The following is a 72,089-nucleotide window of genomic DNA, read 5'->3' on the forward strand; positions in this document are numbered from 1 at the left end:
GTAGTAGGAGTAGTAGGGTGGCATCGGCCAGAAGAAGCATTCACGTCCAGGAGTATGGCACACGCCACCAGCACGACTTCCATTTGACACCATATTTCTTGGAGTCCATGCTAGAGCGATCTCTTCAACCTCGTCGTTTCTCTAACTCAGCCATCGCGCGGCGGGCGAGGTGGGGGTTTGCCGATAGTCGGTTTCCTCAACTGCGGTCCCACTTTTAAGGCCAACTCCAATGCTCTATCAATATATGGATGTACTCTTCTTCCCAATACCAAAACTTGCATCCATTCTTCTCCCTCCGTTCCACAATACATGCCTTCTATTTTTTTAAAATATAGATGTATCTAGACATGTTTTAGTATATAGGTACATCCATTTTTGGACAAATGGAAGGCAAGTATTTTGGAACGGAGGGAGTACACAATAAAATTTTTAAGTTAGCACAACTAGTCTAATCCGAGAGCACAACCGAAGATTTGGTTGGGTTCTTCCTCCTTTTGCCGACACGTGGGACATCCAGCATCCAGGTCGTGTGATGCAAGAAAATAGAGTGGTAGTTGAAGCCACGCGATGTGCATCTTGGGTTAAACTATAAATAGAATCTTACTACTCTTGAGTAACTCCAAAAGTGGCCACTGAAGATCTTTATTGGATTTGTTTTTATCACCAGCACGTCGAGGTGAAATATGTGTAGGTTCAGTGGGTCCTCTTGCGTTTTCACTGACATGTGGGACCGCATGTGAGCAAACAGACGATGGGCTCCGCACGTCCACTGGCTGGCTGAGAAGAGAGATAGAGGAGGGCTGAGCACGGACTCCAGGAAATTTGTTCTATGTAACCAGCACCTTGATATTCGCATGTGGTTGTTTCTAGAATAAAAAAGGAGGTACCCCTACTTATGTTACTACCACTACGCCTAGCCTAAGGTTTGTAGGTGACCTTGCGCTTGGCTCTTCGCCTCTTCCGGAAGTCGATGGTTCTACGGTAGTGCTTCTGGCAATCTGACACGAAATGAACTACTGCACGTCCATCGCTTGTAAGCAAAAGTTTCTCCTCGTGCTGCGAGCCACCGCACACGTGTTGGTGAGGGAGAAGGCGTAATCAAGCTTCTCGTCGTTCTGCGAGTTGACAGGACGCATCAAAGTTATTTAGTATGTACTCTCTCCAAAAAAGGGCTGACCATGTCATTGCCACCATCCCATGCTCCATCGTTGAGTACGTGCACTATTCACATGCCATCGAGGAGAAAAAATATTGCATAGGTGCCATCGAAGTGCACGACTCACTTACGAAAAAGGGTTTCCCCCTGCTTTTCCCCCCGCACGACTCACTTACGCACTGCTTATGTGATTATCTCCATTTTCTTGAATGACACGTGCACCTTGATGCTAGATGTCTCGCGTGTGGGGAAAAGGATGAACAAAGCTCACGTAAAAGAAAAGAGTTGAAGAGCATAGATTCCCGACGACCGAGAAGGAGCAAGGAACCTCGTGGTGGAGCGTCTGCAAGGAACCTTGCGAGTTTTCCCCTGTTTTTTGCCGCCTGACCACCTATAAACAAATAAAAGAACATGAACTTTTCTCTAACCACTAGAAACGGTACATCAGGATGCTAAGTTGAAGATGTTTTATACTCCCTCCGTTCCCAAATATAAGTCTTTTTAGAGATTTCAATAAGGGACTACATACGAAACAAAATGAGTGAATCTACACTCTAAAATATGTATACATACATCCGTATGTTGTAGTCTATTGTAAATGGCTAGAAAGACTTATATATAGGAACGGAGGGAGTAGTTTATATTGAATTATTGATAACCACGCAACAAGCCACGCATGTACAGGACGCATGCAGCCACGCATGTACACAAGCCAACGCTCTAACTCCATCCGATCCAACTGATGCACATACGCGCACATCATGGAGCACACAACTCACGTACACAACATGTGCATGCACACACGCTCGGCCGCAGAGTGCACGTGAATAACACATGCATGCGCACACACTCGTCTGCATGGAGGCGTGTGCCATCTACGGCGACGTCCGGTTCATCGTGCTACGACGAAGCTCGCACGCAACGGCGCATACGCATCTCTTGCAGCACCTGTTTGCCGTCGTTGCTCAACTACTAGTCGGAGACGAAGACGACCGCAGCCTCGGCCTTAGAGCTATCACCGATGGAAATACACGCACGCTGCACGCACACGAGCACATACGGAGTGCCCACGACGTGGTGGTGGTGCATCCCCAGTCGCCTCTACTCCTTCTGCGCATGTTGTCTATCAAGGCGGCTTCATGCTAATGATGATGTGGGTGAGATCTTCTAGGACTCAGATGATGACGAGGAAAATTATGACACATAAGGTGACGTACACCGTCAAGGTCCACGGTCAAGGGGGTGCTAGTAAGTGCTCAGATGTGCTTAGAGCAAGTACAATAGAGTTGAGTTAGCGGGCTTAAGGAATAAACTAGTATATTTCTGCTTAGTTTGAGGAAATAGAAGAGGAGGTAGAAGGTAAGCGGGCTCTTCGTGAAGAGCCAACTCTAGCACGTGCTCCTAGGCACTTTGTGAGAATGAAAGGTGGCCCACATAATAAAAAAGTAGTACACTCTTTTGATCTACTATTGTACATGTTGACTATAAGATGGGCTGTAGATGACATGGCATTGGCTTATAGCCAGCAGCTGGCTATACTATTAACCATGCTCTTTACATGAGGTGCTAAGTGCATTAAATGGCTTAGTAACTAAAGTCTTCAATGCATAGGTGCTTAGTTTATTGGTGTCACATAATATTTTATGCCTACGTGGCAGGCTTAGCAGCTATACATGGCAGAGCATTGGGAGAGGCCAAGGCTGGTCATAGTGGGGAGTAACTTATACTGTAACATATTACTATGTTACTCACATCTCTATAAACCGGAAAGGAGGGAGTGGTAACATAGACTAGGGTCATATGCAGAGTATGGGAGCACATGATATTTCCCCGTCCGGACCGATCCCAAGTTGTCTTCTCACCTTCTTGGCCCACCAAAAACCCCTCCCCCTCCCGCGTGCGCTTCCCGCCCGGTGCCAGCTGAGCCCGCCGCTCCACATTGATGGCAAGTCAGGGCGATGCGACCTCTCACTGCTTCCGCCGTTGAAGCGGCGCGCCGATCGAGGGCACCTCCCGCTGCACGCCCGGCATTTCAGACTACACAGTGGAGAGTAAATTTAGAGCAGGTACTATAATTAGATGACATAAGCAGGTTGGAAGGATTTAAATATAGTATTTGTGCTTAGTTGAAGGAGAGAGAAGAGAAGCGGATTGTAAACGTGTAGCCGGTTGTACAAGAACATACTTTGCGAGACAAAAGGTGGGGCCATTATTAATGATATAGTATTTATACTAAAGCGACTAACGGATGCCTTAATTACTCCGTTTTTTGAGACAAACCTTGATGGGGTTATTATTGACTTTTTTTGAGCTATTATTGACTTGGACGTGGGGTTTGGGGACCAAAGGCCTACTATTATACTCGCACGACCGACCTGACATGCTCTACCCTAGCCGCCGCTGTATCATATGGTTTCGCACTGTTCCAGATCTTAGCACCACCACACAATTCTACTCCAGCGCGAGAAGGAACAACAGTCCTCCGAACCCCGCCTTTCGTGATCCTGTACGGGAGAGGAGCGATCAGGGTTTTGGGGAGCACACTCCTGTGACTGCTGCCAGTGACGACTTCCTCAACGACAGCCTTCTTCCCTGACCTGGGTAACCTCTTCATCAACGACATGAGTGACAACACCAACCACATCGGTTCTGCTCCCACTGTACAGTATGTGATTCTGTCCTCCTGGTTTAGTCCGCATCATTACTTTGATGTTTGCAATTGTCCTCATGATCTATTTACTGCAGATTCGGATTAAATCTCGTACTAAATTTCTCATAGATTCAACAATCCAATCCAAAAACCTGATTACAGGCAATTTACTCTGAGTGGTTTTGCTGCACTTTTGAAGCCGCCTGCTTTTGAGGGGGTGCAATATAAAAGTTGGCGCACAAGATAAGTATATTGGTTTCAGATCATGTACTGCTATGACGCCACTAAGGGTAAGCCTGAGGGCGATCTTAATCCTACACAGCAGGAAGCTTTTCAGAACATGGATAACCTCTTCAAAGCCACCCTGCTGAGTGTTCTTGACGATTCCATTGTGGATTCATATATGCCGTTTGACAGCGGCAAAGACATGTGGGCTGCGCTCGAGGCCACGTTTGGGCCCTCGGGCGCTGGCAATGAGTTGTACGTCATGGAGCAATTCTGTGACTACAAGATGACTGATGAGCGCTCTGTTGTTCAGCAGACTCATGAGATATAGTCACTCTCTAAGGAACTTGAGTACTTTAAGTGTGTGTTGCAGGACAAATTTTTTGTTGGGACCATCATTGCCAAGCTTCCACCTTCGTGGAATGATTTTGCTACTTCTCTGAAAAACAAGAGACATGAGTTTTCTGTTTTGGATCTCATTAGCACTCTTGATTTTGAGGAGAAGGCGAGAGCAAAAGGCACACGTGCTCGGGTCGCTGAGGGAGCTTGTAGTGCCCACATGGTACACGAGAAGAACTTCCAGCCCAACCAGCCCCAAAACAACAAGAACATATCTCAAGGGAAAGGCAACTTTGATGCAAAGAACGAGCCATCACATTCTACCAACTTCAAGAAGAATTCTCATAACGGGAAGGGATACAAACCTCAATTTTGGTAGCACCGCACAAAATTTATATGGCTGCATCTACCGGCTGTCAGCTAACCTCATGGTGCTCCAGGTATTCCTACATTCGTAACTAGGTACAATGACCACCGCAGGATGAAATTTGCTTATTCCTACGTTGACTTGCTGAATGCAGTGTGGAACGATCCTGTCATGTGTGGAGGAGCAAACAAGCAGTGCAGCCGAAGGTGGAAATCAACCAAGGACTTATGAAATTATATATAATTTTCCTCAGGCAGGTCAGTATCCCCTTCGTCCAGATGATCGTGTTTTGTCATGCCGAGCTATTGATATGTGCTACTGTTTTGCAACACCATTTAAGTATAGCTACTGTTTTCCTATCTTTTCAGATTCAGGACAATGAATATGATTTCAGGGGAACTGCACAATATGTAGCCATGTTGATTCATCTCTATTGCCTCATGTGTTTGCTGCAAATGTGTCAGCATCAATTGCAAGATGAGGCAGCTAGCTAGGTGTGGAGTTGCCAACATGCTCAAAGTGCTCACAACATTGAGAAGAAACAAGCATGCCCAGGAAATTAATGCGTGTGCAGGGAGGCCCTTTACTCAGAGAAGCATCAATCGATTTTCTTTATTTCCACACCTTCTCACAGCTTTGTATTGGTTATAGTATGGTGAATCATTGAGATGCATAGACATGCTGAACTTTTGTTCTTCTGAATGTTAGTTTAATGTGAGTGTGTGCATCCAGTACCGCATCCTCTAATTTGGTGGATGCACACAGAGAAAATAAATCTCCTTAATTTACTCCATAACCACCCTATTAAATAGGCCTAGTAACAAACCAGGCGCATGTAGTGGCCGGCGGGCACATGCATCCTGCATGCATGGCTAGTCAGCCAAGTCCATGCGCCAGCTCCAATGCAGCAAAACAAAAGACGAGAGCGGTTCTTGGGAAAAAGCGAGTAGTTAGTACAGCGGGCATTATAAACACGAACAACTCGCTCTCCCGCTTTCGTCTCCCCCCAATTCCTACTGCTCCTCAATCTTCCTCACTCGTCCAGAAAACCTCGCTCACCTTCTTCTTCACTCATACAGAAAACGTCTGCTCCTCTTCTTCCACTCCTACAGAAATCCCCAGCCCCCTTTCTTCCCCACTCGCACTGCCACTAGGCTCGTCTCTGGGTACTCTACTCAAACCAGTGAGCTTGGCGCGACGCCCACAAGGAAAATGGAGTCGGCTGGCCCCAGCGCCAAGAAGATGAGGCTCCCACCAGCGGCGATGCCGGTTGTAGATCCCACACCCGATAGCGCGGGGAGAAGCGCAAAGACCCCCCCCACCCGGATCTAAGGAACTGGCAAAATCTCTGGTGGACTGCATCAGCGATCTCCCGGGCGTCATCCTTGAGGAGATCATCTCGCTTCTCCCCAGCAAGGATTGCTGCCGCACACAAGTCCTCTCAACTCGGTGGCGCCCTCTATGGCGGACCGCGCCCATCAATCTCAATTGTCGTCAGATATCTGTCCTTCCGGAATTTGATCTCCTTAGAGCCATTGTCTCTTCTCACCAGCAGGGCCCCGTTCAATGCCTCTACATCCCGACAAGCTACCTGCTGTCCATACCCAGCAAGGTGGACGCTTGGCTGACAACCCCTGAATTCAGAAAACTACAGTAGTTTGAGTTCTACCATTATCACGAAAGTTTCATACCACGAACATACCAAGAATTCGTGCTCACACCACCGTTGTCCATCTCGAAGTTTTCCTCCTCTCTCCACACGGCCACCTTCGCCCGGTGCCATCTACAGACGATCTGGTACAAATGCTTCGACTCCCATTGCTAAAAAAACTTCCGCTTGTGGTGGTTTATCTGTCAGAGGCCTCACTGCACAGCATCATCCACTCCAGTTGCCCTACCCTAGAGCGCTTGCTGATTGTTTTGGGATTAGAAATCGGTATCAGTTGCCTCCAAATAAAGTCGCCTCACCTTAAAAGCATTGGAATTTGTTTTAAAGTAGAACAGCTCATCATCGAAGATGCCCCTTCACTTAAAAGGTTGCTCCTTCATAATTGTTATACACCTTTAGAAATAACTGTCGTCTCTGTGCCCAAACTAGAGACCTTGGGTGTAATTCGTGACCCGTTTAATAATCACAAGGAGTTGGTGTTTGGCTCCTCACTTTTTCAAGTACCGTATATTATCATCTACACATTTGTAATCATATGCTGCATTTTTCATTTATGCGCATAAGTTTTATATCATCTTGGAGTACATTTTGGGTACTAATACTATGTTATATGCTCAATGAAGAGTTCGTCCATTGATAGCCTATCAATGCTGCTGGATTCTGTCAAGATCATATATATCAGAATGTATTGTTTTGATCTGGACATAATTATTGGCTTGCTGCGATGCTTTCGATCTCTGGAGAATTTATACATAGAGGTGATGATTTCATGCACATTGAAAGCCCGTATATATTGTACTAGAATTAACTATTCAGTTGTCGTGCTTTCGACATACTCTTTTTTCAGACCTTAACCGTTTTCAATCTTCATGTCTACTTAGGCAGAACCACATGGAGAAAAACATATAACCAATCATTGCCATAATAAGCACAAGGATTTTCTTATTTCTCATGACATTCGTTTGAGGACAATAACGATGGGACGATATGCATCCAACCAGGCAAACAGAAGCTTTGTCACATTCTTCCTGTTGAATGCGAGGTTACTATTGTCCATGAGGCTTAATTTTTATAGCAAGAGATTCCTCACGGATGAACATGTTGAACAGCAAAAAAGGAAGTTTCAGGTGGACAAATGGGCTTCTAAATGTGCTCGGCTTCTATTTACATCAAGTTGTAGATATCCTGAAATAATTTTTTTTGGAAAGGATGTTGATTTTATGGACCAGACCGATCCATTTGTTTGTGACTGCAAAAAAGAGTGGTTGGGTTAGATGTTACTGTCATGTTCAATCTGGGTTTTGTCTAAAAATTTGATGAACAATTAATCCTTGGACTTTTTGTACCATTTGTATGCTTGACTTGCATGTTGTTGCCCTCGTACTCCCCTCCACCTGCCACTACACTTCCGCATCTTCCATGGCTGTTGTTCATTCCCGTCCGTGGCCTTGCTGTCGTTCTCCGCCTTGGTTCGCTCGCTGCGCCCGCCGCCGTCTGGCATTGTCAACATGGTCAACAACTAAGAGGAATCAGGAGATGACTGTATGTGGAGAGGCTGACAGTAGGGACCCACCAGGGTCATTGCATATCGCAAGCAGGTGCCTCGTTATTACAAGCCAAAAAAATACTTCCTCCTAATTGTTTGACATCTAGGTCCCACGCCATTGTCAATGTAGTCCATAAACGAGAAAATTACACAACGAGCGGATAACAATAGGGACCCAGCAGCTCGCCCAGTTGTTTTTCAGTTTTAGAGACGGAGGTCAACTGCGCGCTGTGCGGGGGCTGTGGCCCGTCTAGCCCACGCTTACGCTTTTATTAAGCACATGACGAGCCCAGTTGATATATTTTTCTTTTTGAAATTGGCTAGCCCAGTTCTTTTTTTTGGAGAATACCAAAACCGAGGCCTACATGCTTTTCTCAGCCCTGCTGGGCTGCAAATCTTTCAAGACGAGGAGGGATGTAAGTAGTAAGAAATGGGCTTCCCTAGAAAACGGGCTATAAGTTGTAATAAATGGGATGTAAATTTTTAAACCAAAGCCAACTGGCAATTGCATTAAAATATCTTTTTTCTAGGATTTCTCTACTCTCTACTCTTATAAAAACCAAAGCCAACTTGCAATTACATTAAAATATCATCTTTTCTCCCACAAGATAAACTACGCATACAAATGCATCTTCATGTTCCGTGCAACGAGCGGGCATCTTGCTAGTTAAGATTCTTAATTTCATTCATTTTTTCGCGGAGAAATGTTTTTTAATTTTATTTTGATATAATTTTTTGAAAATTATTTTTCACATGACTCGAAATTTCATGATTAAAAGAGTTCGGACCCCACCAAATTATGCAAAATTTCGTTGAATTTTTTAGCAGTGCCCAGAATATATGGTTTGTAATCCTAATAAAAAGAATATGGGCTTCAAATATCCTTAAGAATTAGCAAATGGGCTGTAAATTATTGAAAATAATGGCTAATGGGTTGTATGCTGTTTTCCAGAGATTTGGAGGCTGACTTCTAGGCCTACTAGGTTGACGATGACACTGTCCTAATTTTTTTTTGACGCGTACGCAAGGCTTTGTTAACTTAGTCAACACACAGCAGTGATTGTTGGATGTCCGTCCATCGGCCGCTGTGCTTCTTCAATCTCTGATCTTCCTGCTCCAGCCGCCCAAACCAGCGCCGGCGCGACTGCATGCTCCCTCCTCCCATGGTTGGTTGTGTTGCCGCCAGGCCATCCCTCTAACCACCCACACATCCTGTTATTTTCCGGCGACATCAGCCTCACCCCGCAGCCGACCAGTCAGCGCTTGTACTCCCCTCAGCGTGGCCATCCGCTGCGGTGGCTTCGTCGGCTCTGGGTGGTTATCTTCCTGGGCCTCGCCCTCATCCATCGCGTTTGTGCTCTCGGTGCGGCGAGGTCAACATGGTCAACAAACAACAACCATCGGAAGAGGCTGACAGTAGGGGCCCACATAGGGAAATGCCTCCTTATTACACGCAAAATAATGATTCCTCCACCTGATAGCTGGGACCCACCGGAAGGGCCTTTGTATTTCCTGAAAAAAATGTTCCCCCCGCTGTCAGCTCGGACCCACCGGAATTGCCTCCTTATTATGCACAAAAAAATGAATAGTCCCCCTGCTAGCTGGGACTCACCTTCGTGGGAGGCTGACTTGTGGGCCTACTAAGTTTACCGGGATTGAGGGCTTAGTCAACTTAGTCAATATGAACGATTCTAGCTCCAATGACCGTACAATGTCCATCCAACGGCCGTAGTGCTTCTTCAACCTCCGGTCTTCGTGCTCCAGCCGCCCAAAGAAGCGCCGGTCATGCCGCATGCTCCTGCCTCCCGTGGCCGGCTGTGATGCCACGGAGGCCTCACGGCCCCCTACTACTCCCACTGCTGGCCAAGCCATCCCTCTACTCACCCACACCCCCTGTTATTTTATGGCGACGGGAACCTCACACCGCAGCCGAACCAGTGAACCCTCGTACTCCTCTTCGCGTGGGCATCCACTGCTGCGTCTTCCCCGGCTCCGCGTCGTCCCCTTCCTAGGCCTCTCCGTCGTCCACCGCCGTGGTGCTCTCGGCACGGCGTGGTCAATGTGGTCAATGACCAACTTCCATTGGAAGAGTAATATGCGTGGAGAGGCTGACAGCTGGGTCCATGATGGCCGCAAGGAAGTGCCTCCTTATAACGCGCAAAATAATTATTCCTCCACCTAACAGCAGGGACCCACCGGACGGGCCACCGTATTTCCTGAAAAAACATTTCCCCCCTGACTGCTGGGACCCACCAGCTACACCTTCACACGCAAGGAAGTGCGTCCGGGCCAAAAAAACGATTCGCCCCCCTGACTGCTGGGACCCACTAGCTACATCTTAGTACCCAAGGAACTGCCTGACAGTCGGAACCCGCCTGGTCGAAGCGTAAGTAGCGTTGTCATTCTGGTCGCGAACGTGTACGTACATACTGGTGGATGTAGACGCACGCACGTGTCATAGTAGAGGCGTGTACGTGTGGTAGTAGAGGTGCGCATGTAGCACATACACGTACGTACAACGGCCAGGATGCAAGAAAGAAAATACGGCCACGTACGTACATACGGGATGGGTCTCGAACGCCTACTCGTGCATACATACGACCAGGGCTCGTGTACATGGCTGGGTTAGAACGGAGAAACAATGTCGTCATCGTGTTCATGGGGAGGCAACGGAATGCGTCGTGTTCATGGGGAGGCAACGGAATGTGTCGTGTTCATCGGGAGGCAACAGAACGCGTGGGAGCCAACCGGCTTGGACGAAACAGGCGATGGAAACGAGGCCTGGCGTACCGCAGAATGGAGGAAACGGCCTTGTGTTCGACCGGCCATGTTCGAAATGGTATCCTGTTCATCGGGAGGGGTCTGGCATACCGCAAAACGGAGGAAACGGATCTCCTACGACCGAAAAGGGGGTCCTGTTGATTGGGAGGGGTGTGGCGTACCGCAAAACAGACAAAACGGACTTGTGTTGGAGCGCTACGGTCGAAACAAGGGTCCTGTTGATCAGGAGGGGTGTGGTGTACCACAAAACGGATGAAACAGACTTGTGTTGGAGCGCTACGGTCGAAACAGGGTCCTGTTCATCGGGAGGGGTGTGGCGTACCGCAAAACGGGACTCCACGAGATACTGTTCATCTCCACCGTCGACCTCCTCCATCCTCCACGGGCTACCGTCGACCTCGTCTAGCCTCCACGGGCTCCTGTTCATCCGGTCTTCACCGCGCTCTACTCCACCGGCTACTGTTCAACCACCCCTACCCGGGCACCCCTTCACCGTCTACTGTTCATCTAGCCCTCCACGGGGTCATCCTGTTCATCCAGCCCTCCACACCGCGTGATCCTGTTCATCCAGAGGCAACGCCACCACTCACTGTTCATACAAGCCCCCCCCCGCCCCCGCAACGCTCACTGTTCATTCAGATATGCATCATTGATCGACTTCAGTTAGCAGCAGTAGCAAAGGAATCGCTCGATCAGGTTCAGTTAATAGCCATCGATCAATCGCTCAGGTTCAGTAACGCGTAGCCTGCAGCACAATCGCTCGGGTTCAGTTAGAGCCCAACATCTCGCTCGGGTTCAGTTAGAGCCAACGCCTCACACACACGCGCATATGTGTAGCAGAGAAACGTGCATCACTCGGCCCCGACCACCCACCGTAACCGGGAACTCCCCAAAATTTTCCTCGCCCTCGCTTCTACCATGATTTTTTCCGTCATGGACGGCCCAAAGAATGTCATGCAGCTCCGTCTCCGGCCCACCCAGGACAAAAAGCCCATTTTCTGTCATGATTTTTTGTCATAGAAGTAGGAGCCCACCACATCTATGATGACACCGGGTTTTGTCACAATTATTGTCATAGAAGTGTCATGTTTACGACAGAAAAAAGTTTCGTCCGGCCCAAAATGTCATGGATGTGTCTTTCTTTTGTAGTGACGATAGCGACTCAGGGTGGGGCAGCGATGCAGGTTGATGCTGTCGAGCACGGGCAAGCTACTAGACAAGGTTTGGCGTCGAGGCGAGGGGGAAACGATGGGAACCGGGGCGACAACGTGCCAGAGCACGGTTTTGGCTGATGCACCCCGTGGTCACTGCGTGAGCTGGCATACCCGACATGTTCTGGTCGAACCGACAATGTCCAGTGCATTTACCTTAGTGCCCTGAGTCTAAACGAGGCAACAAGTTGGTTCAGGGGCAATGAAGAGAAAAGCAGGAGGAGCCAAAACATATCGGCAGCAACCTGCTTGTGCTGCACAAAGGGGACACAAACATGGCAACGAAGGAACTGATTTGTCTAGTGCTTATAACACACTAAGGTGACTTTGATCACAAAAAATCAGCTTAAGAGGAGTCTAGAGGGTGGTTGCTATAGAAAGTGCTAAAATGGTCAAATTTGGGGATGATGAAGTTGCACTCACATGAAGAGGCAAGTTGAGCTGAAATTGGGCATGGCCCAATGATTTGAGGATTTGGAGATGCCCAAAAAGTTTCATGCCATTTGGATGAACAAAAATAGTACTTGCTTCACAAAGCATCTCTCTGGTCAAAAATTTGCAAAAATTGCACAGGGCAAATGCAGAAATGGATTGAGCCAAAACTTGGTGGAGGGAGTTTATATGGATAGGAGAATGCCCTGGAAAATTTGCAGCTTAAATGAAGCAATATAAAATATATTTGCGTCACAAACTGAAAATCTGACCAGAAACAAAGATTTGGAGCTGTGCTCACATAGAAAGGTTACATGAGCTCAAATTAGATGTAGAGTGATGATTTGATCATATGAAAGACCTTGCAAAATTTCAACTCATTTGGATATGCCTACCTAGTACTTCGTTGACAACGGTATCCCTCAGACATGAACTTTGAAAAATTGCTCAGGAATATTTACTAAGAAATGATATAACCAGCAATATTAATCCAGTAGTTATTCAGGTCACTCAGAATGTTTCCCCTATGAAAGTTATATGCATGCATATGATAGAGATGCACTCACGTAACAAAGAGGAAAAGAGAAAGTTGATCGTGCATGCATTACCTTGGGAGATATGCATGTACGTGCATGCAAGAAAATGCTCATACGCTAGCACTTTTGATCAGTTTGAGCAGACAGAGATTAGAAGGAGTACGTGTATCCATGAGGCAGGAGTTTTGGTCGCTGTTAACAGCCAGAGAAGAGTCTCGGTCGACTACTACTTTCATCAGGCACGACCACCCAAGAAAGAAGCATATTCGTCGATGTTTCGAGGGATCAAACAGCTCACGTTAAAGGAAACCGGATGGGGCTCACCATCAGCTTTTTTTGTGAAGATGACACACATGTACCGTGTCATGGTTTGCTTAGGAAATAAAAACAGCCGAGATGTAAAAGGCAATTTTCTTAAGAGTCCTATAGTTATATTTAAGCAAAGTCGTGGAGTTGTTTTATTTAGTTTTTAGCCGTGAGATTAGAGATAGGATTTTCCTTGGATGTCAAGTTTCTTTAGATGGTCCGGCTGGTATAAAAGCCTAGGTACGGCCATGTAATAGATAGATTATGTTATGATGAATTAGACACTGCATGTGTTTCGGCCGTCGGTCATTATCGAGTTTAGAGAATTCTTGTCAAAAATCTCTACTGGCTGTGAGTTCCTGCGACGCGACGCGTAGGGGATTACAAGCTGAGCCCATACGGTTTGTCCACGTTATTCCTTCGGATTGAGGGGTTGGCGTGTTGTTTCCATGGAATTTATGAACATCTTCGTAAACCCACAACTTGTTCTTGATGCGATGGAGTTTTGTGCCGTGAAAGATCAGGCCAACAACGGATTGACCCTCACATCGAGGTTCGCTCTTCATCAAGTGGTTTCAGAGCATCGGCGTTTCTCCACGGCACTTCAGAGGATACTGCCAGCGCGCCGTCACTAAGGAGCTACTGGAGGCTCTCCGTCGATTTTTTGCTGGAGGAGAAGGGTTATGGTGCTAAACTTTTTCGCACCTACTGTAAAGTGGGAGAGAAAGTTTGCGCCACAATGATCGACCATGGCAGTTTGATCAATGCGGTCGGCATCATATGGTGGAAAAGCTGGCGCTATCAATGACACCACATCCACGATCGTACTCACTGAGGAGGTGCTATGACAAGATCGACATTACGCACCAAACTACGGTACTATTTTCAGTCGGCAAATTTTTTTTGTGAAGTTTTGTGCGACATAATTCCTGTACCGATGGTTTCGTGTCATATGCTGTTGGGAGAGCCATGGTACAAGAAAAACAATGCTACATATGACTATCTCGTCAGAACATACACTATCAAACGGGATACAAAATATGTTCTTGTGGCCATTGAGAAGAAGTTTTTCAAGACTTGGAGGAAAGAACGACTTCAAAAGATAAAGGAACAAGAAGAAGCAAAGAAGGAAGTCAAACCTGCAGAAAAAAATTCAGCGCAAGTTCAGTCCGCAGAATATGTTGTTGCTATAGAGACTGACTCGAAACCGAGGCCGGTTTCGCTTGAAGAGAGGGAGGATGATATAACCAGCAATATTAATCCAGTAGTTATTCAGGTCACTCAGAATGTTTCCCCTATGAAAGTTACATGCATGCATATGATAGAGATGCACTCACGTAACAAAAAGGAAAAGAGAAAGTTGATCGTGCATGCATTACCTTGGGAGATGTGCATGTACGTGCATGCAAGAAAATGCTCATACGCTAGCACTTTCGATCAGTTTGAGCAGACAGAGATTAGAAGGAGTACGTGTATCCATGAGGCAGGAGTTTTGGTCGCTGCTAACATCCAGAGAAGAGTCCTGGTCGACTACTACTTTCATCAGGCACGGCCACCCGAGAAAGAAGCATATTCGTCGAAGTTTCGAGGGATCAAACAGCTCACGTTAAAGGAAACCAGATGGAGCCCACCATCAGCTTATTTTGTGAAGATGACACACATGTACCGTGTCATGGTTTGCTTAGGAAATAAAAACAGCCGAGATATAAAAGGCAATTTTCTTAAGAGTCCTATAGTTATATTTAAGCAAAGTCGTGGAGTTGTTTTATTTAGTTTTTAGCCGTGAGAGTAGAGATAGGATTTTCCTTGGATGTCAAGTTTCTTTAGATGGTCCGGCTAGTATAAAAGCCTAGGTACGGCCATGTAATAGATAGATTATGTTATGATGAATTAGACACTACATGTGTTTCGGCCGTCGGTCATTATCGAGTTTAGAGAATTCTTGTCAAAAATCTATACTGGCTGTGAGTTCCTGCGACACGACGCATAGGGGGTTACAAGCTGAGCCTATACGGTTCATCCATGTTATTCCTTCGGATTGAGGGGTTGGCGTGTTGTTTCCATGGAATTTGCGAACATCTTTGTAAACCCACGACTTGTTCTTGCTGCGATGGAGTTTTGTGCCGTGAAAGATCGGGCCAACAACGGATCGACCCTCGCATCGAGGTTCGCTCTTCATCAAGAAATGAAGTAGAATTTTTGCACAGGGCAATGATATGGACATGAAAAGATGTCCAAAAAGTTTGGGGTCAATTGGGCAAAGATACATAGCACTTGCTTTGTAAAGTGCCATTTAGGGCAGAACATTAAAAGAATTATTGGAGGATGATTTTTGAACATGGCAATGAAAAGTTTTGCCATATTTGAGCAAGATAGGACCCAAACAATTTATGAGAATTATTTGGGAATTTTTGGAGTGACAGAAATATGGGTTGCTTCACAACCTAGGTCTAAAAGGATAATTCCTTTAATAGAAAAGGAAAATTCCCAATAAAAGAATATTGGGATTTGGGCTAGGATGAAAAGGACATGATCTAAAGATGATAATGACGATGACAAGCCACAATAAAACCTAGGAAGACATGATCTTCCCAAGTTTTGGAACCACATAGCCACAGAAAAGCAAATCAAATCAAGAAATCCAAGAAAATCATCAGAAAAAAGGGGCAAAATCCAGGGTGTTACATCATGCTACCCATATTCAACTGGATATATGTGCCTAGATCTTTCCTCACCACATGATGCTTGCCAAGAAAATAAAAAAAATAGAGAGAAAAACTTTGACTCTTGCATGAAAATAAATACATGAAAGTAACAGATAGGCCCTTCGCAGAGGGAAGCAGAGGTTGCCATGGCTTTTTGTTTGTATTCTCAACCCCTTAGTGCAAGATAACGTTACGTTATATTGCCCCTTGTGATGGCAACCTTTATTATGAAGTCTGTCACTTTTATTCTTCACCATCACAAGTTTGTACAACGCTCAATTGTTCCTTACACTAAATGATCTCACACTTTTAGAAGCAATTTTCATTGCCCTTTTTGCACCGATGACAACTTACTTGAAGGATCTTACTCAATCCATAGGTAGGTGTGGTGGACTCTCAAACAAGATAGGGTGTAAGGGTTTTGGATGCACAAGTAGTATCTCTACTTAGTGCGGAGTTTTTGGCTGGCAAAGATAGGGGCAAGCATCACATGTTGAAGGATCGACAATATAACTTCTATGTGAATATGAACAAACATAAATCATTAAGTTGTCTTCCTTGTCCAACGTAAACAATTTTGGCATATAATATTTTGATGGGTGCTCACAATCATAAAAGATTTCCATGATAGTATATTTATATGCGAATCTTCTCTTCCCTTATTAATTCTTTCATGGGTTGCATCATTGAAAAATGCTATGTTTGTCAATCCACAATAAAATTTTCTACTTATACTTTTCCTTGTGTAATGTCATCTCTTACCATAAGATTAGCATATGATCTTTTTCATTTATTTCTTTTCTTTTTATTGCAACAAGAAAGTAAAGAAGGCAAAACTCAAATTAAACTTTATTATATATCTCGCACACAATTACATGGATTGATCACTAAGCAAACTCACAAAAAGAAAGGATCGAACTAAACTTTTATTCAGCTAATAGCAAAAGATAACCATGGATCGAACTAAGAAAGTAAAGGCAAAAGATAGTGGGGATGATACGATACAGGGGCACCTCCCCATGCTTGGCGGAAGCCAAGGGGATTGCCCATACCTGCTGCTCAGTTTTCTTTAGGTGGTGAAGAAGGTGGTGGTGGTGATGAAGTACAAGGTTTCTTGTCCTCGGGTTTCCATGGCAGAAGCTCACCATCATAAGAGGAGGAGTGAGTCTCCCGGATCCTGCAACTTGCAGCCAAACTCATACCTTTAAACCTTGCCTCATATTCAAAGACTTGGCTTTGAAGGTCATCGATCTGGCTATGGAGGAAGTTAATTGCTCATCGAGGAAGAAGATGATGTCCTTTATGGGCTTGGCATCCACCTTGAGATCACGGGTGTAGTCCGAGATAATGAGGTGATTGGCATTAAGTCCATCTTCCGCCATCGCCTTGCACTTGAAGATGTCCTACTCCATAGCTTCAAGATGGCCTCCATGGATCCAGTCACCTTGGGTCCTTGCACATCATGGATGTGCAGCATCCCATCACACATCTGGACAGGTTGAGGGTGCTGCATGAGCTCCCGTAGATATGAGTTGATGCCGTTGTCAAAGAACCTGTCCTTGGGTGAGATTGAAGCGGCCATGATCGATTGGATCTGACACTAAACAGCAAGAAAAGAAAACAGGAGATTTCTCCGCGATACGGAGGTCAACAGAACGGGAGAAAAAGGAGTCCGGAAAGTTCCTGATGTGGGCACAACCCACCTGGGCGCGCCAGGCATGCCCGACACGCCCTTGTGTATCGTGCCAAGCAGGGTCACTTTCCTGGAAGTTTCTTAATTTCCTAATTTTGTAAATATTCCAAAACTGACAAAAAATATTTTTGCGGATTTTTCGGAGTCAGTTTACTTACCGTATCACGTACCTCCCTTTTTTTCATGATTCTGGAGTGTTTCGGAAGGTTTCCTTTATGTGTTCTTCTGGTGTCAAAGTTTGGATAATATTGCTCTCAACATTAATGGGCATACCTAAGATATAGTGTTTTATTTGTTGCCCATTGACAACCTTCAGGTTAGTACCTTCGGCACTATTTATTTTAATAGCTCTGGATCGATAGACCTCCTCGATGACATAGGGTCCTTCACATTTGGAGAGGAGCTTTCCTGCAAATAATCTAAAATGAGAGTTGTACAAAAGAACATATTCTCCAACTTTGAACTCACGCTTTTGGATTCTTTTGTCATGCCATCTTTCAAATTTTTATTTGAATAACTTTGCATTTTCATAAGCCTGGGTTCTCCATTCATCTAATGAGCAATATCAAATAGCCTCTTTTCACCAGCAAGTTTGAATTCATAATTGAGTTCTATAATTGCCCAATATGCTTTGTGTTCTAACTCAAGATTTTTGTAAGCTGTTCTATAAGCCCAAAGTGCATCATCTAATTTCTTAGACCAATTCTTTCGGGACCTATTGACAGTCTTTTGCAAGATTACTTTTATTTCTCCATTGCTAAGTTCAACTTGACCACTAGACTGAGAATGATAAGTTGATGCAATTCTATGGTTAACATCATACTTAGCAAGCATTTTACGGAAAGTACCATGAATCGAATGTGAAACACCATCAATCATTAAATATCTAGGGACTCCAAACCTTGGGAAAATAACTTCCTTAAGCATTTTAATAGAGGTGTTGTGATCAGCACTACCGGTTGGAATAGCTTCTACCCACTTAGTAACATAATCAACAACAACCAAAATATGTGTGTATCCATTAGAGGAAGGAAAATGTCCTATGAAATCAAATCCCCAAACATTAAATTGTTCAACAGCAAGTGAATAATTCATAGGCATGTCTCAACACTTACCGATATTACCTATTCTTTGGCATTCATCACAAGACGAGACAAACTTACGGGCATCCTTGGAAAGAGTATGCTAATAAAAACCCGATTGCAATACCTTATGAGCGGTTCTGTCTCCCGCGTGATGTCCTCCATAAGCTTCAGAGTGACATTTCCATAGGATTTGTTCCTGTTCATGCTCAGGTACACAACGTCTAATAATACCATCTACTCCTTCTTTATAAAGATGTGGGTCATCCCAAAAGTAATGTCTTTATTCATAGAAGAATTTTTTCTTTTGTTTTTATGTGAAGCTAGGTGGTATGTATTTAGCAACAATATTATTAGCACAATCAGCATACCAAGGTGTACTATTAGAAACATTTATCGCAGCTAATTAAGGAAGCTATCATTAGTAGGTTGTGGGTCATCAAGAATATTTTCAAGCCTAGACAAGTTATCAGCTATGGGGTTCTCTGCTCGTTTCCTATCGGTGATATGCAAATCAAATTCCTGTAGCGGAAGAACCCACCTAATGAGTCTAGGTTTATCATCTTTCTTTTCCATAAGATATTTTATAGCAGCATGATCAGTGTGAACAATTACTTTAGAATCAACAATGTAAGATCTAAATTTATCACAAGAAAACACCACTGCTAAGAATTGTTTTTCAGTAGTAGCATAATTTCATTGAGCACTGTCTAGAGTTTTACTAGCATAATTAATAACATTCAGTTTCTTATCAACTCTTTGTCCTAGAACATCACCAACGACATAATCACTAGCATCACACATAATCCCAAAAGGCAAGTTCCAATCAAGTGGTTGAACAACAGGTGCAGTAATTAAGGCTTTCTTTAGTGTTTCAAAGGCTTCCAAACAATCATCATCAAATACAAAAGGAATATTCTTTTGCAAAAGATTCATAAGAGGCCGAGAAATTATAGAAAAGTCTTTGATAAACCTCCTATAGAAACCAGCAGGACCAAGGAAACTACGAATACCTTTGATATCTTTAGGACATATCATTTTCTCAATTGCATCAACCTTGGCTTTGTCCACCCAAATGCCACTTTCAGAAATTTTATGGCCGAAAACAATACCTTCGTTAACCATAAAGTGGCACTTCTCCCAATTCAAGACAATATTTGTTTATTCACATCTCAGAAAAAACTTGATCAAGATTGCTTAAATAGTCATCAAAAGACTTCCCGTAATCAGAAAAGTCATCCATGAAAACCTCAACAATCTTTTCACAAAAAGCAGAGAATATATTAGTGATACATCTTTGAAAGGTACCAAGTGCATTACATATACCAAAAGGCATATGTCTATAAGCAAAAGTTCCAAAAGGTCAAGTAAAAGTGGTATTTTCTTGATCAGATTGTAAAACAGGTATTTGTGAAAAGCCATAGTATCCATCAAGAAAGCAGAAATGTGTGTGCTTAGATAATCTTTCTAACATTCGATCAATTAAAGGTAGAGGGTAATGATCTTTTCTAGTTTCTTTGTTTAATTTCCTATAATCAATTATCATCCTATAGCCTATGACAATTCTTTGTGCAATTAGATCATTCTTATCATTAGAAACAATAGTAATACCTCCCTTCTTAGGGACACAATGAACATGACTTACCCATCTACTATCAACTATAGGATAGATTATACCTACTTCCAGAAGTTACGATATTTTCGTTCTTACTAACTCCTTCATTTTCGGATTTAAACGGCGTTGGTTGTAACACCCCGAATCCGATGCCCTAGGTGTCTTCCAGTCATTCTTTGTTGTTGCCTTGTCATTTGCTTGCGTGTTGCATCTTGACATGTCATCATGTGCATTGCATCATCATGTTTTTTAAAACTTGCATATGGTCTCTTTCTCCGTTGTCCATTTCGTCATCTGACACTCCCACATGCACCCGTCGCCCCTCTCAGACCTTTTTTCATGAGCGGGAGAAAAACGTTGTAGGAATGGGTCGAGATTTGCCGAGTGGCCTTGGTAGACTGCCTATCACATTTCGTTCCTTTTGGAGGTCGTTTGATGCCCCAACGGTTAACCGAGTTAACCGAAACCCCTCTCCCTTTGTAGTCCATCGCCCCTTCACAACAGCCCAATAGACTATCCAAACCCTCTCCTTTCTCTCCGTCGTTGGATCACGATCGTGTGGGCGAAAACCGACCTCATTTGGACTCTCCTAGCTCCCTCTACCTATAAATAAGTCCCTCCATCGAAATTCGCGGTGCAAACCCTAGTCTTCTTCATCCTCACGCCGCCAGACACATCCACCGCGTCGGACACGTCCGCCGGCCATGCCTCCGCAACCAATCCCGCGCCACCACCTCAGCGCTAGCCACCGAACCCCGCCAATCACCACGCGACACGTCACCCAGGCGCCCCACTTTGCCGCGCCTCCACCCCCGCGGGCCGCCGGGTCCAGGAGGGGCCCTCCCAGCCCGAACCGCCGCCGCCGCCGCCAACCCCGGCACCAGCGCCCGAGCCCCGCGGCTCCGCCACCCACCACCGCACGTCCCCGACTCCGTCCGCCACCCTCCTCCATCGAACCACGCCGCTGCACCACCGCTACCTCGCCGGACCTCATCTCCGCCACCACCACCTCGTTCCGCGCCGCCGCCGTCACCCCGCTCGCGCCTCCAGAGCACCGCCGGTGCCTTCCGCGTCCGGATCCGGTAGCCGCCGCCCCGATCCGCGACGTCCCCGCCGGAGCTCCCTCCTCCATCGCCGCCGACGGGGTCCTCCTCGACCACGACCCCCTGCGCCGCCGCCCGCGTCAACCCCACGTGGGCCACCTCGCACCCTGGCCCAGCGTGCCGGCTCGCTGCAGCCCGTCTTCCCTGGCCTGCTCCTCTTCCCTTCCTTGGCCGAGCTCCCATGGTGAGCCTCATGCTAAAGCCCGCCTGACGCGTGTTATAGTATATTACGCTCATCTGTTTTTTGCTTGTCCCCCTGATTTATGATATTATGTGAGCATGTTCATCACCTCATATCTCCATGCATATTGCTCCGTTTTGGGTGTATGATATATCGAAATGTTCATCTCGTGACGCTCTACATGATGGCTACATTTGAATTCATGTTACTATTCATCTTAATGCCATAATATTCGTTGCAAATATGCTAAGTGATATAAACTCCTGAAATCTGATGCTTGTTAACATCATGTATGCATCTTGTGAATGGTGTAATCTTGTCCCTGTTGATCCTATGGTAATGATCTCGATATGCTAATGTTCTGCTCTTCGTGCTCTACATGTGGTGTGCTTTGCATTCGTGTTAGGATGCATCTTGACATGTTAATCTCTGTTGCAAAAGTGCTTGCTAATGTTAATTGCTGAAAACTGTTGTAACTTGTCATTTTTATATCTTTCTATGTGACTTTCTTTTGAGCATCATGTCAACATGTTTAGGAGCATAATTATGTCATCTTTGGTGTGGTGCAATCCATGTATTTTGATATGCCATGTAGTGAGTGCATCAAGCTTGTGAAGTGGGCTAGTTGTTGTTAATGTTCTGTCAAGTCTGAATCTGCAATATCATGATGCCATGTTTTCTTGATGCTATCATTTAATCCATGCATAATCTGGAGATTCTTAGTTGACGTGTTTTGTATTCCATGTTATGCTATATCATTCCATGCCTTTTGATTCCCTATATACGTCCTGTAGCATGTGTTGTCATTGCCATGAACATGCCTATATGTTGTTCCAGTTTTGTAATAACTTCATGATGCCATGTTGTGAGCTTGTTAATACTTGACCCATGCCTCTTTTGGAGATACTCCAGTTACATGTTTTGAATTATGCTATGAGTTCTCTGTTCAAATGCCATGTTTGATAATTTTGGACTTCATAAGACCCTAGTTCCATGCTTGCAAACATGCTATCATAATGTTGTTGTTCTACACTTGCTGGAACTGTTTCAACATTTAATTTGTCTTGTTGGTTCCCACTAATCCAGGAGCCATATGTATATGATACCTTGATGGTATGTGCTCTTTGTTATGTGTACTTTGATTCCATGCCCTTGGTTTCTATGTAGAGTTGCTGTAGCATCTTTGTTTCATGCCTCCAACATGCCATCATATTGACTTTGCTCATGTATATGCCCCTGTGTTATAAAGTTGCATATTGCATTGATCATCTTGGATTAATCTTGATGCCTATGAACCTGATCCTTAATGATATTTGAAGTATATCTGTACATGAAGTGCATGTCAAGATTGTGCTCATAGGATTCCTATAGGATGTCGTTTTGATGATTGCAAAGTGCCTACTTGCTGTTTTGGTTAGATTGTTGTTATAACTTGTTTGCAGTGTAGGTGTTGCCCCGTTGCTCTGTTTTGAGCATGCTCTATATGAAACTTGCTTAGAATTGCATGTAGTTTACTCATGTCATGTTGAATCCTTATTTTGAGTGTGTTCGCTTGATGTTTGAATGCATTTTGCATCAATGCCATGTTTAACTTGTTTTGCTCATATCTTCTAGGCCGTAGCTCTGAATTAAATGAACTTGACTAGAATTTCGTGTAGATCATCATGGTGCACTTTAACTTGTTGTTTAACAACTTCAACTTAATGTTTTGTTCAGTTCTGGATCAATTTCGAAATTTGCATATGGGGACTCACCGGATTTGTTATATGTTGTTTCCGGCCTCATTTAAACTTGCTTTGATGTGTGTTCTTGTATGCATCATCTCTTGCCATGAGTAGCATCATATAGTATTTGTCATGCATCGTACTTGGATGTGCATCATGTCATGTTTATGTGTGGGGTGTTTACCATATTGTTTGCTTCTTTCCGGTTGTGCTTCTCAATAGTTCCTGTTTTGTTGCGATCGTGAGGATTCGTTCGACTACGCTTGGTTCATCTATGCCCATTTGTATTCTTCATGCACTTGTTCCTCTTCCTAGTGGGATTTTAGGCAAGATGACCATCACCTTGGATCTCACTACTTTCTTTGCTATGCTAGTTGTCTCGATGCTATCGCCATGTCGCGCTACCTACCACTTGTTATCAAGCCTCCCAAATTTCCATGTTAGCATCTAAACTTTTCACCCTTCCTAGCGAGCCGTTGTTTGTCTATGTTACCTCTTTTCTCAACCCCTCTTATAGCATTGCTAGTAAAAGGTGCAGTTGCAGGTTGTTCCATGTTGGGACATGGATTTCATGGATATTCTTGGGATATCACAATATCTCTTATTTAGTTAATGCACACATATACTTGGTAAAGGGTAGAAGGCTCAGCCTTATGCTTGGTGTTTTGTTCCACTCTTGCCGCCCTAGTTTCCGTCATGCCGGTGTTATGTTCCTTGATTTTGCGTCCCTAAAACTGTGAGGGGTATGGGACCCTCTCGACGTTTCGCTTTGAATAAAACTCTTCCAGCAAGGCCCAACATTGGTTTTAACATTTGCCATAATAATACTTGAACCTAATAATTAATTGGCATAGGGACTTGTGAACCCGAGGATTTTCTACATACAGGGCGGGACCAGCGCTAATGGTGTTGGTCCCAAACAGAGTCACTTGCGGTGCCACCCCTTCATCCGGGGTTTTCGGTTGCCATACGTGCTGCTCATCCGGACATGGCATGAGACGAGATACGCGCGGCTACTAGCAGGGTGTCGACACGCCGGGAGGTTTTGCTAGATTAGTTTTACCATTGTCAAAACATCTTGTGCACCGGGATCCCGAGTCTGATCGGATGTCCCGCGATGGAGGATTGTCTCCGCGGATCATGAGCTTTTCATGGGCTAAGTTGGGACACCCCTGCAGGGTTTATACTTTCGAGAGCCGTGCCCACGGTTATGTGGCAGATTGGAATTTGTTAATATCCGGTTGTAGACAACTTGACACAAGATTCGAATTAAAATACACCAACCGTGTGCATAACTGTGATGGTCTCTTTTCGGTTAATTCGAGAAGAGAACATGGTGTGGTTATATTTGAATGTAAGTAGTTCAGGATCACTTCTTGATCATTACTAGTTTGCGACCGTTTGCGTAGCTTCTCATCTCATTCTTGTAATCGTAAGTTAGCCACCATACATGCTTAGTCGCTTGCTGCAACCTCACCACTTATCCTTTTCCATACCCATTAAGCTTTGCTAGTCTTGATACCCATGGTAATTGGATTGCTGAGTCCTCGTGGCTCACAGTTTACTACAACACCAGTTGCATGTACAGGTAATTGTATGATCATGACGCGAGAGTGGTGTTTGCCCGTTTTGAGTTCTTCTTCTTCTTCATCAATCTTGGGTTAGGTTCCTGGTCGGCAGCCTGGGCTAGCAGGGTAGATGTCGTTTGAGTTTCTGTTTGTGTTTCATCTGTAGTCAGATGTTGCTCTTATGTATGGTGTTGTTGTACTCATGTGGCATCGTATGCCTTTTGTGTCTATCCCCATCTATTATGTAATGGTACGATGTAATGTTATCCACCTTGCAAAAGCATCTTCAATATGCACTTCTATCCTTGGTGGGACCTTCGAGTTCCTTTAGGATAGGGTCGCATATTGGGCGTGACATTGGTTATCAACAATGGGTTTAGCATCAGGTTCCATATTAATCTTGTGCTGACATATAGTGGGACTAATGCCCTTAAGATCGTGAAGAGTATATCCAATAGTAGCTCTGTGCTTCCTTAGAACTTTAAGTAATCTTTCTTCTTCATGTTCTGAAAGGTTAGCACTAATAATAACAGGATGCATCTTTTTCTCATCAAGATAAGCATATTTCAACGTGTCTGGCAATTGTTTTAATTCAAACATAGTATCACCCTTAGGTGGAGGAGGACGTCATAGAGTTTCAATAGGCAAATTGTGTTTAAGTAGAGGTTGTTGTTCGAAAAAGATTCTATCTATTTCATTTCTTTCACGCATATGCAAATCATTTTCATGGTCTAGCAAATATTGTTCCAAAGGATTAGTAGGAGGCACAACAATAGAAGCAAGACCAATAATTTCATCCTTACTAGGAAAATATTTCTTATGAGGTTGTCTACTAAACTTGGAAAAATTAAATTCATGAGATTCATCACCAAAGCTAAGACCGACAGTTTGTTTCTCACAATCTATTTTGGCATTGTCGGTGTTCAAGAAAGGTCTACCAAAAATAATGGGACAGAAGTCATCTTGTGGGGAGCTAAGAACAAGAAAATCAGTAGGGTATTTTATTTTCCCACACAAGACTTCAACATGTGTAAGAATCCGAACTGGTGATATAGTATATCTATTAGCAAGCTTCATAGTGATATCTATGCCTTCTATTTCAGCAAGTTCTATTTCATCTTTAATTTCTTGATATAAGGAGAAATTAATAGCACTCACAACAACACCTAGGTCACATAACTCATGATAACAGTGATATCCTATCTTAACTGAGACAATAGGCATGCCAACGACTGGTCCACGTTTATCTTTTCCTTCAGGTTTGGCAATTCTAGAAGCTTCATCACAGAAGTAAATAACATGCCCATCAATATTATCGACTAAGAGATCTTTAACCATAGCAACACTAGGTTCAAGTCTGATTTGTTCACATGGTTTGCGTGTTCTAACATAACTTTTGTTAACCACTATTGAAGCTTTAGCATGTTCCTTCATCCTAATAGGAAAAGGTGGTTTTTCAATATAAGCAGTGGGAACAACTGGATCAACGTTGTAAATGATAGTTTCTTATTTAGCTATTACCGGTTCTTTAACTTCTTCTTTAATTGGTGGGTGATATTTAAACCACTTATCCTTAGGGAGATCAACATGAGTAGCAAAAGATTCATAAAAGGGGGATACTATCTCAGAGTCAAGTCCATATTTAGTGCTAAACATTTGAAAAGCATCGGTATTCATAAAAGATTTAACGCAACCAAACTTAGGTTCAATACCTGACTCTTTAACTTTGTCGAGTTCCCAATCTTCAGAGTTGCCTTTAATTAAAAAATCCCACCAGAATTCAATAGTCTTCTTCATAAAAGAACCAGTACAAGAAGTATCGAGCATGGATTGATCATACGAGAAAGCCGAGCATAAAAAAATATGAATAATAATTTCTCTTGAGAGCTCATGATTGGGGCATAAATATAACATTGACTTAAGCCTTCCCCAAGCTAGAGTGATACTTTCTCCTTCACAAGGCCCAAAATTATATATATAATGATCACAATGAAGTAGATGCATAGGATAATGTTTATGATGAAATTCCAATTTCAACCGATTCCAGTTCCAAGATCCAATATCATTTCATAGCCTATACCATGTCAATGTTATTTCCTTCATAGATAAAGGGAAAACCTTCTTCTTAGCTTCACCTCCGAGCAAACCTACAAGCTTAAACAATCTACAAATTTCATCCACATATATCAAGTGCATATCAGGATGTTCGGTTCCATCTCCTGCATAAGGATTAGGTAGCAGTTGTTCTAACATACTTGAAGAAATTTCATATTCAATATTTTCAGTAGGTGCAGTAGGTTGAGGGGCAACTAATTGTGGATCAAATCAAGGTGAATATATCCCGAACAAACCCCTCAAAGGATTGTTTTCCATAGTATCAAGTGACAATAAATTTCAGCATGTAGTAATAATGTTTCCTTACCAATTTCCACTTACCAAGAGTGCTTCACTCCCCGGCAATGGTGCCAGAAATTAGCCTTGATGACCCACAAGTATATGTGGTCAATTGTAGCCTTTTCGATAAGTAAGACTTTCGAACCCAACGAGGAGCAGAAGGAAATGACAAGTGGTTTTCAGCAAGGTAATGTCTGCAAGTGCTAAAATTGTAAGTAGCGAAGTAGTTTGATAGCAAGATAATTTGTAACGAGCAAGTAACGATAGTAGTAACAAAAGTGCAGTAAGGTAGCCCAATCTTTTTGAGGCAAAGGACAGGACAAAATAGTTTCTTATGATAAGCAAAGTGTTCTTGAGGGCACACGGGAATTTCATCTAGTCACTTTCATCATGTTGGCTTAATTCGTGTTCGGTACTTTGATAATTTGATATGTGGGTGGACCTATGATTAGGTTTCGTTCTTATTTAAAAAACCTCCTACTTATGATTAACCCTCTCGCAAGCATCCACAACTACGAGAAAAGTATTAAGAATAAATTCTAACTATAGCATTAAACTTTTGGATTCAATCGGTCCCTTACGGAATAGCGCATAAATTGGGGTTTAAGCTTCTATCACTATCGCAACCCACCATCTAATAACTACTCCACAATGCATTCCCTTAGGCCCAAATATGGTGAAGTGTCATGTAGTCTACGTTCACATGACACCACTAAGAGAATGACAACATACATATCATCTAAATATCAAAATCATATCAAGTTCACATGATTACTTGCAACATGATTTGTCCCGTGACCTGAAGAACGACAGTAACTACTCACAAATGATAAACTTGCTCAAGATCATAGGGGTATTAAATACAATAATGGATCTGAACGTATAATCTTCCACCAAATAAACCATATAGTAATGAACTACAAGATGTATTAACACTACTTGTCACCCACAAGCACCAATCTATAGTTTTGATACAAAGATTGAACACAAGAGATGAACTAGGGTTTGAGAAGAGTTGGTGCTGTTGAAGATGTTGATGAAGATAGCCCTCCCCAAGATGGGAGAGTTGTTGGTGATGATGATGACGATGATTTTCCCCTCTGGGAGGGAAGTTCCCCCGGCGGAATCGCTCCACCGGAGGGCAAAAGTGTTCCTGCCCAAGTCCTGCCTCGAGGCGGCTGCACTTCGTCCCGAATGTCCTCTAATTTTTTCTAGGTCAAAATGACTTATATACGAGAAGATGGGCACCGGAGGTGGGCCGAGGAGGGCAGCACCCACCAGGGCGCGCCTAGGACTCCTAGCGCGCCTAGGCGGGTTGTGCCCACCTGGTGGCCCCCCTCTGCTATCCAGTAATTCTTAAATGTTCCATAGAAAATCCTCGGGAAGTTTCAGCTCATTTGGAGTTGTGCAGAATAGGTAGCTTGACGTAACTTTTTCAGGTCCAGATTTCCAGCTGCCAGAATTCTCCCCCTTTGTGCATACCTTGTATATTATGAGAGAAAAGGCATTAGAGTTACTCCAAAAAGCATCATTATAAAATCAAACAACATAAATGACAGTAGGAAAACATGATGCAAAATGGATGTGTCACTGGTGCAATTCATAAAAGATGTATTGAGGCGCCTTTCAACCATCCCAAAGCAGATTGATGAACTAAACATGTCAGCCGCCCGAGCAGGTGCAATGACCTCGCTAAACCGGGCCATACCCTATGCACCAGTGTTCGATCCTTCAGAGATGGCCGGTGGGTTCGCATAGTACAAGGATGACGGGACTGAGTTTTCACCTCAAGATTTCGCTCGTTGTGTGAAGGATACTCGAGTGATGGCGAATCAACACGTTGCAGAAATGGAATTGAAGAAATAGCAGCCGGCTTATGATAGCAACAACATGTGAATTCAACCACTATCATTTATACATGTTGTCTTGACTGCTCAACGATGTAAGCATATCTTTTCCCTTGATATTGACCCGTCTCCTATCTTGCATGACGAAGCCGTATTCCAAGCATTAATGGATGTCAACTGGAATCTAGACAATCTTCATATCCAAGACGTAGAAGGAGTTGGCGCAGGATAACCCGGAAGTTCCACTACTAGGGGCCATCAAGAAGCTAACCTGGAGGGGACCAACCTGGAAGGCACAGAAGCCGGCTTACAGGAGTAGTTTATACTCCTCAAAAACTTGATCGAATAATTTGAGCTCAGTTGGAGCCTTGTAATAGGCATAGCTAAAACACTTGGTTGCCCTTTAATGCCTTCGTGCATGTTAACTGTTGAGCAAACATCAATTTGGTGATGAAGAACTGTAGACCAATGCGTTTTGGTAATTCGTCTTGGATGTCATGTTTTGGATATCATATAGCCATTGCTTGTACTTATGTCGGATAAGTCGCCTATAGCAACTTGTAAATGCAGCAACTTCTAACCTCTGCAAAAAATTCCACCAAATTATAATTGGTGTGAAACAACCCGGCGACTCATCTACCGGCGACTTATAGCCATGACAATTGATTGCTGAAAAGCAATTGTGAATTTATAACTTGGCGATTCATGGTCGATAGAAGCTCAATACTCGTCACAAGCAACCTGGAGTTCTTTTGACCCGAAGAAGTATAGTGATGTAGGGTAGAACACTAGAGACTGATCTTTCACGTTTGGAGCGGATCCCTACAAAGAACACAAAGAACACGAGGAGGGGAACGAGGGAAAAACACGAGGGAACGCTCAACCAACAAGAACAAAGTCACACATGTGCTAGATCCAAGAAACACAAAGAGATACACGGTCCAAATCCAACAAAGGACGATATAAGTGGCGATAGCTCATCTCCGAGAGGAGGTCTTGAATCCACGAGGGATATTCCCATAAAGGGGTCTTGAATCCAGGTGGATCTTCTCGGAAGAGGCCGCAGTCTCTCACGAGGAGGAGATCCGGATGGATGAGCGAGGCTATATCTCACAAATGAGCTATACCAACGCTAACCCTATCTAGGAGGAGGAGGGGGTCTATATATAGTGTAAGCCACGAAGGGGTAAGTGAGTGGCGAAGGGGTACACAGGCCTCGGCCCAAGTCACGCACGCAGGCGGGGTCCGGATGATCCGGATGGTGGCCCGGATGATCCGGGTGTTAGGGGTCCGGATGATCCAAGCGACCGTCCGGATGATCCGGCTTTGTCGAGCAGGCTTCAGGTGTCTTCGGGCACATTACTCGGATCATCCGGGTGGGGGTCCGAATCATCCGGGCTTGGGCCGGATCATCCGGTTGAGGGTCTGGAAGATCCGGGCAAGTCATGTCTTGTCTGTTCTTCTTCTTCCTTCTCCTCTTCCATGCTTGTCCTTGGTCCTTGGATTCTCCATGGTCATCTTGGTTGTACCTGAGTATATGCAAGGTCCATGCACGAGGTAGTAGCCATGTCTCACATGCGGAAAGTGATGGGTCGAAGAGGAGTGAATTCACCTTGTGTCCAATGGCGTATCTTCGAGGTCTCTTCATATGTCCTCTTGGGGCTTGGAGAGTAGTTGGAGTGTACATGGGGATGAATGTGGGATGCTCCGCATCATCTCCCCCCCCCCTTGGTAATTATCCGACCTCGAATCATGATCCTCATCACCATGGAAATGGTTGTCATGGACGAAGTTGTAGTAGGACGTAGATGAAGGCATTGCACAATCCAAGTACTCCAAGGTGTCTCCCGTATGTGGTACATGCAAAATGAGCAAACACAAAGTACACTTGGAAATACAATGGTTAGCGCACACAAAGTGTCCATGAAGTAAGTATGAGTCCGCGCGGCAAGATTGTGCATGGTAAGACACATGATGATTATCCAAAAGATGTAAAATGATATGTTAAACATTCATGGAGTAAATAGCATGGTGCATAAAGCGACAAATTCTACCATTGTGCAAAATGATGTCATAGAGAAACAATTCATCAATAGCATGAATGTGGCAATGGATGCTCAATATGTGCATGCTATCATGCAATTGATGGTGGACAATATGATCATGATGTATGAATATGTCATCAAGGAAGATCACAACAAATTTGTTAAGGAAGTGCACAAGCTCATATATCATGGATGACATAGAAATACAAGATGCAACAAGGCAATCATAATGTGAGTCAATCCATGCATAGGGTGAAAACTTTTGGTGAGTATGATATGTCCATCGAGCATGACATGTGTGAGGAGAATCAACAAATATAGAGGTGTTAGTGTACCAATGCTTGATGTCATGGCATGAGTGGAATTCAGAAGGTGCATCCAATAAGTGCGAGCGCTCCTCAATGTGAAGGGTCCATGGAGCCAATCTCCAATGTCTCTCCTCCATTCGTGATATGTATCATGTAGACAACAAGAAGGAAACAACAATGAAAGAGTGACCTGTCCAATATGCGTACTTGAGGATGCTCAAAGGGAAGGAGTTCACCTATATGAGGATGTCGAAAATGTTGGTGTTGCACATAATGTATGCCTTCACGTAGCCAATATGTCGCATGATGGTAATGCCTTGTGAATCCTTCAAAACGAAAGAACATGGAAAACACTCGGAAAAACAAATGAGGTTAGCGGAAGTGCAAAACCTATCATTCGTGTGGTAAGATACCCAACAAGTGTATGCATCATGCTCATCATAAGAAAGTACAATGGTGCATTTCATAGTATGGAGGCATATGATGCAAGAACAACCAAGTACAAGAGGCTCAATCAAACAAGCATGCATCACAAGTAAAGTGTCCAAGTCTCCAAGATCACTAAGCATACATGCAACAATAGGAGGCAAGAGACAGTGAACAAGATGTATCATGTGAGAGGCATGAACAAATATGTCATCAACCCAAGAAAGCGTGTAAGAGTGGAACATGGGTGATGCAACATAGCATGAAATCATAGTGATCAAGTCAGGCAAGCTAGTAGTGCGAAGATGCAACATACTAGAGGGAATCATGGCAAGCATGAATAATGGACATGACATATCACAAGCATGAATGCAAGATATGAGAAAAATATCATCAATGTATTGGCGAGAGGCCATATATAAATAGCAATGGGGCATCATGACTCTCCCAACACAATAATCAACAATAGCATGAAGAACATGGTAAACATGGCAATAGCAACAAGGATCTCCACCAAGCATGCAAATACACATAGAAGTAGCATAATGGTGAAACATGGGTGGATGCAAGCAACGGTCACAATTGCATGGCAAAGGCATAGGAGCAAAAATAACATGCAAAGTGAACACGGTAAAATGAGCATAAGGTGACAAGTGGTAAATAGCCCATAGCCGTGTGAGAGGCAAGTAAAAGAGATGCGCGTAGTCCTTGCGCGAAGGGAACGGTGGTAAGGATAGTCCACGGGATCCCAAGTCATCGTTTCTCTCAAGAGCTTGTTTCGTCAACTCTTGGGATTGAGATATTGACGAGTATACATGAGTACCTACACAAAACAAAAGAAATTGGAAAATTGTGTGTGCGTGGTATATGTACACATCATCCATGATGATGCGCACGTGCATGTGTCGGTTAGCACAAAATATTAAATTCTCAACTAAATGAGATGCGTGATATAGAAATATGTCATCCATCATGATAGGTTTGTTGTTATGCATGGCATAATGGAGACTTAAAGGATGTAATGCATCATGAGAAATAGCTAGATCATTGTTATTCATGGAATGCAGATGGTGCACGCAATCATTGAAATCATGCAAAGTATGGAATGCATCAAAAATCTCCTAATATGGATGAGGAAACTATGGGGGTCTCCTCATGAGCATTAGTGGAAACATCACATAGAAAATATTGACAACATCCAAAACAATGCATATTTGGAACAATTTTATCATGGCATGGCATAGTAATTGAATTGCACAAATCATGTAAAGGAAGCATGGCAATATCATCACATGAAAAACAGAAGCCAATGACCATCATCTCGTCATCTATGCCATAGGTGCAAATAGGATTTATTTTAATGGGGCATGCATAGTTACAATGTTGAGATTGAAATGATGCAATACTTGAGATCTCACTCATAGCATATGACAAGTTCAATGGATTGTCAAACATGATGTGACCAAAAGAATTTGCACATGATATCCTATGGAGCATAGCATCACAACTAGGCAACTCAACATGCTCATCATCATATTCATCATAAATAGGTAAGTCATGACATGAGGGAGTCGCACTAGCATGAAGCATGTGAATAGGTGGATCGACATCATGCAAGCAATCATTAGTAAGATAGTCCGCTAGTGGGACAAGAGAAGCACCATCACCTATGTTTCCTTTGGAGCATGGCTCATGTGTTGTAGGTGAGGTGTTGAAGATCCAATCGTTGTCATCTTCATCTTGATGGAACCATGTGGGGGGTGCATCACCGTCCACCATGGCCATCGATTTTCTCATTGGAGGGATGGACTCGTAGAGGGTATGCATGTCGTCATGTAGGAGGCCTAGAACCAAAAAAGAAAACACGCCAGGAGTAGAGGTTAATCGTTAGAAATCATAGTGGCCTCACATGCCGTGTAAACTACCTCACTCGCTAAGTGTTGCGGCTCAGTCACTCCCTCAAGGATGCTCTCACTCATATGGTTGGTGGAGTCACTCAAATGGCGCTCAACCTCACATAGGATGTGTGGCATGTTCTCATGTGTGGGGCTAGTGGTGGTCACACTCATCCTCTCATAGGAAATGCTCTCAATGTCATATATGGTGGAGTCACTCATCTCACTCCTAGGGTGGTGGCTCTCCTCACATGACAAATGGGGCATCTCGACATATGTGGGTGTCGGAGAGATGTAGGTGCAAATGTCTCCATGTGCCGTCGCGTAGCTTGACTCGGAGTATGAGTCCAATGTGGGCGTCGTCTTCATGTTATTGAAGAGGTTCATGCTCGTCGCCATGGTTGAAGGGGATGGCCCTTGCTTGACCATCTTGTCATCGTCTTGTTGTAGGAGGCCCATATGATGTGGCACCTCGTAGCTCGTCTCCATGACCGAAGGGAATTTCCCATGCACGACCATCTTCCTTGAGGGGCTTCCGAAGATGGAAGTGTCGCCCTCGCTTGTAGGTGGTCGCCTCAGACTTGATGAAGTCGTTGTAGGCGTACTCGTGGGAAGTAGGCGAAGTTTCCGTACGTCAAAAGGCGAAGATGCCTTGATAGCACTTGGCGAAGATGCTGAAGTGGTGGTGGTAGTCGTAGCTCCGTCTTGGTGGTGCTTGTCTCGCGGTCCTCTATTTTGGTCATGAAGCTTGGACTTGGCGTGAAGTAGGGCTTGTGGGGACTTGTGCATTTGCACTTGTGGAGCATCTTCATGATGATGATGTCGTGGTCGTGCTTGAGCTCGATGGCATTCGTCGTCATCATGCACATGATGCTTGGAGGTGACTTGCCCATCATAACGATGTGGATCACGAACATGATGGTGGTCGCCATGTAGATGTGGACGTGGACGAATTGCACTTGCATCACTTGGGTGCTCCGAAGATGATCGCCTTGGTCGCCGCCGCCTTGAATATGATGAAGGGGAAGTAGACTTCATTAAGGCCCGAATCTCCTCCATCCTTGCATCTTGCTCCTCTTTTTGTGCGGAAAGCTTCTTATTGATGTAGTCCCTTTTCCTTGCTTCGGAGTGACGAATGTCGATGGAGATGTTCTCAATGCGCTCTTGTAATCGTGATTGTGCGCCTTGCATTTGTCGTTGTATATCGAACATGGACGCTTTGGTGATGTAGTTGTTCACGCCGTCGTTGTTGTCATAGACCGGAGATGAGATGCCTTTCCTATCCATCACACGACTCGAGAAAGTATGAGTTGGAGAAAGAGAAGAGCTAGACCAAATGTACCTTGACCGATGTTGAAGATGGATCAATGATCATTCAAATATGTAACAAGGAAATAGCACAATTGGTACCAATTCTTGTCGGTTCTCACACCTACACAAGTAAGGCTTATGGTGGAGCTCGATGAGGATAGTGGCACAAAAAAATTGATGGAAAATGTTAGAAAGTGTCAATAATGTTGAAAGAGATTCACAAATTCACAAGTGAAACAAATGGACCAATAGAAATATGTGGCATGCGGAAACACACACACACAGATAGATAAATGGGGTCGTGTAACCAATGAATGAGCCCAAAATGTGGAATCCACGGAAAATGCTCGTGTTGCACAACTCAAGAGAGACGCTAGCACGATTACTCTATAGGCGGATATGACACTTGTGCACAACCTATGATATGCAAAATGGATAAACATTCTATCCCAAGTATGCTATGTATGTATGGTTCCCGGTGTTTCTCTCACAATGATCCAAAATGATTGGATATGACAATCTTATATGCAATGTGGTATGATGCTATGGCACTTTCTTACAAGCTTCTTTGCTCTCTCTCTTTTTTTGCTTAAGAGCTTTATTTCTTTTTTTTGTATGGCCGCTTTTGCACAATGCACAAACCAAGATAGCAATTGTGTATATGCAGGAACAATTTTGTGACACAAGAGATGATATGATGATACCAAGATGATATGGTATGTATGCAATGGAAGGTGTAGACCACTAATGTGCACAAGTAACATTGCCGGCAATACTCAAATGCCTAGTCTCGATAGGCAAGTAACGCAAAATGGGCTAGGGGTTATCAATGCAATTGCAAGGGGAATGTACAATGGTGTTGTCGAGTTTACCATCCTTGGTGATTATGAGGGCGGTGTTGCCGAAGTCGACCCGTTCCTAGTTAGCCAAAACACCCTAGCAAACGGAAAACCGCAAACTCAAAATCTCCAAAGGCAAATGTCAAATGGTGGTAGCGGGAGCGGTGGTGGTTTGCACTCGGCCATGCGGAAGTGGAATGATGGGATATACACGTGTCGGAGTTGAAGTTGTCGTCCCTAAGTAGCCGAAATACCTTAGGAGACACAAGCACAACTCAAACAAGCTCAAACAGAATTTGGTTAAGTTGGGTGGGGGAAGTGTATGGTGGGCAAGGTTATGCGGAAGTGGTGTGGTGGTTGATAAAGAAGCAACCGTCCCTAAGTAGACGAAACACCTTAGGAGACTCGAATCACTACTCAAGAAACCACTAATGCTATATGGATCACAAAGGGTTAGGTTGCGGAAGTCGGTGACAGTAATGCGGATGATATGGTGGTGGCCCTAGGAAAAGATACCAAAGTTCCAAATATTTGATGGAGTCAAATGATGTTGGTGGTATTTTTGTGGGAAGGGGGATGTCAATAGCTTCAAAACAAGCTAAAGAGCGTCAAAAACGGACTCCGGATGAATTAGTTATGACCAAAACAAAAATTCAGCCGAGTCAGTTTCAGGGTTAACCGGACATCCGGGAGGAGGTCCGGATGATCCGGGACCCGGATCATCCAGGTTTGACAAGGCCGGTTCTGTTTTCTGGGTGCGTGGGTTATCCGGACTTCAGGGAGAGGGCCCAGCTGATCCGGGAGGTGTCCGGATGATCCGGGCAGGTCAAACTGCTCGGGATTTCCTCTCGGGGACGAATTTTTGGGCGGAAATGGATGATTTTTGGGGCAAAATTGAGGAGATTTCGTGGAAGGAAGGTGGGGAAACTTGGGGAGATGCTAGCTACAACTGAAACCAAGCAAATCCATGGATCAAAATCAACAAAACATCATCAAAACCAACAAATGTCGGGGAAACTGATCCACAAACACCTATGGGACCGGCGGACCGAGCCCCTTTCGGTTCGGCGGGGGGCGGAGATCGCACAAAGAGCAGATCGAGGCGAAACACACGAGCAGTTTACCCAGCTTCGGAGCTCTCCGGAGAGATAATACTCCTACTGCTGCTTGTCTGATTGTATTGAGTTCTTGCTCGGGTGCACTGAGTGCTACAGTACACTCTAGCTGCTTGACTGCTTTCTGGCTTTGAACCAAACGAACCCCCCTCTACGTTGCGCATGGGCCTCCTTTTATATGCTCAAGGGGTCACCGACAGGTGGCAATTCAGAGAAGGGTAAAAACATAAAAAGAGAGGTGGTTGGTACAGCTACCTGTACAGTGTATACTACCTAACCCTGACGGCAGGGGATAAAGGCATTAAATGCCCGTCTGTGTCGCCCAAACAGTGCAGAAAAGGACCGTCAGGGACGCCACCATTCGCCACGGTGGTAATCTTGTCAGCGTCGCTTGCCACCTCGCACCGCTGGCTGCTCAGCCTCCTACCACGCGTGCGTGGGAAGGCCCCAGGGCGACACGTTGGTGGGTGCGCTGGAGCGTGGGTGCAGAGTGATAACCTGCCGCGGCAAGCGCCTTGCCGCGGCTGTTGTCTTGTCGCGCCCGGAAGCTTGTCGCTCACTGGGTCTTGCCGGGACGCGTGGTGCGTCGTGGCAAGTTCCTCGAAATGCCTTGGTTGGCCTTCCCGGCTTGAATACTTTGTTCTTGAATGGCTCCAAGGGAACCACGGAGGACCTTGGCGGTCGCCCGGCAAGCCTTGCTGCGGGGTGCTGCAACTGCCCGTGCACAAGTTCGGGATACTAGGGTACCCCTACTCTAGTACACCGACAGGAGCCCCCGGGCCTGGGCCACACACGGTGTCGAGCGCTGTTGGGCCAGGCCCAAAGCAGGGCACGGGCACGCGCGGCCTGGGTCATGCCGTATCTTACTCCGTATCCACCGCGCCCTCCCCGAATGGCACGCGTTGAATGCGGCATCGTGGGAGAGATCGTGGGTGGTTTCTTTATTCGGAAGGGCAAAACATCCGCCCCCTCTCTCTTTATAAGCAGGGGAAACAGGGGCAGTTTGCCCACTTCGCCGGTTGCTACTCCAGTCTCAAAAATCTCCGCCGCTCCCCCCTTCTTCTCAAAGCCGAAAGAGAGCAGCGCTCCGCCACCCATCGCCACCGGCGCCACCAACGCCGTCGATCTCCCCCGCCACCTCCGCCATGGCTCCGAAAGCCGACAAGGGGAAGGGCGTAAAGTCGGCCGAGGCGCAGCGGCTCACGGCGCTACGAAAGGAGCGGGCCATTTTCCCCCCTCAGCTTGACGCAAAGGAGCCGAGGGAGTACTACTACCTTTTCTGGTCGATGGAGACGCGAGCGCATCCCCGCACGAAGGTACTCCCGGCTACCGCATCGAGACTGGCTCCAAACGGGTATCCCTTCTTCGCGCTGTTCTTCTACTACGGGCTCTGCCCGCCCTACTCTGAATTTTTCTGTGACATCATGAACACCTATGGGTTCCGCCTCCATAACTTCACCCCCAATGCTGTCCTGACCATGGCAGTTTTCGCACATCTGTGCAAAAACTTTGTCGGAGTCCATCCAAACATAGCCCTCTTCCGCCACTTCTTTATGTCCCGGGTTGAGAGAGGAGAGCCCCTTGCCGGCGGAATCGCTTGGATCTCGAGAGTCGGCAAGAAGGAAGCCTATCTGGAGGGAGAGCTCCGCAGCAAGTGGGATGAATGGAGAGCAGAGTGGTGCTGGATTGTCGAGGAGAACCCGCAGCCATTTACTGCCCTACGCCAAGCCCCAATAGTACGCGGCAACGATTGGAGCAACGTGGCCCCGGAAGATGATAGGCTGAAGATTGCCGTCACCCGTATCCTTCGCCTTAGACTTGCCGGGCTCACTATAGGCGCTGTTGGCGCAGATTTCCTTCGCCGCTGCATCGCCCCCCTGCAGGAGAGGGGGAGACCCGCCTGGGAGTTCCAAAACTCGGTGGATATCATGAGGCTGCGCCCGGGCCTCAACTTCAACTTTACTGTTCTAGAGCTGGACGCGATGCTCCTGGAGCTGTTCAAGCGCGATCCCCAGCATCCGTTCATGTTGCCGCGGAATGTCGTTCCGCTGTGCAACAATTCTTCGCTCGACCGCATTCGCGCAATGATGCCGTTGTGCGACTCTCACGGAATCATTCCAACTTGGCAAGATTCGACAGACGCCATCGTGCAGGAGTGCTTCGACGGCTTGGTAGAAGTGCCGGTCCGTGCCGATGAGCAGAAGAGCCTCACCCGCGACACCACCGATGCGGAGATGCAGCGCATCGCCACCAGGCTGGAAGAGGCGGCGATAGCCGCTGCCGCGGGCGTGTTTGGGTTCACCGTGGAGGAGGCAGAGGCAGCAGAGGCGGCAAGCCTTGCCGAGCGAGAGGAGTTCGCTGGCGACGAAGATCTCGCCGGGCCTGAAGCTGAGCCGAGCGAGCCCGGCGAGGAAGAGCTTGTCGGGCCCGAGCATTCAGACAGCTTGCCACAGGTGGAGCCCCCAGCCCCGCCAGGAAGGCGTCTCCGCAAGGCCGCGGACGTAGCGGGGCGGCAGACGGGTCAACAGCCGCCGAGCCGCGCGACACGCTCTACCGCGGCAAGCACCGTTGCCGCGGGAGCGCCTCACGTCGTTGCAACAACTGGAGTGGGGTCTTCCCGGTCCACCGCCACTGCTCCTGCCAAGCGGGCGAGGGAGCCTACTCCTCTGCCTCGTCGCACCGGAGGCGAGCCGGACTTTGATCTCTCCACGCTCAGCTCCAACGAGGAAGAAGAAGAGTAAGATTCCTTGCTGTCCTCGTAGTCCTTCAATTCTTGCTGTCTTGTCGTGTGTCTGATTTGCTTTACTCTGAACCTGTTCCTTTTCAGGACTCTGGCCCAGAGAGCGGCGAAGAGAGCCAAGGCCCCGGTGATTTTCGTCGAGGACGACCCCACCACAACGGCAGAGGACATGTCCGAGACCACCTTGTCGGACCCGGCAACCTTTCCTCAAAGCAGCCCCCGGCGCAGCCCCCCACGTAAGTATATGGTTTACTTCATGCTGTCAGGCACGCATGGGTTCTCTTCTTTTGCTGATATCTATCTGTTGGTTTGTGTAGGAGCAGAGCAGCCTCACCAGGAGGGCCCGGAGGCCGCTCCCGAAGTGCCATCTGCTTCGACTACACCGCCAAGGGAGGATTCCCTGGCAAGGGAGCGTTCTCCGGCAAGGGAGAATTATCCGGCAAGGGGTAGTTCTCCGGCAAGGGACAACGCCAGTGATCCTCCGGTGGTTGAGACCACGACTGCAGATCCTAGCACAGGTAACCCTTTTGCTTGAAAACTTCCCTTGGGTTCTTCTTCTTCTGATTTTCTTTCTGAGTATTTGCTTGACTTTCCTCCCCTCTTCGGTCGTCAGATCCACATGCCATGGAGCCAATGGATACCGAGGCCGCTGGCGAGGAGAACACTGAGGAGAACGCGCGCAGCAACGCTGACGACGCCGTTACCACCGAAGGAGAGGCCGGTGCTGATGATTCCGCCGGCGAAGAAGCCGCCAAGGCTGCCGCCGCAGAAGCTGGCGAGGGGTCCAGCGATCGTACTGACGGCCCCGAGGCTGCAGGAGCGCCAGGCGCTACGCCGACCGCCGATCCCTCCGCCAATGCTGCAGCGCCAGGCTCCTAAGAGCCCCAGTCTGGCGCCTACTTGAAGGCCGCCGATGGCGTCTTCATCAAGCTCCCCTGGGCGTCTAGCTCCAGGGCGCTAGTCGAAGGAGAAACTTTTGACGAAGAAGTGCTCGCCTTCGCTGGGCTGGCGCTGGTCGACGTGCCAAGCAGCAGCAGCGATGAGCCTGAGGAGGAGCGGCTGCTACGGAAGCTGCTATCGCTCTACCGCGCCCGACAAGCCAAGCTGGCATCCCGAGAGGCGCTTGTCGCGAAGGCGGGAGTGGATATTGAGAAGCACGCGGAGGAACTCCGGGGTCTGAGGCAGGAAACTCTATGGTCCCTGGCGGAGGAGCGGGAGCAACTTCTCGAGGAGTGGAAAGCCTTCCTCCTCGAGAAGGCTGAAGTTGAAGAGAAGCAACGGCTTGTCGCCGAAAATCTATTTGCACAGGAAGGAGAGTTGGCACAGCGCAAGGTCAATCTTGACAGCCATGAGGAAGAGCTTGCCGCGCACGAGCAAGCAATTGGTGGGGCTCTCAAGGAGGCAAGGGATGCTGCCGCAGCTGCTGAGGCCGCCAAGAAGGAGCTAGAGGCAAAAGTGGCGCAGCTGGAAGCCGATCTCAGGGCGAGCGACGAGGAGCTTGCCGCGCTCAAGCGTGAGTGCGAGAAGGACGCTGCCGCTCATGGTGAGCTGCAGGGTCTTCTCGCGGAGAGAAGCAAGGAGCTCAGCGCCGCCAAGGACTCCAATGCAGATCTCGAGTTGAAGTTGCCTACTTTGACTCAAACACTGGACGGCGCCAGGGAGCGGGAGGTGGCCTTGTCGGAGAAGATCAAGGCCGACGAAGCGCTGCTGGCGAGTACTGCTACCGCCCACGACGCTTTCAGGGAGACTGTGGAGCACTGGACTGAGGGTCTTGTGGATCTTGCCGCCGCCATCGACGGGGAGCTGGCGCAGCTAGGGATGGAGGAGCTCGGGTACTCCTCCGACGAGCACCTCCAACCCAGCGCCAAGCTCAGCTTGTTCTTCAAAGGCGTGGCGACAGCCCTCCAGCGACTCTGGGAGAAGATCCCAAAGCAGCTGGCCGACGAATCGCGCAGGATCTGCGCGGGGGTTCTTCAGAAGGTGCTGGTGAAGGTGGCCTTCCGCAACCCAGGCCTCAACCTCACCAACGTCCTCAAGTCCCTGCCTCCAGATGCTGATCTGGAAGCGCTCAAGGCCCTTGTCGCACCCATTGTGGACAAGGTGAGCGAGATAAAGAGGGTTGAGGGCGATCGCGTAGATTAGGCCGCCCGTTTTTTCCTTTTCTTTGTCGCTGCTAGTCATGTCATGAGAACAATCTGTTAGAGCTGCGACAAGCTATCTTGTAATATAACTCTATTTTGGGTAGAGATTTGCTATGTTATTCCATTTACTTGATTCCTTCCTTTGTATGTTTTTGCCCTACGCTTTTAGGGAACTTGCCGGTGCAGGCACCTTAGCCGCGAGCGCTGAGTGCGGGACGTCAGCAGCCTGCTGGCGGTGCCGCTACCGACAAGAAACCTTGTCGCAACTAGTCGCAGCTCACTTAAGTTGTTGAGCGGACTCGAAACAAAGTAAGGGCGCAACTAGCTACGAGTTGGTTCCTTCGCGCACAGGTTTTCCATACAAAGTACGGTCGTTCAAGGAATATAACTTAAAAATTTAAAAACTGATTGCTCAAACTTTGGCAACTTAGCTCTTTTTTTGTCGTTTGCTTCCCGGCAAGGCGAGAACTTGCTTGAACGATGCCTGGTCCACACCATTATCTTCTCCTTTCCCCCCGGCAAACTTGTGTGCGAGGGAACCTTCTTTCTTTTTTGAGAAAAAGAAAGAAGAGAAAATAAAGATATGGAGCCTTACGGCTCGTTATTACTTACCGGGGGTAGGTGCTGCACAAAGTGTCAGATAACGCATGCAAATGTAAGGTAGAAAGCATGAAATTGACAAGATGTGCGGAGCACATGAGCTTTACTTATGCACGGGATCTGCACCCGGCTTTGTACAAAGGATTACATGCAACATCGGCAAGACTTGTACAAAAGGTGGTTGCCGGAACAGGTTCCGGCAACCGCGCCCTACGGGTAAAACTTACGAAGATGCTCGATGTTCCAGGAGTTGCTCACCGGAGTGCCATCTTCGGTCTCAAGGCGGACAGCGCCAGGCCTAGTGACTCGTTTCACCCAGTAAGGGCCTTCCCACTTCGGCGTCAACTTGTTGGAATTCTTGGCGGACTGAACGCGCCAAAGAACAAGGTCGCCTTCCTCGAAGCTTCTGGCATTAACTTTGCAGCTATGGTAGCGGCGCAAAGCTTGCTGGTATCGAGCAGCTCGTACAGCAGCCTGAAGACGGTCCTCCTCAAGGGGCAGCGCGTCATCTTGTCGCAGCTGCTCTTGCTCAAGCTCATCATAAGCGAGCACTCGAGGTGACCCGTATACGAGTTCCGTGGGGAGAACTGCCTCTGCTCCATAGACTAGAGCGAAAGGTGTCTGGGCAGTGGCTCGATTTGGCGTCGTCCTGATCGACCAAAGAACCACTGGCAGCTCCTCGATCCAGTTCCTTCCACACTTGCGTAGCCTATCGAAAGTCCTGGTCTTGAGCCCGCACAGCACTTCAGCATTTTCCCTCTCCGCTTGACCGTTGCTTCTCGGATGAGCAACAGAAGCGAAGCAGACCTTGGCTCCGAGATCTTGGACGTATTGCATGAAGGTTCGGCTCGTGAATTGCATGCCGTTGTCGGTGATGATCCTGTTAGGGATCCCGAAACGGCAAACAATCGACCTAAAGAACTTGACTGCTGACTGTGTTGTCACCTTCCTCACTGGTTCCACTTCCGGCCACTTTGTGAACTTGTCGATCACAACGTACAAGTACTCAAAGCCCCCGACAGCTCGGGGAAAAGGGCCGAGGATGTCGAGCCCCCAGACCGAAAATGGCCAGGATAAAGGGATCGTCTGGAGAGCTTGAGCTGGTTGGTGTATCTGCTTGGAATGGAACTGGCACGCTTCACACTTGGTTACTTGTGCAGTTGCATCCTAGAGGGCTGTTGGCCAAAAGAAACCTTGCCGGAACGCTTTGCCGGCAAGTGCTCTTGCGCCAATGTGGTGACCACATATGCCTCCATGTATCTCTGCCAACATCTCTTGTCCTTCTTCCTGGCGAATACACTTCAATTTCACGCCGTTGAGTCTTCTTCTGTACAGTGTGTTGTCGACAAACTGGTACATACTTGACTGCCGGGCTACTCTTTCCGCTTCTTCTTGCTCTTCGGGAAGTTCTCCTGTCTGAAGGAAATGGAAAATCAGCTGTGCCCATGCTGGAGCTTGTGGCTCGACAACAAGGACTAAAGGCACATCTGCTGCTGCGGGAACATCCGCTTCTATGGCAAGAACCTGTGGCTCTGCGGGAGCTTGATGTCCCCCGGCAAGCTTGCCAGAACAAAACTTGTCGGGAGCGTCTGCTTCAACGGAACAAGCCCTAGGGCTCGCCGGAGCAGAATGCTCCTCAGCACCCTTGGTGTTGATCTTGACGACCTTCTTGGCGGCCGCTTCGGGGAGCTCTGCCGAAAAGTAGTCACCAGAAATCAACTTTCTCTTCTTGCTCTGTCCAGTTGATGGTGTTACGGACGGTTGGGTCAGCTTGAGCACAAAGATCCCTGGTTCCACAGGTAACTTAAGTGCGGCGCACTTTGACAGGCCATCGGCAATGTCGTTCTGAGCTCTTGGAATATGTTCCATCTGTAGGCCGTCAAAGGGCTCTTCTAGCTTTCTCACTTCATCAACGTAAGCTTCCATTAACGGACTCTGATAATTCTTGTCCACTTGGCGGACGACAAGCTGTGAGTCACCCCTGACAATGAGCTTCTTGATCCCAAGGTCTGCCGTGATCCTGAGACCGGCAAGCAACCCTTCATACTCTGCAGTATTGTTTGTGGCTTGCTCCTTGGGAAAGTGCATCTGGACTACGTACTTGAGGTGCTCTCCGGTGGGTGCAACTAGTAGCACGCCCACACCTGCGCCTTGCAGTGAGAAGGCACTGTCAAAGTACATCAGCCACTCTTTGCTTGCTTCCTTGACGGGGATGCTCGTTTCTGGAATTTCTTCATCTGGTGTTGGCGTCCATTATGCTATGAACTCTGCTAATGCTCTGCTTTGGATAGTTGAAGTGCTTTTCAAACTTGAGGCCAAAGCTTGACAGTTCCAGCGCCCACTCGACAATCCTGCCTGTTGCTTCTGGATTTTGCAGTATCCTCTTCAGCGGAAAACGAGTCACGAGTGTGATCTCATGTGCTTGGAAGTAATGGCGCAGCTTTCTCGAGGCCATGAGAAGGCCGAAAAGCAATTTCTGCACACCAGAGTACCTTGATCTAGATCCCTGCAGAAGGGAACTGACAAAGTAAACTGGTCGCTGCACCATTCTCTTCTGCATCTTCTCATGCTCCTACGCAGATCCATCCTTGTCGGGACGAGAGCTTGCCGGTGAAGTCCCTTGCTTGTCGCTGGGTGCCTCTGCCGTGGTTGCTGGCTCGTCATCCGCCTCCCTCTCTGCTACTAACGCAGCACTAACCACTTGATTGGTTGCCGCTATGTATAGCAGCAACTTCTCTTGTGACTTAGGTGCGACATGTGTTGGAGTGGAGGACAGGTATCTCTTCAAGTCCTGCAGCGCAGCCTCCGCTTCCGGAGTCCATTTCATTGGACCTGCCTTTTTCAATATTTTGAAAAATGGCAGGGCGCGCTCAGCAGACCTAGAGATAAACCTGCTGAGAGCAGCTACGCAACCGGCAAGTCTTCGTACATCCTTGACGCGCTTTGGTGCTTCAATCTGCTCAATGGCCTTGATGTTGTCGGGATTGGCTTCGATTCCCCGCTGAGACACGAAGAACCCGAGAAGCTTGCTGGAAGGGACTCCAAACACACACTTCTCGGGGTTAAGCTTGAGGTTGATCTTGTGCAGATTTGCAAAGGTTTCGTCTAAATCTTGAATCAGAGTTGGCTTGTCCTTGCTCTTGACCACTATGTCATCCATGTGTGCTTCCACATTCCTGTGCATTTGTGGCCCAAAAGCGTCATGAACTACCCTTGCAAATGTTGAACCAACATTCTTTAAACCGAAGGGCATCCGTATGAAATAGTATGTGCCACGTGGGGTGATGAATGCGGTCTTCTCCTCATCCTCTTCTGCCATGAAGATCTGATGGTATCCTGAGTATGCATCAAGAAATGAAAGCAAGTCACATCCAGCTGTGGAGTCAACAATCTGGCCGATGCGCGGCAAGGGAAATGGGTCTTTGGGACAAGCTTTATTGACATCAGTAAAGTCGATACAAAGCCTCCATTTCCCGTTTGCCTTACACACGACTATAGGATTGGCCAACCATGTAGGATGGAGTACTCCTCTGACAAGGCCTGCTGCTTCCAATTTCTTGATTTCTTCTGCGATGAATTCTTCGCGCTCTACTGCCTGTTTCCTGACTTTCTGCTTGACGGGCCGTGCATGAGGACAGACGGCAAGATGGTGCTCGATTACTTTCCTGGGAACACCGGGGATGTCAGATGGTTGCCACACAAACACGTCGACATTCGCCCGCAGGAAAGGAACGAGCGCGCTTTCCTATTTAGGGTCAAGAGTGGCACTGATGGTGAAGGTACCACCAGTGCCGTCCTCGTTGGCAGACACCTTCTTGGTCTCTGCTGGAGCTGCCATTGTCTTCTTACACTTGCCGGTGGAGCTCGATGGTGCGTCCTCGACGGTAGCGCAGCACCTCGAAGAGGTGCGCTTGCCGGAGTGGGCATCAGAACTCTTGCCGGACTTGGTCTTCTTCTTCGCCCCGGGAGCTTCAACGGCAAGCGACTTGCGATCTGTTGCTGCTGCTGCTTCCCGATAGATCTTGTCGGTGCAAATAAGAGCATCCTTCTTCAGTACGTTGTATGCACAGTGAGAGGCTGCCATGAATTTGGCGTGCGCTGGACGGCCGAGTATCCCATTATAAGGCAATGGAAAATCAGCAACGTCAAAAGTGACCCTCTCAGTCCTGAAGTTCAACTCGCTGCCAAATGTTACCGGCAACGTGATCTTCCCCTTCGGCTTGCTCCTTCCCGGATTGATTCCTTGGAATGTGCCGGTCTCTTCGAGCTCGCTATCAGGGATTTGGAGTTTCTGGAGCACCGCGGAGGAGATCAGGTTCAAGCCGGCCCCGCCGTCAACTAGCATCTTAGTGACTTTGAGGTTGCGGATAGTTGGTGAAACCAACATCGGCAAGCACCCGACCGCAGTTATGCGATCAGGGTGGTCCTCAATATCAAAGATGATAGGCGTGCTGGACCATTTCAGAGGCTTGCATGACTAGATGGGTGGTTCTGCCGCATTAACTTCCCGCAACCACTGCTTGAGCTGGCAGTGTGAAGTATGCAGAGAAGCACCACCGTCAACGCACAGGACCTCTGTGGCTTTTTGGAACTCCTGCTCGTCGGTCTCGTCATCATCCATATCTTCATCATCGTCGTCATCTTCATCCTTGTCGCGGCCATGGGGAGGTCTGTCTCCTTGCCGCTGCTTGGCCTTGCCGCGGCGTCCTCCACGGCTGGGACGTTTCTTGCTGGCTCCTCCAGCACCTTCCTGGGCTTTCTCCTTGTCGCGCCGCTCGTATTCAGCCTTTTGTTGCTCGACAAGCTGCTCGACCTTCTTGCAGCTCTGGAGGTCATGGCCCTTGGTGCGGTGGATCTTGCAGTACTGCTTGTTGGTGCTGTCCTGCTTGTCGGCGACTGCCACAGCTGCGGCAACCTCCTTGCCGGAGCTACCAGCTTCGGCTTTCTTGCCGGACTGCTCAACAACTAGCACATCTTTGCCTTTCTTCTTCCTGTTGTTCCGCCGCCGGTTCTTCCTTGCCGGGGCAGTCTCCTCACTATCAGATCCTCCTGCTCCTGTATTCTCTCCGGGGAGTTTCCTCCCTTCCTCAGCACGTGCACACTTGTCGGCCAGGGCATATAGCTCATTGACGTCTCTGATCTTACACATCGCCATCTCCTCCCGCATCCTGCGGTTCCGCACGTTCTGATGGAACGCGCTGATTACTGTGGCAGGGTGGACATCTGGGATGTTGTGCTGTACACGGCTGAATCTCTGAATGTACTTGCGCAGGGTCTCTCCTTCCTTCTGGGCGAGCAGATGAAGGTCGCTCTCTTGGCCATGAGGCTTGTGGCCTCCTGTAAAGGCGCCGACAAACTGATGGCACAGGTCTGCCCAAGAGGGTATGGAGTTGTCCGGCAAGTGCATGAGCCAGGATCTGACATTGGGCTTGAGTACCAGCGGGAAGTAGTTGGCAAGGATCTTGTCGTCCCGCCCCCCAGCAGCTTGCACCGCGATGGTGTAGATGCTGAGGAACTCCGATGGATGCGACTTGCCGTCATACTTCTCTGGTACATCTGGCTTGAAATTCTTTATGCTGGGCCACTGGACTTGCCGCAGCTCACGAGTGAACGCAGGGCAACCTACCGCGTACAGCACGTTGCCTGGTTCCCCTGGCGCGTGCATGTCAACAGAGGGCCCAGCGCGCTTGTCGGATTGACATCGCGCTTCTCTTCGGTGCTCGATGCGAGTACGAGTGTCTTCTTGCTGTCGTTCGTGAAGAACTTGGCGCTGATCGCGACGAGCTCGTGGATCTGATGATGCGGTGGAGTCGCTGTCGAGGTGGATCCGACGAGTCGGCGTTCTTCGCCTTCGGGGTGGAGAATGCATGGTGGTTGCACCCCCACCGGTTTCGTCGCCACCGGCTCGTGCCTGGCAGTCCTGCCGCGGAGTGTCGCCGTTGGCAAAGCCGATGAGACTCTGAATGGTGGCCCTCCATTGGTCGATCTTGTCTTCCGCTGGAGGGTAATCCAGGAGCAGTTGAGCTCGCGCTAAAGCTTCTGCTGGAGTGGTGGGAGGCAGTGGCGAACGGTGCGAGGAGCGGGATATGCTCGGACTTCTAACTATGTTAGAAGGAGCAGTATCCCGTCTAGGCGACCGTGCCTCGCTCGTGCCAGCATGTTGGCGTGCATGCTAGTCTTGAGCACCCCGAGATCCACCAGCTCGATCTTGGCTCAACAAACATATGGTACTGCGAGTACCATGACGCTGTCGGTCCTGCGCCTTCTGAGATGGGCGCGGTACATGTACGGACGCTGAGGTCTGTGCAGCCTTGTCCTTGGGCCTGGCAGCATCGTGAGCTTCCTCATCGACGTTCGTTCTTCCGTCGGCGTCTACCCCACCACCCGTTTGCTCCAGTGGTGGTGGAAGTGACGTGGACGGAGCAGCTGCCGCCGAAGTCTTCTTCTTCGGTGGCATGTCGATGAAGAAAATGAAGATCTAGCTCGTTTGAACGCCGGATCAGGTTCACACAATCTGGACGCCCCCTACCTGGCGCGCCAAAGATGTCGGGGAAACTGATCCACGAACACCTATGGGACCGGCGGACCGAGCCCCTTTCGGTTCGGCGGGGGGCGGAGATCGCACAAAGAGCAGATCGAGGCAAAACACACGAGCAGTTTACCCAGCTTCGGAGCTCTCCGGAGAGATAATACTCCTACTGCTGCTTGTCTGATTGTATTGAGTTCTTGCTCGGGTGCGCTGAGTACTATAGTACACTCTAGCTGCTTGAGTGCTTTCTGGCTTCGAACCGAACGAACCCCCCTCTACATTGCGCATGGGCCTCCTTTTATATGCTCAAGGGGTCACCGACAGGTGGCAATTTAGAGAAGGGTAAAAACATAAAAAGAGAGGTGGTTGGTACAGCTACCTGTATAGTGTATCCTACCAAACCCTGACGGCAGGGGACAAAGGCATTAAATGCCCGTCTATGTCGCCCAAATAGTGCAGAAAAGGACCGTCAGGGACGCCATCGTTCGCCACAGTGGTAATCTTGTCAGTGTCTCTTGCCACCTCGCACCGCTGGCTGCTCAGCCTCCTGCCACGCGCGCCTGGGAAGGCCCCAGGGTGACACGTTGGTGGGTGCGCTGGAGCATGGGTGCAGAGTGATAACCTGCCGCGGCAAGCGCCTTGCCGCAGCCGTTGTCTTGTCGCGCCCGGAAGCTTCTCGCTCACCGGGTCTTGCCGGGACGCGTGGCGCGTCGCGGCAAGTTCCTCGAAATGCCTTGGTTGGCCTTCCCGGCAAGCTCCTCTTGCCGGGGCCTTGTCTCCTTGGCTTGAATACTTTGTTCTTGAATGGCTCCAAGGGAACCACGGAGGACCTTGGCAGTCGCCCGGCAAGCCTTGCCGCGGGGTGCTGCAACTCCCCGTGCACAAGTTCGGGATACTAGGGTACCCCTACTCTAGTACACCAACAACAAATCACAAAAAAAAATTTGGGGGCTATTTTTGGTGTGGGTTTTCGCATTTAGGACGAAATCAACAAAATCAAGCTAGAAAACAAAGGGTAGTGGCTCCAAAAACATGATCAACGTGGCTCATGATACCAAGATGATGTAGGGTAGAACCCTAGAGGGTGATCTTTCACGTTTGGAGCGGATCCCTATGAACAACATGAAGAATACGAGGAGGGGAACGAGGGAAAAACATGAGGGAATGCTCAACCAGCAAGAACAAAGTCACACATGTGCTAGATCCAAGAAACACAAAGAGATACACGGTCCAAATCCAACAAAGGACGATGGAAGTGGCGGTAGCTCGTATCCGAGAGGAGGTCTTGAATCCAAAAGGGATCTTCCCGTAAAGGGGTCTTGAATCCAGGTGGATCTTCTCCGAAGAGGCCGCGGTCTCTCACGAGGAGGAGATCCGGATGGATGAGCGAGGCTCTATCTCACAAATGAGCTAAATCAACACTAACCCTATCTAGGAGGAGGAGGGGGTCTATATATAGTGTAAGCCATGAAGGGGTAAGTGAGGGGCGAAGGGGTACACGGGCGTCGGCCCAAGTCACGCACGTAGGCGGGGTCCGGATGATCCGGATGGTGGACCGGATGATCTGGGTGTCGGGGGTCCGGATGATCCGGACGACCGTCCGGATGATCCGGCTTCGTCGAGCAGGCTTCGGGTGTCTTCGGGCACATTACTCGGATCGTCTGGGTGGGGGTCCGGATCATCCGGGCTTGGTCCGGATCCTCCGGCTGAGGGTCCGGAAGATCCGGGCAAGTCCTATCTTGTCCATTCTTCTTCTTCCTTCTTCTCTTCCATGCTTGGCCTGGGTCCTTGGATTTTCCATGGTCATCTTGGTTGTACCTGAGTATATGCAAGGTCCATGCATGAGGTAGTAGCCATGTCTCACATGCGGAAAGTGATGGTTCTAAGAGGAGTGAATTCACCTTGTGTCCAATGTTGTATGTTCGAGGTCTCTTCATATGTCCTCTTGGGGCTTGGAGAGTAGTCGGAGGGTACATGGGGATGAACGTGGGATGCTCCGCATCATATAGTCATTGCCATAATGTGATTAAGAGTAAAAGATTCCTGCATAAACGGAGGACCAATACTAACATATAAATATTGAATGAATCATAAGTCGGCTTTCGAGGCTCAACAAAAATACTGGCTTTCAAGGCTCAAGTCTTGCTTCAATGAAGTTGGCCTCATAGCCTTTGTTTATCCCCGCTTTTTGTAAGCCGGCTCTCACGTGACTTGTGCCACCATTTTAACCATGACAAGTCGAGGGTCATAAAGGTTGACTGTCAAGAGTTTGGCGGGTCACCTTTTCGAAGTAGCATCAAGCAGACAGGCATGTTTAACCAACATATTGTGGCGTTTTTGCCGAGTCAAGAGGGTGACTGTCACGCCCAATATGCGACCCTATCCAAAAGGAACTCGAAGGTCCCACCAAGGATAGACCCGCATATTGAAACGCTTTTGCAAGGTGGATATCATTACATCAACATTACATAATAGATGGGGATACATACAAGAGGCATACAATATCACACGAATACAACATCACAATACATCAGAGCATCATCCGACTACGGATGAAACACAAACAGAGACTCAAACGACATCCACCCTGCTACCCCAGGCTGCCGACCTGGAACCTATCCCCTGATCGAAGAAGAAGCAGAAGAAGAACTCAACGCTAGCAAGCATCGTTCTTGCGTCATGATCATCGCATAACCTGTACCTGCAACTGTTGTTGTAGTAATCTGTGAGCCACGAGGACTCAGCAATCCCATTACCATGGGTATCAAGACTAGCAACGCTTAATGGGAAAGGAAGGGGTAAAGTGGTGAGGTTGCAGCAGCGACTAAGCATATATGGTGGCTAACATACGCAAATAAGAGCGAGAAGAGAGCAAGCAGAACGGTCGTGAAGCTAGAAATGATCAAGAAGTGATCCTGAACTCCTACTTACGTCAAACATAACCCAGAAACCGTGTTCACTTCCTGGACTCTGCCGAAAAGAGACCATCACGGCTACACACATGGTTGATGCGTTTTAAATTCGGATCTGGTGTCAAGTTATCTACAACCGGACATTAACAAACTCCCATCTGCCTATAATCGCAGGCACGGCTTTCGAAAGATTATACCCTACAGGGGTGTCCCAACTTAGCCCATGACAAGCTCTCGCGATCAACGAAGGAATAGACCTTCTCCCAGGAAGACCCGATCAGACTCGGAATCCCGGTTTACAAGACATTTCGACAATGGTAAAACAAGACCAACAAGACCGCCCGATGCACCGACAATCCCAATAGGAGCTGCACATATCTCGTTCTCAGGGCAACACCGGATGAACACTACGTACAACTAAAACCAACCCTCAAGTTTCCCCGAGGTGGCGCTGCAAGTGGCTCTGGTTCGGACCAACACTTAGACAAGCACTGGCCCGGGGGGGCTATAATAAAGATGACCCTCGAGAGAGCGACTCCCAAGGGAAAAGTAGGTGGTGGTGAGGCAAATGGTAAAACCAAGGTTGGGCCTTGCTGGAGGAGTTTTATTCAAAGCAAACTGTCGAGGGGGTCCCATAAATCACCCGACCGCGTAAGGAACGCAAAATCCGGGAACATAACACCGGTATGACGGAAACTAGGGCGGCAAGAGTGGAACAAAACACCAGGCATAAGGCCGAGCCTACCACCCTTTACCAAATATATAGATGCATTAATAATAATATAAGAGATATTGTGATATCCCAACCAAAATCTTGTCCACCATGGAGAAATCTTCAACTTCACCTGCAACTAGCAACGCTATAAGAGGGGCTGAGCAAAAGCGGTAACATAGCCAAACAACGGTTTGCATAGGAAAGGTGTCAAAGGTTAGAGGTTCATGGCAATATGGGAGGCTTGATGAGCAAAAGATAGGTAACGCAGCATAGCGATAGAACGAAGCAATTAGCATAGCAATGATAGTAGTGAGATCCAGGGTAGAGGTCATCTTGCCTGAAATCCCGCAAGGAAGAAGAACGAGTCCATGAAGAAGACGAACGGATGAAGCCGAACCAAGCGTAGACGAACGAATCCTCACGATCGCAACGGAATAGGAACTATCGAGAAGAAGCACACAACATAGTAAACACACCACACATGAACAAGACATGATGCACAACAAGAATGATGCATGACAAGGCTACATGAAGCTACTCATGGCAAGAGATGATGCAAACAAGAGCAACACAACAAGGCATGTTTAAATGAGGCCGGAACAACATATAACAATTCCGGTAAGTCCTCATATGCAAATTTCGAAGTTGGTCCAGATCTGAACAAACCTTATGTTCAAGTTGTTAAACAGCAAGTTAAGATGCACAAAGATGATCTACACGAGATTCTAGTGAAGTTACATATAAAGTTCATTAGATTTGGAGCTACAGTCTAGAAGATATGAGCAAAACAAGTTAAACATGGCATTGATGCAAAATGCACCCAAACATCAAGCAAACACCTCAAAACATGGATGCAACATGATAATATGAAACTACATGCAATTCTAAGCAAGTTTCATATAGAGCACACTCAAAACGGAGCAATGGTTCAACACACACACACTATACAAGTTATAGCAACAATCTGTCCAAAACAGCAACTAGGCATATTGCAAGCATCAAAACAACATGCTACAGCACCCCAACATAATAACAAAAGGCATTGACATGATTTACAGGTAAAGCACAACAAAACATGAACACTGAGCTATCTCCAGAAACTACTAGAACATGCTCAAACACACATGGTAAGATTGCAAGTAATAACAATTTCATACTTTGCAGAAAATAACATCACGATGCAATGTTTAGAGCTATCAAACAACATGTTACAGGAACTTATCATGGCAAACAAAGGCATGGCATGAATCTACTAAATGCATAGATCAAAAGTCCTTTACTGACCATAAGCCAAAAAGGAGCAAAAAATATGATGGCACCCACGTAAACATGTAAAGTTATAATACAGATTCAAACATGGCAGGAACATAATTATGAAGGCATGTAGATGAGCTTGTGCAACTCTCTACAGGGCAAAACATGGCATGGCAAGGCACCCAGCAGTAAGAAGACATATTTGTTAAGCTAAGCATGGCAATAGCAAGTCCATAGGGTGCATGGAACACTAGCAAAACACATGGTAACAACTGAACTTAATGTTAACAGGCTGACAGCAACATTATGAAGCAACTTTGGAGCAAGATATGGACAATCTACAGCAAGCTATAAATGCAACCAGGGGCATGTATGGTTACAGGATGACATGTGGAACAAAACATATTTAGTAATCATCTCCATATTATGCATAGAATGATTAGTAGCAACATGTTTATATAACATCACGAAATAACAGATTCAGCCTAGTAAAATAGCAACATCAAGTACCCTACTTAACAAGCTCGATTCACTCACCACAAGTCATTGCATGACAAGATAAGCATAGCATCATCAAGAAGACATGTTTGTGAAACAAACCAAGTCAAGAACAAGTCCATAGCATGCATGGATCAACTATAGCAACTTTGGCCAAATTGAATAACACGTAAACAATCTGCCAGGAAACATTTTGAAGCAAAAGTAGAGCACGAAAATGACATACTAGACTACTCCATAATTGCAACTAAGGGCGTGAATGGATAGACAATGACCATATGTTCAAACATCCTTACTGAACTATCTCAAAATATGCATGGATCTCTCTGTAGCATCAAGTTTACATGGCATGAAAATAACAGCAGAATAGGGAGTAAAATCAGCAACATCACGATGCCTAGTTTGCATGCTTGTGCTAGTCACCACATTGATCACAAAAATACATGGTAAGCACCTCTGTAAAGAAGACATGGCATAGTTCAAAACACATGAAGACATCAACCTCATAGGATGCACACATCAATCATGGCAAAAATGACAAAAGAGCTCGTTCTGTTAACAGATAGCAGAAAACATTATGAAGCACTCTCGCAATGATGATTCAGGCATCAAGATGGGCTCAAATGAATATGATGCAATGGAATGAAATGATGTACTCTTCGAGACGAACAATCTGACATATTGCACGCACGAAACAGAGCTACGGATGCATAGATATGATGGCATGAACATGGCATGAAAATTACACAGATCTGGGACTTACTTCCAGATCCAGATCGGCACGGAACCCGAGGTTCGCCGGAGTAGCTCGCCGGGGACGGGGCCGGAGGTTGCCGAGGAGGCACGGGAGGGGCTGGTCCGGCCAGATCCGGCCGGATCCGGCACGGCGGCGGTGGAGGGCGGCCGGGCGAGGCGCACGGAGGCGGGCCGGGCAGAGGCGCGCGGAGGAAGGCCGGGGGGTGCGGCGCACCCAGTCGGCGGCGGGCGGCGGAGCTTCGCCGGGGCGGCGGAGGCAGCGGCCGCGGGGCGCGGAGGCGAGCAAACGTTTGGGCTCATATCACAGAGGTTGAAAGGAATGAGAAGATGGGTCTATAGGGGGGTGATTAGACCCTTAACAAGCAAAAGTGGCAGTTTTTAATTTCTTCAAGTTAAGGTTGAGTTTAGCACAAGTTAAAGCACACACAATACATTTCAAGCAAGCATGGCAAGTGTATAGGCAGCGGAAAAGGTAAAGCATGCAATTTGCAAGAAAGTAAGGGGTGGGATTGGAGTATGCAAACGCATAGAATTTTCGGCATGGTTTCAATAGGTGGTGCTATCATACGTCCACATTGATGGAGAGTTCAACCCACAACGGGTAATGGTTGCGCGAGTCCACGGAGGGCTCCACTCACGAAGGGTCCATGAAGAAGCAACCTTATCTCTCCCACCATGGCCATCGCCCATGAAGGACTTTCCTCACTCAGGTAGATCTTCACAAAGTAGGTGATCTCCTTACCCTTAGAAACTTCTTGGTTCAACTCCACATCACAAGGAGGCTCCCAAGCGACACCTAACCAATCTAGGAGGCACCACTCTCCAAAAGGTAGTAGATGGTATAGATGATGAACTCCTTGCTCTTGTGCTTCAAATGATAGTCTCACCAACACTGAACCCTCTCTTAGAGATTTGGCTATGGTGGAAGAGGGATTTGAGTGGAAAGCAACTCGGGGAAGGCTATAAATCAAGGTTCAAAAGGTTGGAATGGATTCTTTTGATCTCAACGCATGAGTAGGTGGCTCTCTCTCAAAAAATGGATGGTGGAAGTGTAAGCACGTTTTGATGGCTCTCTCACAAATGGAGAAGGGGGTGGAGGGGTATATATAGCCTCCACACAAAATCCAACCGTTACACACTTTTGACCCATGTCGATGGCACCGATCAGAAAACTCAGTGAGACCGATCCGTTCAAAAATGGATCGACTGGAACAACTCAGTGGGACCGATGTTCTATGGCTTAGGGTAAACATCATCTCGGTGGCACCGATTGCATCAACTCGGTGGGACCGAAGTGAAGCAATAAGCAACAGATAATTTGTCAAGCCAACTCGGTGAGACTGATCGCATGAACTCGGTGAGACCGAATTGAATGCAATAGATCTCAGAGCACTGGAAAGGCCATCTTGGTGAGACCGAGATCCGTATCGGTGAGACCAAATCATTAGGGTTTCTAGCAGTGGCTATGTCAAGTAAACTCGGTGGCTCCCAGTAGGAAGTATCGGTGGTACCGAGTTTGTATTTAGGTTTTGGACATATTTGGATGGAGAAAGTGGTTGAGGGTTTTGGAGCAATATCACTAAGCACTTGAGCAAGTAGACCATTAAGCAACACCCCATCCCCTTTTAATAGTATTTGCTTTCCTACGTACTCAATGTGATCTTGGATCACTAAAATAGAAATGAAGAGTCTTGAGCTTTTGCCAAAGTTTGTCCTTATCATTTTGAAGGGGTTCCACATCCTCTTGTCCTGCCACTCCATTGTTGAAATTATCTTAAATATGCTAGATAGAACTATTAGTCCAACAAAAGATATGTTGAGATTAATTACTGAAATCACCCAAGGAGCACTTGTGCTTTTAGTCTCCCCCTTTTTGGTAATTGATGACAACATACATCAAAGCTTCAAGTAAATGATAATATGAATAGTAGTAAGTAAATCTTTGGAAGAACATTTAACATGCATAAGCTCCCCCTACATGTCTACAATCATGTAATGATGAAATTGAATAGCATGTGAGTGCACAACATGACAGAGCAAGAAACGAGTAACATGTATCTTGGCCATATGCATCAGAGAAAAAATGAGTGTTAATAGGTTGTACCTTCATGCTTTATGAAACCCTCTTGCAAGCAATATGTGCAAAAGCAAGAGATCAGCATGCACATGAGTGTGATGCATATACTTACCTTGTGGTTCTTGAGCTGATTCTAGACGAAGCAATCTTGAGAAAACAAGGTCAGATAACACAAGAAAACTTCAAACAAGAAAGATTCCAAGATCCACAAGAACACCAAGACTAGGATGACATATAATAGGTGAGTGCCACAGAGCGAGTACTTCATTTTAAATGTAGACATGTCCCCAAGAATTTAAAGATTTGCAATAAATTCCAAGGATTTTTCTCCCCTAAAACATGGACTCTTCCCCCCCCCCAAACGTAACATTGGATAATGGGAGAAGGTAGGGTGAGATAAAATCGTAGTAGAGATAAATCAACCAATTAGAGCAGAAATGGATAGGATTCAAAGATTTCAAAACAAACACTAACATGTCTTTCCCCTCTTAAAGACATGTAACTTCTCTCTTCTTATGACATGGCATCTCTCTTCTTTTCTTAGAAGGGTTATATGTGAATAAGCTTTGATGTGCTCTCTCCCCCCTTTGACATCCATTTCCAAAAAGGGTAGGTTTCATGGATATGAGTCAAGTGAGTGTGGTCCTTGAGAGACACATGTAAGCATAATGTTGCTCAAGATGCAGATAGAGGAAAAGAATCATTGAGTGGAGCTGAAAAGAATACGCAATAAAAGATGGCAAATAGTTTTCTCAGCAGTGAAATCAGTGGCGCCGATTTGTTTCAATCGGTGACTCAAGTTAGTAGAGTCACTAAAGGTGCTCATCAGTGAGACCGAGTGAGTCCGTTTTGGTTGAACTAATGAACTACATATAGGTGGAACTTGTATTTCGGTTTGCCCGATGGGCTTAAATCGGTGACACCAAGTTCAATGCAGAAGAAAATTTTGTCAACTCAGCTCACTATGCAAATGAAATATCACAAGGATTTTCAAGGAATTTTCATATGGATTTGCAATGAATTAACCATAGACTAATAAAACAGAAATCAAAAGGGATCTAGATGAAGTTTTTTTGTTTTAGAGGGGAAATACAAGAAGAAATGCAATGGAAATGCAAAATACAACGGAACACTAGAGAACTCCATCTAGAGGTGGTCGGCGACAAAGTCACCTATGTTGGAGTATATTGACTTAGGAGTTAAGGGAGATCACTTGATCATAGGTCATACTCATCATTAAGCTAAAACCGGGGTTGCCATTTTTTGTTTAAGCATTTTGATGTATTCGCATCTTGTTGAGTTGCTTTAACTCATGACTTGGAGCAAAGCTTCTCTAAGCAAGAATAACATAACTTAGGTTGTGGTGTTGGTCTTGATTAGGTAGTTGAACTTGTTTTGGATGCTCATGGTTGATGTAGTCCATCAAGAGTTGGAAGCATCCTTTGGAATTAAAGTTCATCTTCCTAGATGGGTTAGTCTTGCAAGGAATAGCACTTGTGTATCTAGATTGACAATTTAGAAATTTGACATATAGATATTCACTACTAGGGAAAACCTTATACACATAACTTTAGCAGTAGTGCGTGTTAAAAAAGCACGCTGGTGCTAAGTAGCAGTAGCGCGCTGGTGTAAACGGCACTACAGATACAGTTTTAGCAATAGCGCGCCGGTGTAAACGGCGCTACAGATACAGTTTTAGCAGTAGCGTGCCTATAGATAAAAGCGCTACTACTAAAATTACCACGGCTTAGCCAACAGGCTAGACATAGTAGTAGCGATCTATGTTGAACCGCGCTACCGCTACTTGCTTTGTAGCAGCGCGTTTATGCTGAAAGGCGCTACTGCTAAAGGACATAAAATTAAATGAAAGAAATAGAAAAAGGTGAAAGGAAAAAAAATAAAATGTAAAGAAAAATAAATGAAAAGGGGAAAAAAGAGAAAGGAATAGTAGTAGCGTGTATCGAGGAACGTGCTGTAGCTAACTTAGCAGTAGCGCACTTGCTAGAACGCGGTACTACTACTTCTGACTTAACCACCCGCTTCCCCCAAATCCACTTCCCCCAAATCCAACTCCACCGCTGTCGCCGCCGCCGTCGCCCATCGGCCGCTGCGCGCTCTCCCATCGCTCTCCGCACACCCTCGACGCCGCCCCCGACCCCGGATTTGATGTTGCCGCCGACCCCGACCTCGACGCCGCCCCCTACCCCGACCTCGACGCCGCCCTCCACCGCATGCCCGAGCCTCGACTCCGACCTCGACGCCGCCTGCCCCTCCCCCGTTGCAGGCACCCGAGGTGAGAATGCCTGCTCCTCTGCCTCCCCTACCTCTGCCTAGGGTTCTTCAAATTTTAGTTGCATCAAATTAGTTAGGGTTCATGTATGGGTGGAAACGAATCTGATCCGGATGTTATCAAATATGGATGCGGCTTGGATGTTCTCTTAGATGATGTTTTCTTAGATGATGAATAAACACTATTGTAATGCATAATAATTTCTAAGATTAATCATAAAACGAGTAAAATTTGACCACTTATTTCACTTTGAAGTTGGATATTTGGAATATCCGCTACCACTTTCCACCCCTAGGTTCATCAAATTAGATGGTAACTAGGGCAGTAGTTCTTAGGTACTAATTAGTTAGTAAGAACTAGGTACTAATTAGGTACTAGTTTATTTTTATTTATAGTAAGTTTATTTTTAGTAAGAACTAGTTGAATAAATAGAACTAGTTGAACATGTCACATTTGTTGTTCTTTTTGTAGTTAAAGCATTTTTTCCTGCATCGACGTCGACTATGCATATCCCGCATCCTCGTCGTCGACTCAGTGGAGGATGCCTGCTTTACCAGATGGGCCATGTGCGGGATTGGGCTCCGTCAAGCTGGTACTGGGAGGCGCTACCTACCGGGGGGCGCAGCTTGGTGAGGAGTCAACCCGGCTTTGACCCGAACCTTCTTTGGTGGCGGTCGCATGGGCCAATAACGGTCGAGAGGCTTGAGGACACCATAGAGGTGGTACGTAACCGTGTCAGCAAGGAGGACGCGCACGTCCGTTGCTACTTGGTTGCACTGGAGCACAGGTTCTTCAATACCTGGCAGGTTCTCTAGGGATCTGTCACGCCCAATATGCGACCCTATCCAAAAGGAACTCGGAGGTCCCACCAAGGATAGACCCGCATATTGAAACGCTTTTGCAAGGTGGATATCATTACATCGACATTACATAATAGATGGGGATACATACATAAGGCATACAATGCCACATGAATACAACATCACAATACATAAGAGCATCATCCGACTACGGATGAATCACAAACAGAAACTCAAACGACATCCACCCTGCTAGCCCAGGCTGACGACCTGGAACCTATCCCCTGATCGAAGCAGAAGCAAAAGAAGAACTCAATGCAAGCAAGCATCGCTCTCGCGTCATGATCATCGCATAACCTGTACCTGCAACTGTTGTTGTAGTAATCTGTGATCCACGAGGACTCAGCAATCCCATTACCATGGGTATCAAGACTAGCAAAGCTTAAAGGGAAAGGAAGGGGTAAAGTGGTGAGGCTGCAGCAGCGACTAAGCATATATGGTGGCTAACATACGCAAATAAGAGCGAGAAGAGAGCAAGCGGAACGGTCGTGAAGCTAGCAATGATCAAGAAGTGATCCTGAACTCCTACTTACATCAAACATAACCCAGAAACCGTGTTCACTTCCCGGACTCCACCGAGAAGAGACCATCACGGCTACACACGCGGTTGATGCATTTTAATTCGGATCTGGTGTCAAGTTATCTACAACCGGACATTAACAAATTCCCATCTGCAAATAACCGCAGGTGCGGCTTTCGAAAGATTATACCCTGCAGGGGTGTCCCAACTTAGCCCATGACAAGCTCTCGCGATCAACGAAGGAATAGACCTTCTCCCAGGAAGACCCGATCAGACTCGGAATCCCGTTTTACAAGACATTTCGACAATGGTAAAACAAGACCAGCAAGACCACCCGATGCGCCGACAATCCCGATAGGAGATGCACATATCTCGTTCTCAGGGCAACACCGGATGAACACTACGTACAACTAAAACCAGCCCTCGAGTTTCCCCGAGGTGGCGCTGCAAGTGGCTCTGGTTCGGACCAACACTTAGACAAGCACTGGCCCGGGGGGGCTGTAATAAAGATGACCCTTGGGTTAATTACTCCCAAGGGAAATATAGGTGGTGGTGAGGCAAATGGTAAAACCAATGTTGGGCCTTCCTGGAGGAGTTTTATTCAAAGCGAACTGTCAAGGGGGTCCCATAAATCACCCGACCGCGTAAGGAACGCAAAATCCGGGAACATAACACCGGTATGACGGAAACTAGGGCGGCAAGAGTGGAACAAAACACCAGGCATAAGGCCGAGCTTTCCACCCTTTACCAAATATATAGATGCATTAATAATATAAGAGATATTGTGATATCCCAACCAAAATCCTGTCCACCATGGAGAAATCGTCAACTTCACCTGCAACTAGCAATGCTATAAGAGGGGCTGAGCAAAGCGGTAACATAGCCAAACAACGGTTCTCATAGGAAAGGTGTTAAAGGTTAGAGGTTCATGGCAACATGGAATGGCTCGACAAACAGATGATGGGTAGTGCAGCAAAGTGATAGAACGAAGCAACTAGCATAGCAATGATAGTAGTGAGATCCAGGGTAGCGATCATCTTGCCTGAGATCCCGCTAGGAAGAAGAACGAGTCCATGAAGAAGACGAACGGGAGAAGTCGAACGAATCCTCACAATTGCAACATTACCGGAACTAAGAAGCAACACCGGAAAGAAACAAACAACATGGTAAACACACAAGCATAATCATGGCAAGATGCACAATCAAGTATGATGCATGTCCAATTTAATAAGGCATGGCATGGCAAGTGAAACAAACAATACTACAAGTTAAGTGCAGATCAATATACAACGAGTTGCATATTGACGAAACACCACATCAATTATTTAGTTCTCTCTCGGTTTTGTACCCAACAATATTAAATGTTATTAAACATGGCAAGGGGTGAAGCATATGAAAAACTACCTATCTAGACAAGTTTAAATGAGGCCGGAACAACAAAGAACAAGTCCGGCAAATCCCCATATGCATATTTTAGATTCGGTACTGTTCTGCCCTAAACACAATTTTATTGTTGTTAAACAGGAAAATAAAGTGCACCATGTTAATCTATGCGTTTTTCCACCCCATTTACATATAAAGTTCGTTTAAAATGGAGCTACGGTTATTTAGTTATGAAATAAATCATTTTAACATGGCATTATGCAAAATAAATACAACCAGCATTTTAAACATTTTAAACATGGATGAAAGTGACATATTATTAATCTACACAATTTTCTGAGCATTTTACATGTTTGAATCATTTTAATCCGATGCACGATTAATGAGATATTAAATGCATGAAGTGCAAGGACTTTTCTGTAAATCAGTAAATCCTGGATAAATAGCAAATTTGCAGCAAGGAAAAAAAATACAATGCGGGCCAAATCTGGAGGGGCTGCAGTTCTCACCATGGGCCATGGCCCAGGTTGGTGGAGAGGCTTGGGCAGGCAGAGGAGGTAGGGGAAGGCTAGGGATGCCCAAAATGGCAAGGGGGGCTCTATATATAGCAAAAGGGGCTAGGGTTGGGGGTTAGGAGGGGTTTCGGGACCCTCGGATCACGATCCGACGGTTCCGATCGGAGGGGAAGGTTTGGATGGCTAGGTGGGCTGTGATAAGAGAGAGAAAGAGAGGTGCGGCCCGGTGGCAGTTTCGGAGACCGAAACGTCCGACGATTAAACCGGCAACGGTGCCGCTACGGATGACGGTTGGGCTATCAAACGGACTCCGAATGCGATGAAATTTGGCAGGCGTTCTGTCTACACTATAATAAGACTGCACGACAAGTTGCAACCGATTCCGAGAACATTTTTATGCCACTTATAAAATAATATTTCGGAGGTGCCGCGGGCGCGTGCGAGTGTGGTCGGGCTCAGAACGGACAACGGAGAGAACCGGCGGAACCCGAACGGATGGAAGTTTTATGAAAACGATGCCTATGCAATGCGAATGATGACATGAGACGAGATGCATAACCAAAACAAAATGCAAAACAAATGACAAAAACCCAACCATGAAGGAAATATCATATAGCATCTCCGAAAAAGGCAAGAGTTGGAGTTACGAATATGGAAAGTTGTATCAGGGGCGTTACAGGATCTCATTGGAGCTATGATCCCATGATGGTTCCTTCTCTTTGGGTGTCCACCGCCCGCGCCTATACCCGTCGTTCGCTAGGGTTTTAGTTGTATTAGTGATGTTATACGTATGATACTATTCAAGATGTATTAGTGATAATACTCGACGATGTACGGACGCAAGAGATGATTTACTTTTGCTTATTGAATGCATGCTAATTTGAATACTTCTTTATTTTATGATTTGGTTTTTCTTATTGAATGCTCATGTGAATATGAGTCCTACAAGATATTTTGAAAATAGGATATGTGCTTGCCCAAGTGGCCGGTCATGTTTGCAGCTTACACCTCCGAGTGGCCTATGTTTTGCCGGAGTGTTGATTCATTTCCGTTTAGTTAAATTTCAGGCGCTCAATATGTCCTATTTTAGCAAAGGTCATGCCAGATTTTTCATTGAATTTTGGCATGAGTTGTGCCACAACATGTAAGAAATATCGAGTGCCCCGGATTTGTGTGTTGAGTATCCTGGTAGTTGTCTTCGATCGATTTTCAATTAATGTTTCAACTATGAACATAGGAAATGTCTGATGACAAAAAGGATTCCTGTATTTGCAAATATTGTGAAGATGAGCGCGACCTGTGCGATAGAATCTTCCTAGATGATGATAGGCGCTTCAGCATCAAACTGGACGAGAACTTCAAAATGGATACAGTAACTAAAACGACAAGTCTTTTTTCGTAATTAAGCATGACATCTGCTTCATTTGCTTCAACTTATAATTTAATTGTTTTTAGTCTTCTACTAGCGTATCCCCTGCCATGCAAGAGTTTTTGTCTTGGATAAGATAGGTTTCAGTCCTATGAAAACTACTGAGGAGGTAAAGAGAGTTAACTTGAAGACCGAGCATGGTTGTATTTTCGACGCAAAATTATACAACGCAGACACCTACACCTATTTTGGATGCAAAACTTGGCAAGCACTATGTAAGACTTATGAATTTGAGCCTGATATGGTTATCACCTTCGATATTCCTCCGGAAGATGATCTTGAAGGTAATATCGACATCTGGGTCGATGTGCAGACGCGTCCATTTATACCATTATATGAGTTTCTCATCCATATCTATGTCTTTGATATTGTTTATTCAAAAATAGCTGACAACTAATTTCTATTGATAGCTTATTTCCAATCAAGCAAACATGTCCAGTGCTTGGTAGACATGACCTACTACTGTCCAGGGGCTGAACTAAACTGCGAGGAGAGAAGTCATTATGTTTCATGGCTTGAGGATCTTCATAGTGTCGAGACAAATTATTTTTCTGAACTTGAAAATCTTAGTACTCAAAACGTGCGACCAATAGTGTTCGTACTAAACTACAGTCACATCTATTTAGGAAAGATGGTAAGTTTTTTACTATTTGTCCTTGATGCATCTTTTGCATACATTATTTTTTAAGCTAAACTTCATTGCTAAGTATGTTACTATATGATGTTCTTCAACAGGGACTCCCGATGAATGTTGTGCCTCATTGGATCGAGACGAAAGGTCGCATGAGAATTGTTAGCTTACGGCCAAGATATCCTACAATGCACTTTAGTGCATTTAGGATTTCTAATAGCAAGGAATGCTTAATAGTGAAAGACTGGACCAAAATTGTGAACAATTAGAGAGAAGTACTAGGGGGCAGCAATCAGAAGCGCAGCCCATGATTCGGAGAAAAGTTCATCTGCATGCTCCAACTTGATGAAGTAGGAGTGCTACACATGTTTTATGTTATTTTACCTAAGAGAGAGAGCAGCATGAGTGATTAGCTAGCTAGAAATGCGTTTGAGGATGATGATGTGCTACACTATGACTATGATGAATTAATGGCTAGTGTGGGTGGTAAGGACTATGATGATTATTATTAGCTAGTGTTGGTGGTGATTAGATAGCTATCGCAGCTAGTGTTGGTGGTAATTAGCTAGCTAGAATGAGTTTGAAGATGATGATGTGCTACACTATGACTATGATGATTAAATAACTACTGTTGGTGGTAATGACTATGATGATGATGATTAAATAGCTTGTGCTAGCGGATTAGATTCAAGTGGAGGCAACATGTGGTGCACATCAAAAGTACTACTAGTCCAAACTAGATCAGGTTTGGATTAGTAGTATACTTTTGATATGCACCACATATTGCCTCCACTTGAACCTAATCCACCTTCCTTTAACACACTATGATGGACGTAATGATATAAACCTCATAATTGGTACTGTACCAAAATTTGTATAACGGTGTATAAATACACTCAAAATGAAAAAAATGAAAAAAAGAATACTAGTAGCAATGGATAGTAAACACGCTACTACTAGCTAGATTAGCAGTAGGCGGGAGAGAACAAACACTGCGGCTATGTGTCTTAGCAGTAGCGCGTGTCACACGCGCTACTGCTAAGTAATAGCTGTAGAGCCTTATTAGTAGCGCGGTGGCCCGCGCTACTAGTGGGCATCAAACCCTCGGTACTACTAGGGTTTTCCCTAGTAGTGATTGTCAAAGGATATGTGGAGTAAGTTCATGCTTCCTTGTCCTTAATAACAAACACATAGATACTTGGTGATGTAGAGATTGCTCAAGATGTGAGTGATTTGCATTTTCATAGATTGAGGCTCATCCTAGTACCTACAAGGGTTAGATAACATACAAGGGTGCAAATATATCCAAGATAAATAGTCAACATCATAAGAGAAACATCAAGTATTAGTCACATAGGCTAATGCCTTGCATGTATCCAAGCAGTCTTTACTCCAAATTTGAGGCATCAATGATATTCAATTCACCTCTCAAACGGCAAAGTATCTTTTCATCAAGAAGTTTAGTGAAGATATCCACGAATTGCTTGTCAGTATGAACATGTTTACGATTGATGTCACCTGTTTAAGATTGATGTCACCTTTAGCAACATGATCACGAATGAAATGATGAAGAACCAAAATATGCTTAGTTCGAGAATGTTGCATGGGATTGTGAGCAATTTTTATAGCACTCTCATTGTCACAAGCAATGGAAAATGTTTCACATGTATCCCATAATCTTTATGAGTTCGGGTCATCCAAAGTAATTGACCACAACATGATCCGGTGGCAATGTATTCCGCTTCGGCGGTGGATAAGGATACCGAGTTTTGTTTCCTAGAGGATGAAGAGACAAGGTATCTACCAACAAATTGACATGTACCTGAAGTGGACTTTCCATCAACCGTGTGACCGGCATAGTACGAGTCGGAATAGCCAACAAGATCAAAAGATGACCTCTTAGGATACCAAATGCCAAAGTTTAGTGTATTAATTAAATATCTCATTGTCCTCTTCATGACCTTAAGATGACATTCTTTAAGGGCCGCTTGATATCGTGCACACATGCACACACTTAGCATAATATCGGGATAGGAGGCACATAGATATAACAATGAACCAATCATAGATTGGTAAACCTTTTGGTCAACCGGGTAGCCATCCTTAGTAAAGTGAAGATGTCCACTAGTAGGCATGGTTGTTTTCATACCTTCTCTTTCTTGCATGTTGAAATTCTTGAAAAGATCCTTGGTATACTTTGTTTGCGAGACAAAGATACCATCCTTAGTTTGCTTGATTTTCAAACAAAGGAAAAAATTGAGTTCACTCGTCATATACATCTCAAACTCTTCCGACATTAGCCTTCCAAAATTTTCACTAAAGTGAGGGTTAGTATAACCAAAAATGATATCATCCACATAAATTTGGCACACAAATAGTTCTCCATTAACCCTTTTAGTAAAAAGGGTAGAATCAATCTTCCCAATTTCAAAGTTATTTTCAATAAGAAACTTGGTCAAGCATTTATACCAAGCTCTAGGAGCTTATTTAAGACCATAATGAGCTTTGTGAAGTTTGTAAACATGATTAGGTTTTTTGGGATTAACAAAGCCGGGGGGTTGTTTAACATAAACCTCCTCTTCAATTTCACCATTTAGAAAAGCACTTTCAATATCCATTTGGTATAGAGTGATATCATGATGATTGGCATAAGCAAGTAAAATGCGAATGGACTCAATTCTAGAAGGGGCATATGTCCCACCATAGTCTATACCTTCGACTTGAGTGTAGCCTTGAGCAACGAGACGAGCCTTGTTGCGAACAACTTGTCCATCTTCATCTTGCTTATTCCGAAACACCCATTTCGTTCCAATGACATTATGATCATCGTGGGCCTTTTCAACCACTGTCCATACTTGATTCCTCTTGAAGTCGTGTAGATCTTTGTGCATAACATTTGTCCAATCTGGATCCTCAAGAGCTTGTTCAACCTTCATAGGTTCAACACTCGAAATGAATGAGTAGTGTTCACAAAAGTTAGCCAAATGAGTTTTAGAGCGAGTGATTCTCCTGGTTTGGATGTCATCAAAGATTTGTTCAATGGGATGATCTCTTGAGACTCTTGCTCTAACACATGAGAGCTTTTGCTTGGGTTGAGGTGGAACATACTCCTCATCACCTTATTCTTCATTGTTGGTGGCGTTGTCGTTCACTTGTGGAGGTGGAGAAGGAGGTTGAGGTGGTTCATCTTGTTGTACTTCCTCATTTCCTTCCTTTTGACGTGTTCCACTTGTGGATGCCTCCAAGTCAACTTGTGGTTCACCTTGATGTGAAGTTGAGGCTTCCACTTGAATGGACGAAGTGCTCTCCTTCACCTCCGTTGGTAGAATTTGCCAATAGACAAATCTTGAATTGCTTCCACGTGATCTTTGTCTCCTACATCAATTGGCAATTGCTCTACTTGCGATCTGTTAGATTCATCAAACTTCACATCTACTGTCTCTTCAACCTTTTAGGTGAAATTTTTGTAGACATGATAAGTGTGAGAGTTTGAGCCATAATGAGTAGGAAACCTTCATTAGATTTAGGAGAAAATTTTGAAAGATGATGCTTATCAAGAATATAGCACTTTGAGACAAATACTCGGAAGTATCCAACTTGGGGTTTGTTACTGGTGAGTAGCTCATAAGCTGTTTTGCCAAGAAGCTTGTGAAGATAGAGTCAATTCGTAGCATGACAAGCTGTCTCAACCGCTTCTACCCAAAAGTGTCTTGGCGTCTTGTATTCATCAACCATCGTTCTCGCCATCTCAATGAGTGCCAGGTTATCCTCCCAACAACCCCAAGTTGTTGAGGTGTGTATGTAGCCGAGAACTCATGTGAAATTCCTTCTCCGTCAAGAAAGGTGTCCACATTGGCATTCTTGAACTCCATTCCATTATCACTCCGAACCTTCATGATCATCACTTCAAATTGGTTTTGGGCCTTCTTGGCGAAGTTCTTGAAGATCTTTTGGACCTGTGAATTGTCATCATGAAATAACAACCACGTAAATCTTGAAAAATCATCAACGATGACCAAACTGAAAGACTTACCACCAAGGCTCTTATAAGCATTGGGACAGAAGAGATCCATGTTGATTAGCTCAATTGGTCTCCTCGTGGTCATGATGTTCTTCACGGGATGACTTCCTCCAACTCGTTTTCCTACTTGACAAGCACTACAAAGCCTATCCTTGTCAAATATAACATCTTTAACACCAAGGAATATTGATGGGTTGCGTTTTACTACTACACATGATGATTTTTATAGATATAATATGAATGTGCTTGCTTCTCCTACTTGCAATTATTATGAGAGAGGAACTATATCTCCACCTCTCTATGTTTTCAACATGATAGAATTGCAAGAAACTGTGTATACTATGCATTGGCCTTTACTATGTGTGCATGAATTGTTCTTTTATGACATGCCGATGCATTGGAAGTGAGTTAGACTCCGCTGTTGCATGATACATGTTACTTTGTGCTCACCACTAAATTACAAATCATTGTTAATTAAAATTGGCTTTGATATACTTTGGGATCCGGGTGGATCCATTACTTGAGCACTATATGCCTAGCTTAATGGCTTTAAAGAAAGCGCTGTCAGGGAGACAAACCGGAAGTTTTAGAGAGTCATTTATTTCTTTTGAGTGCTTTTATATAGTTTAAAAACAAAAAAATAAAGAGGGGAACCCAAAACTTTTCAAAAAGGGAAGTGAAAGTGAGAAAGACAAGCATTGTTGAAGTGGGGGAGCTCCTTGAACTTTGTTCATGCTCACGGAGACTTTGTGAATCTTGATTATAGAAACTTTTCAACAAAAATAATTATCCCCTTGTACAATTCCATTGTATTATAAAAATAATGTGCCAAGGTTTGCTGTTAGGATGTTTCCGATGCTTGTTGGTTTGTGCGGTGCAGGACAGAAACTTTGGCTGTAGTGCGTGATTTTACATTTTTTGCTGGAACGTGAAACGGTTCTGATTCTTTTTGCACTGTCTTCTATACAAATTGTTTATTTTTCCTAATTTTGGTAGAATGTTTGGGGAACCAGAAGTATGGTGAATGTTCAGATTGCTACAGACTATTCTGTTTTTGATGCATAGTTTACTTGTTTTGATGAAACTATCAATTCCTATCAGTGGATTAAGCCATGGAAAAGTTATATTACAGTAGACACAATGCAAAAACAAAATATGAATTGGTTTGCAACATTACTCAGAGTAGTGATTTGCTTTATTATACTAATGGATCTTACCGAGTTTTTTGTTGAAGTTTTGTGTGGATGAAGTGTTTGATCGAGGAGGTCTCGATATGAGGAAAACAAAGAGAGGCAAGATCTCAAGCTTGGGGTAAGGCACCCCAAGTAAATATTCAAGGAGACTCAAGCGTCTAAGCTTGGGGATGCCCCGGAAAGCATCCCCTCTTTCTTCAACAAGTATCGGTATGTTTTCAGATTCGTTTTGTTCATGCTATATGTGCAAATCTTGGAGCGTCTTTTGCATTTAGTTTTCGCTTTTCTTTTATGCACCATGCTAGTATGAAATAGTCCATGGTTGATTTATAGAATTCTCATTGCACTTCACATATATGTTTTGAGTATGGCTTTATAGAATGCTTCATGTGCTTCACTTATATCTTTTGAGGTTTGGATTGCCTGTTTCTCTTCACATAGAAAACCGCCATTTGTAGAATGCTCTTTTGCTTCACTTATATTTGTTAGAGCGTGGGCATATCTTTTGTAGAAAGAATTAAACTCTCTTGCTTCACTTATATCTATTTAGAGAGATGACAGGAATTGGTCATTCACATGGTTAGTCATGAAATCCTACATAAAACTTGTGGATCACTGAATATATATGTTTGATTCCTTGCAATAGTTTTGCGATATAGAGATGATAATATGTGGGAGGTTCTAGTAAGTGGTTGTGTTTAGTAAGGATATTGGTGTAAAGGTTTGTGATTCCCAAACCATGCACGTATGGTCTACTAACTATGTAACCAAATTGGCGCAGATTGTATTTTGATTGTTTATCTTTGCATGAAGGTCGGGGGCGCGCGTTGGTTAACTCCTACCAACCTCCCCCCTATGAGCATGCATAGTAGTACTTTGCTTCGAGGGCTAATAAACTTTTGCAATAAGTATATGAGTTCTTTATGTCTAATGTGGGTCCATGGATTATACACACTCTCACCCTTCCATCATTGCTAGCCTCTTCGGTACCGTGCATTGCCCTTTCTCACCTCGAGAGTTGGTGCAAACTTCGCCGGTGCATCCAAACTCCGTGATACGATACACTCTATCACACATAAACCTCCTTATATCTTCCTCAAAACAGCCACGATACCTACTTATCAAGGAATTTCCATAGCCATTCCGAGATATATTGCCATGCAACTTCCATCATCATCATATACATGACTTGAGCATTCATTGGCATATTGCTTCGCATGATCGTAAGATAGCTAGCATGATGTTTTGATGGCTTGTCCGTTTTTTTGATGTCACTGCTATGCTAGATCATTGCACATCCTGGTACACCGCCAGAAGCATTCATATAGAGTCATATTTTTGTTCTAATATCGAGTTGTAAGTAAATAAAAGTGTGATGATCATCATTATTAGAGAATTGCCCCATGTGAAAAAAAGATAGGCCAAAGAAGCCTAAATAAAAAAAAGGGGGGCCAAAGAAGCCCGCCCAAAAAAAAGAAAAAACGAGAGAAGGGGCAATGTTACTATCCTTTGACCACATTTGTGCTGAGAGTAGCACCATGTTATTCATATAGAGAGTCTCCTATGATATCAATTTCATATACTAGTGGGAATTTTCATCATAGAACTTGGCTTGTATATTCCGATGATGGGCTTCCTCAAAATGCCCTAGGTCTTCGTGAGCAAGCAAGTTGGATGCACACCCACTTAGTTTTCAGTTTGAGCTTTCATACACTTATAGCTCTTAGTGCATCCGTTGCATGGCAATCACTACTCCTCGCATTGACATTAGTTGATGGGCATCTCCACAGCCCATTGATTAGCTGTGTCGATGTGAGACTTTCTCCCTATTTGTCTTCTCCACATAACCTCCACCATCATATTCTATTCCACCCATAGTGCTATATCCATGGCTTGCCCTCATGTATTGCATGAGCGTTGAAAATGCTAAAGCACGTTAAAAAGTATGAACCAATT

This window comes from Triticum aestivum, chromosome 2B (genome assembly GCF_018294505.1).
Source record: "Triticum aestivum cultivar Chinese Spring chromosome 2B, IWGSC CS RefSeq v2.1, whole genome shotgun sequence".
Lineage (NCBI taxonomy): Eukaryota > Viridiplantae > Streptophyta > Magnoliopsida > Poales > Poaceae > Triticum > Triticum aestivum.